The sequence below is a fragment of the Lactuca virosa genome, chromosome 2 (genome assembly GCF_052849685.1).
Source record: "Lactuca virosa cultivar CGN04683 chromosome 2, Lactuca_virosa_CGN04683_v6, whole genome shotgun sequence".
Classification (NCBI taxonomy): Eukaryota; Viridiplantae; Streptophyta; class Magnoliopsida; order Asterales; family Asteraceae; genus Lactuca; species Lactuca virosa.
This window is the reverse complement of record NC_136427.1, coordinates 249,327,161-249,399,249: the sequence shown is the minus strand read 5'-3', so window position 1 is coordinate 249,399,249 and position 72,089 is coordinate 249,327,161. Positions and strand designations below refer to the sequence as shown.

General features: G+C 37.8%; 2 protein-coding genes across 2 annotated transcripts; both read right to left on the bottom strand.

The window, feature by feature from the left end:
- Positions 1-13,818: 13,818 nt before the first annotated feature.
- On the bottom strand, positions 13,819-16,015 carry LOC145160735 (vacuolar protein-sorting-associated protein 37 homolog 1-like). Its single transcript, XM_079080038.1, has 7 exons — positions 15,864-16,015; positions 15,655-15,712; positions 14,934-15,155; positions 14,574-14,661; positions 14,451-14,490; positions 14,198-14,365; positions 13,819-14,115 (listed from the first exon to the last, which is right to left on the bottom strand). Exons 2-7 carry the CDS (start codon positions 15,666-15,668, stop codon positions 13,952-13,954), a joined length of 696 nt encoding a protein of 231 aa, XP_078936164.1. The 5' UTR covers positions 15,669-15,712; positions 15,864-16,015; the 3' UTR covers positions 13,819-13,951.
- Positions 16,016-20,797: 4,782 nt separating this feature from the next.
- LOC145160734 (glycosyltransferase family protein 2) lies at positions 20,798-25,127 on the bottom strand. Its single transcript, XM_079080036.1, has 4 exons — positions 23,776-25,127; positions 23,420-23,523; positions 22,123-22,796; positions 20,798-22,029 (listed from the first exon to the last, which is right to left on the bottom strand). The coding sequence occupies exons 1-4, from the start codon at positions 24,778-24,780 to the stop codon at positions 21,011-21,013; spliced, it is 2,802 nt and encodes a 933-aa protein (XP_078936162.1). The 5' UTR covers positions 24,781-25,127; the 3' UTR covers positions 20,798-21,010.
- Positions 25,128-72,089: the final 46,962 nt, after the last annotated feature.

The following is a 72,089-nucleotide window of genomic DNA, read 5'->3' as shown; positions in this document are numbered from 1 at the left end:
TACAAAACGGGAGAAAATTCAAGTTAAGTTGATTGAGTCCTTAATAAAACACCCAAATGAGATATTAAGGCTAGGATCCAACACAATACTCTACAACCTAGAAGAGGGATGACGTAATCTAGTTGCAGAATATTTGAAGGTAGGTAAATGACGATTTACCAATTTCCACCATGAAAAACGAAAAATGAAGTTTAAGTTTTAAATGAATTGAAACTCCTAGATCTTTTTGAGATTCATTGAACCTTTCAATGGCATGTTTAATCTCGATTATGCCCTTCATATTTGTGACTGGGATGCCGAGGATCACAAACAAGGTGTGAATAACCATACGAATCACGTGGTGCACTCAATGCTACTATCACCTAATCAATGTGCCGGTTAGCCACACACGCTCCATTTATCTATGATAAACATCGAGCCACCCTTCGCCACCAATGTCAACCCCAAATTAGTGTGCCGGTTAACCACCCACGCTCCACTAACGTTTGACAAGGGTACAAAGTGTAATTCCATGGATTAGCATACAATTTCACATTTTGCCTAAAGTAACTAGAATTTGGGAATTTGTAAAAGCATGTAGTTACTTTGTACTTTATTATACTTATAATGTAAGGTTTCGTCCTATCCTACCCGTTCGGCTAACGACCCTCCACTAGTCAAGAGTGCGGTGGGTAAGAGTAGATACCCATTCAATCGCCATTTTATAGGCAATTTCCTTAAACACCCCTTATAGACCAACTTCGTGAATGAGGCCTACTAACGGTAAGACTGACTGTTTACTCATACATATATATATATATATATATATATATATATATATATATATATATAATATTAGACTTTTAATGTTATATATAGTATAGGGTGTATTTTATACTTTTAAAATACTAGGTGGTCTAATTTAATAAATTATACTTTTAATTTAATTAAATTTAAACCAAAACTTTATGGAATTATTAACTCTCTTTTAATTATACACTTTAGTTAATTAATAAAACCATAAGGGTGTAATTTGAACTTTTCAAAATACTAGGGTTTTAATCATATTTAACTTTTTCGAAAAATTAAAACTTTTTAATTTTTGAACTCTTAAATATTAAAAAATATTGATTTAATAATTATCCAAAATTAAACAATTAATTTAAAATTATTAAATCTTGTAGGATTATCTATTAAATCAGACAATTAATTTAATCTAATCCCATATCCCCTAAGATTTGAAAATTTATGGAATGAGATAATCCATAAGATCTTTAATTATCTATTTAAGGAATCAAGGATAATTACAAGATATGGCATTATCCAAATCCTTAAAATTTGGGAATCCTATCTAGGGGACAAGGCAAATTTCGAAATTCTAGGGTTAGACAACCCTAAAATCGAAATCTTGGGGCCAAAGAAAAAGGGTTTAGGAAACCTTACCAAAATTTCGAAATCTAGGGTTTAGAAACCCTAATTTTGAAAATCAAGCCTCCGGGGTTTATTAGCCATAAACCCTAATTGTCATATTCATACATTTGTATCAAATCTAACTGAAAACAAAAACCTAAGGCTCTGATACCACTGATAGGTTTTATACAAACAATCCTATGTGTGCATGCAATCCTAATTGGATCTATGTTTTCACTATTAGACATACAACTTCATGAACACAAAAAGAAACCTGGAATACTCCTATGTTTTTCGAAATCCACAAAGGAGAATAGAATACATACCTTTTGTTGTTATATAACAATAACAACTAGTTCCTTGAATTTCCTTAGCTCTTTAAAGCAAGTACCACAAGTGTAGTACCTCTAATGGCTCACAAACACACTTTGGGTGAGAGGATGAATATGATAGAGAGGAAAGGAGGCAAGAGGCTCCAAAATTCGACCTTAGTAGGGTTTCTCCAAGGGTTGGCCGAATTTGGTGCCTTAGGGTGCTATTTATACTTAAGGCTAACTAGGGTTTCAAGGTGGAAACCCTAATCCCTTAGCTTAGGGCCTAAACAAATCCATGGACTCCTTTCCTTAAGCCCTTGGACGAAAACTCCCAGATCCTTCTAGGATTTTCGGCCAGGCCTTAATAAAGGTGATCCCATGGCCCAAAGCCTCAACTATTGAATAATTACAAAATAGCCCCTATACTTTTAATCAATTCCTTTAATCCCAAAATTAATTCTAAATTAATTTCTGATTAAATACTAATTAATAACATGATTCCAAATTATTATATTATTATTATAATATAATAAATAAATCTTATTATTCCCCAATCAACCTCTCTCCTCAACTGTCATCCTGTCTAGTCACCCGTGTGTAGGCAACCCAAAAGGACCATGCTCACAATCGAGTCAAGTAAATACCAAAATAGTTATGGACTTAGACACTAATCCAACAGTATGGGCCCGTACTACTGAAAGCAGAGGATCCGTACTCGAATCAAGGAAGGCTGAGATGAACCCAGGGAACTTGTAGTGTGTGAGATCCCTCGAGTTTGGATGAGTATTGTGATGTTAGCGATGGTATGTTGCCGAGTATAGTGACGCTACGTGGTAGACCAGATGGTAGTTTTGGTGTCGACGAGGGATCAGGCTCGGACTCTGTAGCCGGGCAGCTCGATGCTTAGATGAGGGAGTTCATTCCATCTGAGGTTACGTGCAACATCATTGGCCAGACTCCTGTGATCTTCAGTATGATCAAGGAGGGCATTATAGAGATTTATGATGAGAGGCCGAGTGCATTCTGCACTGAGATAGCAGTCATGATAGGGACCCGTGCGTTGATGTTTCGGGAATTCAGAGTTAGTGAGGCTTCAGATTGGCATGGGGGTTAGGGACCCCATTGTTAGCAGCAGATGGTTGGCAGATGTCACCAACACTTTTCGTACCAGACGTTGTCTAGAAAGGAGACAAGATCCAACTTACTTCCTGTCTCCTGTAGGACAGAGCATGTGATTGATGAAAAAAAAGTTAGTAGTGAGTTGGGTGATGTTGTAGTTAATGTGATGTCGTGGGATGACTTTTCGACCAGATAATGGGGCAGAGTTTGCCCAGACGATTGAGGCGCAACAGTTGGCACAATAGTGGTTAGATCTCCACCAGACGACTGAGACTATGGCAGAGATCATTGTCAAGTCTCGGGAAAGAGCTTATTTGGTACCACAGTATGCAGCAGATGAGGAAATGAAGAAGGTAAGGTAACAAGACATACTCCAAATGATAGCAGGGAGATCGTGAGTAACTCGGGGTGCAAGACCCTCAATGAGATGACCTCTAGAGCACGAGAGTGAGATATTGACTTGGAGCACATTAGGAAAAGGGAACCAGATCAGTTGTTTATATAGAAGGGTATCGGGAGGAGACCCAAGATTTCAGATCAGCTTTTGAGAGGTCTGCAGGGCCAGAATCAGTGCATCAATGGCGGGAAGGGGAGAGTACAACATCATCTTGGTTTATTCCAGGACTAAGGAGCAGCACGAGGAGCGCCCGAGGGAGGTGCTAGAGACTCTGAGGAGGGAGAGACCTTTTGCAAGGTACTACAAATGTGAGTTCTGGTTGCGCAAGATGCAATTTCTTGGACACCTTGTCAATCAGAAGGGTATTCTAGTTGTTCTGGCCAAGATAGAGGCAATGATGCAGTAGGAGATACCGAGGTCTCCAATTGAGATTCAGAGCTTCCTGGGTCTAGCGGGTTATTACCGGAGATTTCTTCGGGTTCTTGGAGGTGGTGTGATCTTTTGGACTGACTAGTATTGAAACACTAGCAATGACAAACGTGGTTTTTAGCGGATTGAGCATAGAATGGTAAGAATGATTGAGAATCCTTCCGGTATTGTGTGTTGTAAGACGTTAGTTGAATCAAAGTGGGGGAGAATCATCCAAGGATTCAGAAGTAGGAGCAGTTTTGAAACTGGGATAAGTTTCGCATCCTTGTTGGAAGGAAGACAGCCCAAGCGGCTGTATGGTTTGAGGATAGTGTGAGATGGAAGTTCAGAAAAGACTTGCCAATAAGGAGATCGCGTTCCCGTAATGTTTGCCAGCAGGCCTTAGGGAATCAGGTTGGGGATTCCAGTCAGGACATGAGTTCAGTTGAGTGCGGGTGTAGCCGTAGCATTCACTAGCAGCCAGATAGTGTTAGAGTGTTGTAAGAGTGCGGGTGTAGCCGTAACATTCACTAGCAGCCAGATAGTGATAGAGTGTTGTAAGTCTGCGGGTGTAGCCGTAGCATTCACTAGCAGCCAGATAGTGTTAGAGTGTTGTAAGTCTGCGGGTGTAACCGTAGCATTCACTAGCATCCGGATAGTGTTAGAGTGTTGTAAGTCTGCGGGTGTAGCCGTAACGTTCACTAGCAGCCAGATAGTGTTAGAGTGTTGTAAGTCTGCGGGTGTAGCCGTAGCATTCACTAGCAGCCAGATAGTGTTAGAGTGTTGTAAGTCTGCGGGTGTAGCCGTAGCATTCACTAGCAGCCATATAGTGTTAGAGTGTTGTAAGTCTGCGGGTGTAGCCGTAGCATTCACTAGGTTGGTAGATAGCGTGAGTGCATTGTTAAGACGCGAAGGAGCAGTAGTACCCACCAGTTCGGGTGTAGCAGTGAGGATATGGAAATCCACATATTTGATTTCAGAATTTCCCAGAAGGATTAGATCAGGTTGAGCCAGTGATAATACTGTAGGAGTGTCACTACAGTTATGGGGTCAGGGAAGCAATGGACCGTATAAGATTGCTTGTGATATAAGGCTACTAGCGATTAGGTAGCAATCATTTTTAGCCTGGGTTTGATGACGTCAGGATTCGACATACGGACCTGATCGGTTGGATCAGGAGGTTGTTAGAGCCTCAGTGACATGATAACTAGTGGCAACTAGTTCCAGAGAAGGATTTGTTCAGAAGTTGTGCGAGTCGACTAAGCAGGTAGCCCTTTGGTTCCACGACCGGGCCGGAACCTGGTATTTCAGATAATTAGTGAACGAACTGAGACCGGGGAGGTCTCGTTAGATCTAGGAGAGCAACTATGTAGCAGTATACTGCTTCAGGCAGTTCAGTGTTCAAACAGTTTCAGCGTTTGGGTAGTGTTAGCATTGGTGCTTCAGGTTGTGAGTACGGGCAGAATAGCTAAATGATTTGGTGAGTGACAAGTCACTCACAGCGGAAATAGTTGAGCATTGGCCAAGTATAAGGGATCTGCAGGGATAATTAGGTTTGTGAACCTGTTTTGTAGTGGGAATTTCGAGCTAGCAGGAGTTGAGTAGTCAGTTGAGGGATAAACGGATTGGATTCAGAGATAATGATTCAGTATGAGTGGTCTGTCAAGGATTCAGACCATCTCGAGACAGCAGATTTCGGGCGGAGTAGATGTTATCTTGTTGCGAAGGTTAGTCACGGCTGCCCTGGGAAGGCTAGGGTGTGCCTAAGATGGTAACCTTGTTACTAGAGTGGTTGGGCGTGTAAGGAAGGGTAAGAAATGATTTCGAGGACGAAATCTAATTTAAGTGGGGGAGAGTTGTAACGCCGTGTTTATTTAAATAAATTAATAAATGTAAGTCTTGGACTACTTTGTGAAGAATTTAGAAGCTGGAGGTTAAAAGTATAAAATCCTGATTTAATTTGTAAGTATTATGGAAGGCAGGGACTAAATGGTAATTTCAGGACCTATTATGAAGAGACTTTTGGAGACGGGGGCTAAAAGGGTAAATTCCGGATTTTATTTTGAAAAAGATTTAGGGAGGAGGGACTAATTTTGGAATATCGGAATTGATGTTGAATAGGGACACGGGAATGAAACCCGGTACCCTTCCTTCACTCTCATTCTTAATGGAACAGCAAACCCTAACCCTAGGAAGCTCTCATCAGCCGCCACCCTTATACCTCCCTCTCCCAGCCGCCTCCCCATTGCCGATGATGACAAGCTCGACTGCCGCTTGCTACCGTGCCAATGGAACGCCACTGTGACTTCCCGACGTCGTGGTTAGAAGAAGCAAACCCCACCTCCGGTGAGCACCTCAGCCGCCATGTGTGAGCACCCCAGTCGCAGTCGCCATTTGGTCGCGCTTTTCCGACCAGCCGAGCCACCGAGCGTAACAACTTTATCTCCGGACGAGGGTAGTCGACGGCGTGGTTTCCGGGTGTGTGCGTCGCCATTTTTCCGCCATCCTCCTCCCCCTTCTTCTTATTTTTCTGTCGTTGCTCATGGTCTGACTCGACTGTTTCGGCGTTGTTCCGACCACCCTTCGCCATCATTTGCCCAACAGACGTGTGGCCGCCGCCACTCCGAGTAGCTGAGGTGCGACGCTGCTACCGCCTCTTCGGGGATTCTGTCGCCGCCAAACGCCACAGGTGGGTGGCTGTGTTACTATTCCGGGCAAATGGTGTAGTGTGTTTTTTGTAGTTCGTGTGTGGCTGCATTTCTTTTGATTAGAGTGTTTTTGTTGGCCGGAAAATGAAGAAAAAAACCACCACCACCATGCGGTGGTGGCTACCGCCACGAGCCACCGCCGGCCACCACTAGGGTGGTTGTGTGTGTGTGTTTATTTTTGGATTAAAAGCCTTGTAACTGTAATTAGCATTGAATAATGAAAAAAATAATAATAACCACCACCGTAAGGTGGTGGCCGCCGCCGTGAGCCGCCATTGACCACCACTACCCGAGGTGGTAGTGGGTGGTGCCCCACTAGCAAAACCCTAATGGACCTAGCAAAACCCTAATGGGCTTAAGGATTAGTTTTGGGCCTATTGGGTCATGTTTGAGTGGAAACCCTAATTATGGTTTAGAAAACCCTAATTGTGAGTAGTTGGGCCTTGGACTTATTGGACCCAATTTTGGGCCATTGATATTGGATTGTGTATTAAGCCCAATGTCTCCATATCATTTATCTAGTAGAGTAAAGGACTTAATGGATTAAGTTCTTAATGGGTTAAGTAAGAAACACTTAACCCTAATCGTCATTTCATGTGAAACCCTAATTTCACTTGGGCTTTGTGTTGGGCCATCCAAGAACAAACAAATGGACTAGAATAATTTAATGGGCCTTAGGGTAAGGCCCATAGGAGGGTTTGGGCCCAATATGGAAAATTGGGCCATAGATGGGCCATAGTTTGGGCCTAGATGGTTGTATGATATTGGGCCCTTAGAATAAGACATGTTGGACTGGATGGAACAATTGGGCCTTAAGTCAAGACCATGTAGAGGTTGGGCCCAATTTGGAAAATTGGGCCATAGTTGGGCCTTGGTCCATTATTAGACCTTTGGGCCTTTGGATTGGGCCTTGGGCTTGAGTCAAGCTAAGATCGGGGTGAGGTAGTCTCTTACCCAAGCATGGACTTATGACTATGAGTTGGAACCCAATTATTAATTGGGTGTTATTTTGATATTGACAGATCGGGAATCTGTCATCCAGAAGCTATGGTGTTGTCAGCAGGACTTCAGCAATGTGAGACGAGTTCTCTTCCAGTAGGAACGGGTCTACGGCCACAATGCCGGCCCGCTTAAATGTTAGTAGTACCGGACTTCGGTCTGATGCAGGGCGGGGCCCGATGCAGTGATTTAGCTTACATGTTAGATGTTAGTAGTACCGGACTTCGGTCTGATGCCGGGCGGGGCCCAATGCAGTGATTTAGCTTACATGTTATATGTTATGTGTTCCGGACTTCGGTCCGATGCTGGGGAAATCCCGAGAAGTAGTTATGTATGCTTGATGTCTTTGTGATTCATGCATGTTTGTGTTATGTGTTATATGTTCCAGGCTTCGGTCCGATGTCGGGCAAGCCCGATGCAATATATATGATTATGTTATATGTTTATGTTTTGTTATGTTCAGTACATTCCGGACTTCGGTCCGATGCAGTGGGCGGGGCCCAAGTTATTCCGGACTTCGGTCCGATGCCGGGCGGGGCCCGATGCAGTGGGCAGGGCCCAAGTTATTCCGGACTTCGGTCCGATGCCGGGCGGGGCCCAAGTTAATCCGGACTTCGGTCCGATGCCGGGCGGCGCCCGATGCAGTGGGCAAGGCCCAGTATGTGTTATTGTGTGGTATGTGGTAGTTTGGGGAGACTCACTAAGCTTCGTGCTTACAGTTTTCAGTTTTGGTTTCAGGTACTCAGTTTTCAAAAGAGGAGCTCGGGAATATTGCAGTGCACACACCATTTGTTAGCCTGGGATGTTTATACTCTGATATATTTTGACATGAGACTTGATACATGACTTATGGTTTTTTTAGAGAAGAAGTTATATATGGTTTTTATTATTAAATTAAAACGAAATTTTTAGACTATATTTTTGGGATGTTACACATATTCCATTCCAACAGAATTAGAATTCTGTTTCCATTCCAATAGAATTTGAATTCTTGATTCTATTCCGACATAATTGGAATGGTATGAAATACACAAACCGATTTAATGCTTCTAGAACATCAGAAGGGACGAGATTAATTTCATCAAGAATTATCCAATGACCATTTCTAGTCTGTTTCAGAAATCAGAACAGAAATCAAAAGCATAATCTATTTGAAAAGAAATAAGAGCGAACGCCACATTAAAAATTAAATCACAGTAATATAATAACAATTTAGCAAACATATGAAATCAGAAATTCAGAATAACATAAAATCGGAAAATAATCAACATCAAAAAATTATCAACTTCTATTTAAAACGACTATGAAAATTCCAAAAATGATTACTTACATATATATGTGGGTTCGTTGATTGAGGAAAACAATAACAACCCTTGACTTGCAGATGCTCACATACCTTATGTGCTGAAAAAAACTAGATAATAAAATAAGAGGAAAACAAATTGCATCAAAAGCTAGATAATAAAGTTTAATTACATGAAATAAATATAATTTAATATCAAAAGTAATCTATAAAGAATGTCATTACTACAAATAACTAAAACCATATTGCTTGTTTTCTTCTTTACTTCAAAAGAAAAAAATTTGACCATTGCCCTCACATAAAGCTTGCATTTCATTTATTTTGATCCCAAAAATAAACAAGGTAGGACCCTCCCACCAAAAAAACATCTGCACTAAAAACTAGCATTAAATGGGTTATGATCAGTTCTAGTATATGTGAATAAAGGAAAAATAAATCTACTGCAAATAAGGTTTTTTTTTTTTTTTTTTTTTTTTTTTTTTTTTAAATTCATGGAGAACATATACAATTTCAAGTCGATTATATATAGATTGCAAATAGAGTTCGTATAGCTTTTCATAAATCAATTCAATTGCAAAAATATGATTACCCAACATCAAAAATAAAAAATCAATTAAAAAACTAAAAGATTTCAATAAAGGAAAAAGAAACTTACAAATTTATCGAAGAATGAGAATTATCAATGGATATTGTCTAGAATTTTGATGATCGATTGTAGAAGGAATGCACCTTGGAGTCTCAAGATGGTGGCCTGTAGTTGATGAACACAAACGGCGACATAGGGCTATAGGAGACGAGAAGTGAGGATCCTTTTGTTTTTGGAGAAAGAGGAAACGGTTGTAGATATACAAGAGAAATTAGGTTAAAAGTCAATCTATCAATACCATGATTATAGAGAGTATTTGTGGAAGTTATTAATAAAATTACTAAATTATCCTTATTTATTTAATTAATTATTTAATTTTTTTATTTAATTTTGATTGGTTCACATTTATGTATACAATAACACAATAATTAGTTTAAATATCTGAACCTAGCGCGCTCTCTCTCTCTCTCTCTATATATATATATATATATATATATATATATATATATATATATATATATATATATATATATATAATTACTCCACTTAAAATAAGATATAATATAACCTTGATTAATTACGTAACTGCCAAATGGAACCCAATTCCATCGTGCATCAGATTAGTCCGGCTTAAAATTCCCAAATTGCAGGCCCGATGATTAAACAATGCATTCAAATGGAGCCCAGCCCCGTTAAAAGGTGGCTAAATAAACCGGATATGTAATCTGGAGCGGGCTAGTTTTTAGTTTTTAGATCGATTATTATTTGTTACACTTGTACGTGAGAAGTTGCATTTTATTTTTCTAAAATCGGTTTAGACGTAAGACCATCTGTGCCGGTGCATGTTATTATCCTTTTAGGGCGTGTTCGACAAACTAGCTGGTAACGGATATCAGATAGCATGTAGATGGTAACTTTTAGATTTAGAGTGTTTTGTTTAAACTAAAAGTTAAAAATTTGTAGTGTCAAACGAAACTTTTTGTTTAAAACAAAGCGTTTTGTCAAACTCTAGAAACCAGAAGCTCGCAAACGTTTCATGTCAAACACGCCCTCAGTTACGCCATATCAACCATTACAATTATTCTTACATCTATGTAAAATGTAACGCCATACCAACCATTACAATTATTCTTACATCTATGTAAAATGTAACGTTATTTTTCGTTCAAAAGTGGTCCTCAGCTCCTCATTGAGATATCAATAACTAATATACTTTTTTGTTAACATATTATATATACAAGAAAAATGGAGTTGGACCCGACTAAGTCGGGTAGTGTTCATCGGCTAACCACTTTATTCAGCTGAGAATCAGCTTTTCCTTTGATTCATTACTTCCAGCGCCTATATTCTCTAACACCCCGCTCCCGAGTTCAACTTAAGGAGAGAAAAGAAAGGAAATGGGCGGAAATGAGAGGAAAGTAAGAGAGATTAGTGCTCCCGAGTTTCATTAAAGGAAGGAAGTGGAAGGAAATTGAAGGAAAACTTTCTCTCCTAACTTTCCTTCCGATTTGGAAGGATTTGAAAAGAAAGAACAAAATGTTTAACTTTCCTTCCATTTCTCTCCAACTCGGGAGCACAAATGAAAATTTTGTTTTCCTTTCTTTTCTATCCTTATTTTTTTTTTTTTTTTTTTTTCTGTACTTTTCTTTGCTACAACTCGGGAGCCGGGTGTAATGGTTTTGCTCCATGTAACACTTGGCTGCAGAAGGCTTCCTCCATTTGATATTGCCACCATCATGATCATGCTTCCTATGTGTACACGCTTACATGTTTTCTCTTCCTTAGGTGACGATATGTCATCTCCGCTTCATCTGTAAATCGGAAAAACACCACAACAAACGACCGCTATAGACTGTCGCACACCATCTCCTCCATTATGCCAATAACCTGCTATTGCTATTGCTATTGCCATTGCTTCAAATCCACGATTCTTCCAAAAGACTTTCTAGCTCCCACCTCCGACCACATAATTGAGGGAGAGACTTGCTTTGATCGAAGGCATACATGACCATCGCTTATTTAGTATTAATAATTGTATCCGGAAGAGTGAATCCTCGATTTCCCGTTTTCCGTCTACTTGCCTCTCTGGATTCCCGTTGCCAATCAACAGATGAGGTCGATTCCCCAAAGGTGCACAAAGACCATCATACTTTCTCACAGGAACATTTAGCACAATTCCCATTAATTTACTTTCAGGTTCATCAAGATTAATGGAAGAAGCTCTATTACGCCTATCATGCCCAACAACTTTCTTCCCTTTTCTTTCAATTACAGTAATTAGCATGTTTATGTCATAATTACCTGTTAGTGAATTATGATGAAGCTTGATGATAACTGAAAAAGGCATCTGGTTTCCTTCATATGGATCTTCTTGAACAAGTTTTTCAGCTATATCATCCAAATCTTTTCGTGCAAATGCATCCTTCTCCTGAATCACATAAAAAATGAAGAAATTGTTTAACAATTTGCCCATGATCCCAAGAGATGGAACCTAGTACAAACTGAAACACCGTTGTAATCACTGTAATTGATTTCCACACTGGTTTCGTTTGAGAAAGTCGCTAATGATTTCTTATCTAATATTTAGGATACATTTTAAATCATAAGATTACAAGAAATTGATATCTGATTTTGGAACGTATGGAGTAACTAATAAGTTAAATCAACAGAAATTTCAAAAACTCATTATTCCAAACAGTATAACCTGATTTGATTCTTCTCTTCTGTATGCCCAATTGACACATATCAACCATAGAAAATTTATCAATTCTATGAAATTTGAATAGAAACCACATAGGAAAAACAAACCTAGAAGAGATTGTTCAGAGAGCGTAAGAGGCAAAAATGTAACTTCTGTCTTTCATGATATACATGTCGATTTCGGTGGTGTTTGGCAAAAGTAGCTGATAGCTGGTAGCGGGTAGCTGGTGGCGTGTAGCGGATAGCTGGTAGCGGAAACTGTAGGTTTTTTTTGTTATATGAATGTTTGACTTGGAAGCTTTTGAAATATATAAAATTACATAAAAGGACAATTGATTAAAAATAAATAAATATATAAATATAATTTTAAGGGTAATTATGGAATTGGATTTCAAAAGATCAGTAGTGTTTTGTTAAACGCTACATGAAGTAGCTTTTAGAATTTGAACGTTTTGTTTAACTAAAAGCTAAACGCTCGTACTGCCAAACGAAGCTTTTTGTTTAAACTAGAGCGTTTTGTCAAAAGCTAAAAGCTAGAAGCTCCCAAACGCTTCCAAAAGCTTCATGCCAAACACGCCCTTCATGAGGCCAAAGAACAATCAACGCCGATAAATGAAGGCTGAGGCGGCAACGACGGAGGGATTGAGCAACGACTGCGCTGTGAGGATGTGAGGCAGCAACGTCGATCTTGACCGGAGAAGAAGACGGGTTCGATGGGGGAAGGAAAGAGAGCGGCGTTTGTTTTATTATTAGTATTATTATTATTATTTTAATTAAATGAGGTTTGAAAAAACAAGTCAAATGTTGTATGGTACAGAACATTGTATGGTACATAACATGCACAAACATTTTTTTTAGTTTGAAGCCTTTTAAAAAAACAAACTGATGTGAGATTGAAAATGATGCGCATACTGAGTCGTCACGCAACAAAAAGAGGTTGAAAATGATTTTTTTTTTACAAAAAACAAACAACTTCTAATGTTGTGAAAAAAAAAAAACGAGTAATTTTTATGTGAGGTTAGACCTTATGGTATACTCATAACGAGCATGTTCGTGGTCTATGTGGCCACGAACAAAAAATGTGAACACCACCCCATACCTTAGTGGTGGCTAGTGGTGGAAAAATTCGTGGTCAAATGTGGTGGGGAGAACTGACAACAACATCCAATAATTTTTTTTTCTCTCTTCATGTCTCTCTATCTCTCTCTACCTCTCTCTACATTTTAATTAATTAAAAAATATATATTTTTTAATTTAAAAATAAAAAAATAAGAAAAATATATTGGTGGGTATCCCATAGGTTTAGTGGTGGGTATAACGGATGACCTTATGTCATTGCCACTTTGTTATGTTACATCAACGCCACATAAGCAAATAATAATATTACGGGACTGTAACTTGTAAAATGGGTGAACTCACCAAAAAATCGATGAAGTGATAGATTGTTTGAAATAACAAAAAAAAGAGAAATAAAATTGAAAAAATGATCCAGTAATGACTTTTGTGATATTTATCCCAAAAAAAAATTATAATCTATACTACAATAATCTATAGTTCTATACTACTCTGTAACCAACCACCATGATTAAGACGGGTGGGTATTGCTTACGCCTATACCCACGTTATGGTTGCCATATCATCATCTTCTCTCCATAACATCTAAAGGGGGATGATGTTCATTTTTTGAAATGGCATTGAGGAAGAAGAAAAGCAGAAAAACAAAGCAAGGAAGAAAGCAAAACTAGTGATGAAGAAACATAAGTTTTTATGTCTTTTGTTTCTTCAAAAAACAAACAATTTATTTCACATATGTTTGCCCGCCCGCAAACAAGACAAACATAAGTGATGAAGAAAATCTTTCTCAAAAAAGCAAACACCACCCAATTCATGTCCCATTTAAGTCAAAAACAAACAAGACCTTGGTTCTTTTTCAAAGATTCAACAAATTTACAAACGCAACAAGATGAAATCTGTTGTAATTACAAAATGTTACTTGTAGCAATGTTCAATTTCAAATAAAGAAACCGGTTAACCGGACAAAGATGTAGTGGCTGCAAGGTGTGTGAGAGCACGTTTATGGTAATCCACACGCAACTTCTTGTACTTGTGAACAAAACTTGCAACATCCATCTCCTTTTCAAGTAGCTGTTTATGCAGCATTTCAGATTCTTCATCTGTCTTATTTATCAGCTCTGAAACACACACAAACACCATTTTCACACTAAATTAACAACACCTCAAAAATGAAAAACACACATACAAGAATTTATTTACCTTGAAGCTGGTGTAACAAAGAGGCTGGGGAGTAAGATCTGAGGATTTCTGCTTTTTGCCTGTTGAGCTCATTTAGCTTCTCTTCAGCAGTTGCCAACTCAGTTGTCCTTATGATCATGCACTGGTTGCGCAGTTCTGTCATACTTGATTCTTTTGCCAAGTTTTCTCCTGCAAAATAAAATAAAAAATCTCACTTTTATTAAACTTTTTCCACATACACATTGAATCTTTATGAGTATAAGTAGAAACTTACTAGCAAGCTGCAGAGTTTCATTCCTGAGTTCATCTCTTAACTGTTTCATGAAGATATTAAATTATATAAGGATTGAATATATATAATAGGAGATAGAAGAAGTTATGAATGTGTGAAGCTTACATTATTTGGAGTTTTGACAAGGTCAAGTGAAAGCAAGAATTGTTGATAGGCCTCTTTGTCTGACAAAAGTTTCCTCAACTCATCAGCACTTTTCACCCATCAAATGACAGTTTAGTTAGAAAAGATGGTGAAAACATACTTAACAAGAAACATGAAGAGATGCACAAGGGTTTAAATACAAAAGAAGGGGAGAATGATTGAGATCTACAAACTGGCAAACTCCAGATATTGAGGTATGATGTTTAATGTCATTTGAAGTATTTATTATGCATTTATGTTGAATCAATGCTATATTATATGCATATCCTTTTACAATGTTTTGAGGTTGGAACATGTTATATGCATGAATAAAAATGTTACCTTTTGTCTTGTAGATAAACAATTATGGCAGCAGCCTCTGTTGGAGAAACAGGAGATAATAAGTGAGGTTGAGGTTGAGGTTGATCTCCAGGCCTTTGCAGGGTATTGATGGAATTAGGTGTTGAGGGCCGAGAAGAAGAACTTGATGAGGGAGAATACCATGAGTTTGTAGAAACTTCCTGTGGCCTTGGATCAGCATCAGCTTGTTGTTCTTGAGAACCCCTGAGATAGTAAGCCCCTTAGTTATATGTTAATCTAATGAATAAATTCATCCAATGTTATACAAGGTAAAGGGCCACTCAATTAACCCTTGAAATACTTAGTCCTTATGAAAAACTATGATTGACAACATCAACATTAGATGATATGATACTCGTAATATTTGAATTTTTCAAGATTTTGGTTTGGCTCCACTATCCAAATATATACACAATTTGTCTTTCTATTATGTAAACAAGAACATGAGTATTAATGTATTTCCAATTCCGACTAAGCTTTAAACCAGTCGTAAACAAGAACAGTAGGTTATAAGATTGTGATGGGCAAAGGCACGTCTCGAAATTGCAATTGAAGCAAAATTAACACTTCCAAGTTCCAACTAATGAGCTTCAATTCAAAACCTTATTACAAGGCACCGATTGCGATTAGTAGTCAGATGAGAAAATCCATCTAAGATTACAACCCTAGAATATACGAGAATCGAACTATATGGAAGAATTACCAGAACTTGAACATATCGTTGATCTTCCGGTTGACTTTGAGACGTGAGATTACCAAGACTGCAAAATCGAAAACAAACCCTCAATGTTATTAAAATCATATCTCACTGCTTACTTTTTAAAATCATTCTATGCCAAACGAAAAAAAAAGGGGGGGGGGGGGGGGGGGGGGACAGAAAATTTGCTGCCGGGGATACAATTTTGCGATTACCTTTAACCACAAGATTTCAAATCCTCGGCGGGTTTGCGTTTCCCGGACGCGTGTGGGCCGATGATGTACCAATTCATACTACAACAATGGCATTATTGTTTATTAAGAAGAGCCAACAGTCCAACTCCAACACAACGCCTGCTTTTCTTGTTAGTTAAGGGTTGATCTTGTATATCATATAAACTTTAGGCTTATAATCCAACAACACGATATAATAATCTCTCGCAAATTTAAAAACACTAGTTTTTAGTTTTTAGGGTGTTCCTTTAAAATATTTGTGCCAAAATAACAAATGCTAATAATAACAAAATGTATTTATGTAATGGATCTTGAAGTATTATTTCTGCATCATTTTGACCAAAAATCCGCCTAATCCCAAGTGAATTCAAATTATTTTTGGTTTCATAACAATTCGGTTTTGTTGATTACCAATTCAAAAATCCAAATATCTCAACCAAATTGTCTGATCTAATTTGTTTAATTGGATAATATGATTTATTCAAATAGTGAACAACCTTAATATTTTCTGCAAATAGAAAATGATTTAATAAGGTAATATAGTCTTTGGTTTGTACATCTTTAGTGGTTATTGTTTTTTTTTTTTTTTTTTTTTTTTGCAAAATAAGTCCTTGAACTCAGCCCTTATGACCGGTTACTCCATGATAAGTTCTTAGTTTATACACATTTAGTTCTTAATTCTTTTTTTTTTGCAAAATAAGTTATTGTTGTTTTTTATACATACAGTCATTATGACCGGTTTCTTTAGGTTTTGCTCACGTAGCATCCTAAATGGGACGATCATTAATGAGGTGTTCTCATATATGGTTCACCTATGTAGTGGAATCATGTGTCACTTGTCACGATTTTGGTTTCATAGTGAGATCATATAATACCATTTAATAGAGGCAAATTAATATCATTGTACTTTTAATATAATTACAGGAGGTTACAAGTTATTTTAACCCTATCACTACGTGAATTCTTCTTTAGAAGTTTAGCTCATTCACTTCTCTCTTGAGATAGGAACCCTCTTCTTTAACATATAAGTTCATTTTCAAAATTCAGGTTCAATCTAACATGTTATTCATCAACAATTGCCAAAATTTACACTTTTTACATGCTTTCTTCAGTAACAAAAAACAAAATTTAAGCATGTAATATAGAACGTCAAACTGAAAAGAACAAAAAAACTTATTTGCAGAAAAATGGTCAAAATCGACATACCAATGAACTATGGAAGACTAAACTTTTTACTATGGTGTTTTTTTTTGTCTTGGAAGTGCAAATTCAAGTTGGGAGGAAGTAATGAAAAACAATCTTGTTGTCTGCTATGAAGATAGATTAAGCTAAAGCTGAAGACATATTCTTCTTGGGGAAAACTAGGACACCAATATTATTTGACAAATTTGTGAATTAGGTTACTGATATAAGTGACAGAAGAAACACATATAAGAACATTTCATTTATATTGTCCCACGTATGATGCCACGTAAGCAAAACCCTAAGAAACCGGTCATAATGACTGAATGCGTACAAAAACAACAATGGATTATTTTGCAACAAAAAAATCATTAATTAATAAATGTGTACAAACTGAGAACTACATTATATATTAAGTCATTTTTCCTGGTTTAACTTGGAGTAGTTAGTCATAAGGACTAAATATATACAAAAAACAATAAGTTTAAAGACTTATTATGCAAAAGGAAAACAATAAGGATTAAATATATACAAACCGAAAACTATATTATCTTATTAATTCATTTTCACTTTATTTTATTTAGTTTGCTTAACCAATGAAAAAAATACTTCCTAAATTAATTATCGAAAAGTTCTTCTTCATTTGTATTTAACATTTTATTTTAATTAACCCGTATAATATACGAGTCTCACAACTAATCAGAATAATATTTTTCCGTCAAAATTGTTTTTTAAAATTTAAAATTTCAGTGGTTAAATCATATTTTTTTTCAAATATAATTTTTTTGTAAAAAGTTTTATTTAATGGTTTTTGAAAAAAAAAACCTCAAAATGGATAAACTAGAAAGAAAAATCAACGGTTAAATTGAAAGAAACCCTAAATAACCCAAAATACAGTAATTGTTATTTACTTTAGATAAAAATCTATATTGTTCCATAATCAATTTTTTATATGTTTATAAGTAAACATACTTTTATGTTTATAAGTATGTATCATAGTTCTTGAATATCAATTTTTAAAATATATTCTCTAAACAAAAAAATTGATTAAAATATAGTTTTTCTAAATTTAACAATCACAACTTACACGAATGAAATATCAATAGCTTTTCAAAATTCATCCCAATTCACATATAACCAACCATTTTATATATTTTAATAGAATATCCTATTATATATGTAATTAACTAATATTTATTAAGAAAGTCATTCAAATAGGAATTTAAAAAAAAATAGAAAGACAAAACTACAAGAATGGTCTCTATGGTATGTCAAGAATTGTCACTTTAGTTCAAAAATGTTTGGACTAACATTAGTTGTCAAAAACTTTGATTTTGTTGCGTTTTTTGGTCCAATCTATTTTGATTTTTTTTCAAAATGAAAGTTTCCCGTTTTCTCTCTCTCTCTCTCTCTATAATATCTATCTTCCATCTTCACTTGATTTTTACACAGAAAAATACCACCACCACCACTTGCCGACAACCACTATTTATTGTCTAACCACTGTCAATGTCGGCGTAGATCTGAACTTCAGGTGATGGTTTCCTCTTCATTTTTATCGTAGATAAGAAACCATCACCATTTTTTCGTATTTGTTTTTCCAGATCTGAGGTGGTTTACGTTTTGAAAACCCTAGCTCCCAAATGACTCTGCAAATCTTCGTCTTCCCATTCTTACTTCCTTCTTCGAAGTCGTCGAACGACCACCGAAACAGATTTGGAAATATCTGTCGTCCTTCATCTCCACCGGAGAAGATGAAAAAGAACTCTTGCATTATCTGATATCGTCAGAGAAGGAAACTCGAGCAGAGAAGGGCGATCTAGAGCCACAGTTCGTTGGCGACGATGCAAGGGAGCATCCCGATCTGTAAACATGTGCAAACTATTTGGAAACCACCACCACTGTCTGCTAGAAATCGAGTCGGAGAAGGACGACCTGAGAAAGAGGGTGATGACTCCGATGACGAACAGATCTGAACAGATTTGGAAATACCCAAAGTGGGTTTTTAGATCGAAGGCGTTCCGAAGAAGAGGTCAATGTGGTCTTTCAAATCTTCTAGTGACAGCGATGGTGGTTTTTGGCGAAAATGGTGGCAGTTTGTTGGTTTCCGACAGTAGGGGTGGTTTCTGGCGAAGTATTAGAGAGAGAGAGAGAGAGAGAGAGAGTATAAAGAAACGTGGGTGGGGTGGGGTTTGGGTGGGTTATTAGGGAATAAATTTATTTTTATTTTTATTTTCATGTTTTTTAATCTGAAAATCAGAAAAATAAATAAGAAAAAAGAGAAAATCATATTAATAGGGGCAAATTCGTCATTTTGAAAAAAATCAAAACAGATTGGACCAAAAATGCAATAAAATGAAAGTTTTGGACCATTGGTGCTAGTCTAAACCTTTTTGAACCAAAGTGACAATTTTCGACATACCACATGGATCATTCTTGCAGTTTTGTCAATTATAAACCAACAAAATGAATCTAAGTTTTTAATTCTTGATCAATAATAAAAACAAAATGGCGGCATTATAGTAATTAATGGGAAATCAGTACCCATTTTGATAACCCTAACATCATTAGATTTGATACCTCGTACACTTAAACCCTCTCACCAACTTCAATAACTTAAACTCAAACCCTACTACCACCGTCTCCATCCTCCCTCGTCATTGCCTCCTACCAGTGGCGAAAGCAATGCCATCTTCCATCGCAAAACCTACCACCACTGCCTCATCCCTTTCCCTCTTTCTCTCTGATTTGTTTCACCATCGCCAAATCACACCTTTTCTTCCCCTCCTTGTATGTTGCCTTCTTCCACTATAAAACAGACTACCACCACCTCCTCCCTCCTCTGTCTCTTTCTTTCTGATTTGTTCCACCACCACATCGGATTTGCTCCATCACCGCCGTCTCTTCCCCTTGTTGCTCTGTTTCTCTTTAATATGCTCTTCGGTGGAAGAACTTAAAGATGGAAGTTCTGGAAACATCCATACAAATTGTTTGATGAAATGCATCAATAAAGTATGTAAGAGTTTAAACTATGAATAATTAAACTGTGAAATGAATATATTAAACCGTGAAATGGGTTGTGACATGAGACTAGTAAAACATATTAAAGGCCCATCGATATGCATAATATGAACCCATCTACAAACCACTTTTAATAAATGAAATGAGTTTTAGCAAAGGTTTCATGCAAGGTTGTTAAAAATGGGATTATGATTGTAATTTGCTACGATCGTACCTGAGTAAATCGATCCCGATCTCACCTGTGTTGTTTTTTGGTAAGATTGAGATAGAATCATAGGATCAGATCATAACATCGTATGATCTATCGTAAGATCATAAGATCGTATAATCATAGGATTGTTACTATATATTTTTTTTAATTATAATATTTTTTTTTCTTGGACTAACAACATAGGTAGAATATTCTTCTGAATTGTTTATTCTTAAATGATAGATTTGATATGTATTTTTAATGTTATAAATAATTCATTGTTAACTCACCGGTTAAATGAAAAATGTATTTTTTATGTTTTAAATGTTTTTGATAGAATCTTATGATCTCGATTCGATCTTATAATCATGAACTTGAAAAGTAAAAAACGATATTATATAAAATTTTGATCTTAACAACTTTTGTTTAACGCGCACTTGAACTACATGCTCCTTCACAAAGCAAAAAGAACCTCAAAATTAAGGGCAGCTAATAGAAAAAAAAAGTTGGTGGACTCTTAAAAGAATTTAAAAGTGCCAGTTTTGGCTTTCATTGCTATAAAGTATACAGCTATATCCCAACAAGTTTAGTCCTTCCGTAACAACATTTATCCCCTTTCACCCCACCAATTCCCATTCCATTGCAAATGGGAATCATTCCACTATCAAAGTATATATAAACCGAAAATTAAAGAACAAAAAAGAAAAAAATGAATCGGCGACATCATAACAAGTGATCAGAACGTTGCACAATGCGAAGGAAGACCAGTTTCATGGTCAACCATAACCACCTCAGTCACAGTACAATTAAGCACATCTTGTCTCAGTTTCGACCCTGCAGACTTTAACCCCTTCAAAGACACCGCTTGATTAAACAGATTCAAAGATGGCAACTTTGAAGCAGGTGGCATCTTCCCATTTGGCAAATAGTTCCTAAAATCATCTTTCAACAATGGGACCTCAAAGTCAGTCTTGTTATGGTGAACCACATTATCTTTAGCGCTAATATGAGCACCAGGTTCCATATGGTTCGTCGAGAAGCTCATCTGGTTGGGAAAATTTGGATAAAGACTAACATACCCTCGAAGATACATCATGTCAATCAGAAACTTCTTCCACGAAGCTTGCCATCCATTAGTTCTTGATTTCGGGATTTGTACAGGGTTCTTCTTCGCATCTTCTGTAAACCTCATGTTCATGTACACATAAAACTCCCGCCATTGCTTTGGGAAGAAAACAGCACCCCAACTGCATGGCAGTTGATGAAGGTAAGGTGTGTTTGGATGTATGTGCTTAAAGTATTCAGTCGCATTCCATTTAGGTCGTTCTTTCACTACCTCTACCAAACGAGGAGTGTATAAGGAGATAGATGAAAGTTCAGGGAGTGAAACTTGAGGGTCGTAATGGTATGCTAAAAGTGCATATTTGATCCATAAGTAATAGTAAGGAGAAACTTCGATATCGTCTTCTAAAAGAAGACCAAAGTCATCATCAGATGAAGGATACCAACTCTCGCTAACAGCTCGTATCAAACCTCCTTGAATGATTCGTCTCCTTAGGATTTTAGGTCCATGAGGCCAATCGAAGCTCTTTACAAGCTTCAGAGTTGACTTGTCGACTCGGCTATCCATGTTGAAGCTTATTGGGACCTCGTCCCCAAGGTAATACGCATCCTTTAGCGAATTCAGTAGTCTCGTTAGCGAGTTGACTCGGTTTTGAGTTATGATGTTCACTGATATCCTCATCTTGTTCCAATCTGTAAATGGTTAATTAATTAACATTATTATAATTTGTTAATGGAATTATGGAAGTAAGATGATGTGAATGTAATGTAATAAACAAATCTTACTTGGTAAAGCTGTAGAGCGTAGATCGGCCATCCATAGAACCTTTGAAATAGATGATCTAGGCAGATGAACCAAAGTCGAATTTGAATTACTAATTTCAGTAGCCATCTTCAAGGCTTTTCGTACATTGGAATCAATATCATCAACAGTTATGACAACACTCGGGTTATGAATCTGGATCAATCCTTTCATGCTAGCATAAACTGATTGTACAACAGGTACGTCGGAGTTTGAATTAACTCCCGAAACTGCTCCGACGCCCAAATCAAAGATCTTGAACCTTCTTTCTCTACACACCGTCTTCGGCCATTTTAAGGCGGAGGTGGCTTCCTCGCAGGAACAAAACCCACCTCCGGGAACTACAATGTAAGCCTTTTTCCCGACGGTTGATCGGAATTTCTCGAGGAGTGGGGCTAATGCTCTGACTTCGTCTGGTGAATGAGCGTAGAAAAAGGCGTCGACTTTTTGAGGATACATTGCTGCCCATTGGGTGATGTAGCCGGTGGATAGTGCTCGCCACCATTGATCATCTCGGACTTGAACAACGTCTTTGAAAATCACGGTGGTTTCGGCGACGTAGGCGAGCCTATGCTCACTGTCACCCCAAGTTTCCTTGTCTTTTGGGTCAACCGGAAGCACAAACGAACCTGCGTTTCTGTATTTTTGAAGCTGGTAGCTGCAATATTAAGTCCAATTAATCAATCATCAAAAAGGCTCATCTATTGATTTAATTTTAAAGAATGGTTGTTTTTAATAAGGAAATAGTTAACCAAATAATTGCAAAATAATATTAGTTATTAGAAGATGCTTCAAATAAGTTTTCTTCTCGTTTACTCAAATTCAACTTATTTTTATATTATTGAGCACTTAAAGTTTATATATATTTAAATATTTTTAATTTTTAATAATATTTAAACGAAAATAAACGAATTGTTAAAGAAGGCATGCACTTAGATAAAGTTAGTTAAATAACGTAGAAATTCAATTTATTGGATTTGTACCCAATCCATTGAAGATGGCAAGTCAAATGTATGATGTTGACTTATTCATGAGGATACGTATTTAAAAAAACTGTAAACGTCACGAAATCATCAAGCAATAATAACAATTTAATACTTTAAAAAGAATAGTGTAGTGGGATGCATTCAAGTGATAACTTTTCATGATAATTTAAAGATTTCAAATTCAAATATTGTTTTATGTATAATCTAATGGATTAATGGAATATAATATTGTAGATAGATAATTCTATTTTTTTTAATAACGATGAAAAACCAATTTATACCCTCATCAACATACCTTAGATGCAGATCTTCTCCTGTCATGAATGTGAAAGGAGTCTCAATAAAAAGAGTCTTGATAAGCTCCGCCGAGAGGAACCAAGAGCTCGAAAGAAAATCGACCTAAGACATAAAAAGAAAGATAAAACAATGAAATTAGATATTTAAAATACCATAATAATTGAACTGGTTACATCTTTCCATTTACATTTTCTTTGGAGAAACAATGACTTAAAAACTAATTTATTTTGACTGGAATCTTTTAATTCTTGATAATAGTTTTAATATTTAAGGTAACTTATATTCGTATGAAGTAGTAATAGATAATAAATTTTTATGTTAACTTAAAAATAGTAATTATTTATCTAAACAAACCTGCACAATTTTGTCGACTGTGATGTCATATGCAGGGTCAGGCAAATAAAGCCCCGCTTCTTTCGATCTGAATTTCCGGTAACTCGGAAACGTGAAATCCTTCTGTCGGAAAGGCAAAATCCGGCCGATACTCCCCAACACAGAGTTCTTATACTTCTCCGTTCCGGCGACATGCGACAAAATCTGCAGCATTTTGGTCCCCGGAATCATGTCGTCGTCAAGAATGTACACTAGATCAGCTTCAGTCTGCAGCGCCATTTGAAACCTCCCGTAATACTTGAAATCATAAGTCGAGCTAATGAAGCTTATTCTCGTGTCGTTGTAGCTCTCCACGATTCTTTTCAGGCCAATCTCATTTGGACTTCCAAAGGAAAGCACCCAAACATGGTGAAAAGGGAGTGTCTGGTGTAGCAACGAGTCAAGCTGGGAGCAAAGCGTTTTACGTTTGAAATGATTCAAGATGACTGTAACTTTCGGGATGTTTCCGGCACCCTTCATATCCCATTTCGATTTCATTGCCATTAACTCAGTCAACGACTCAGTGCCCATGTTCTTGCTTTGGAAATTAAGAACTTCATCGTAAAGCTCTCGTTTGATCTTGATCATAACTGCATCGTTTGACTTTTTCTGTTCAAATTCGATCTTTTCATGCTCGCAAACTTCGCCGGGGGTGGAGATCATCGGAATCGGTTCAAGGATCAAGTTGGATGCAGCTTCTTGGTATCGGCTTATAACATGTGGTGGGATTATGTAATGCTTCCATTGTTGTGCGATTCTTGAAGCCCAAGCGAAGTCAGGCTTTGGAGTTCGTAGATCGATGGAAGGGCTCATGTAGTAGAGCAGGAAGGTGGCGTAAACTGCAAAAGCGAACTGAAGGCAAGTGAGGAGGGTAACCAGGCGACCGGAAGTGCTTTTTTGTGGCCTGAACTTGGTTAGTTTGCCGGCGGGATCACCTATCATTCCGTCCAAGTAATCTGAGCTTCTGGGATTCCGGGCTAATCCCATTTCGGAGACCAAATCCTAAGTTATAATCAGAAATGGTTGTGAATTGAATGAGAGGTAGGAATGGAGAAGGGAAATGGTGGGATTTGAAGAGGAGGAATAAAAAGTGTGGTAAAAGATATATAGTGCGTACGTTATATATAGAAAGGGTTGGGGGGGATGCAATGAGAATGAGAATGAGAACGAGAATGAGAATTAGCATGAGAAATGCAAGAAAGGGTCACATGGGTTTAACGACGTATCATAAGATAAATCCTAGTTCAAGAAACCTAAATAAAAGCCACTTTTGTTGCCGTGTAAATGGCCTCCGACTACTTTTTCTGTACTTAATTGTTAGTTACTCCTATTATAAAAAGTAAAAACTGTGAATATTCTCAACTTTTTCGGACATAAAACTAACTAACCATCATGTCCGTAAAATTGTACTTTGACTCAAATTGTTTTTTTGTGTCAAAAACATATTTCTATTTTACATTGTGGATAAAATATAAAAAAATTGGAGTCCATGATTTTTAAAACAAGTATGAAATCCAAAAAACGACATTTCAGAGTCTAGAATGCTTCGTTTTTACCATAATATAAAAAAATAGAAATTACTATAACAAAGTAGATCCCAATATATTGATAAAAGATATAATATTTGAGTGAAAATTTGGTAATAATGGACAAGAAAAAATTTGTTGGAAGTATATGGTGCAAATGAGAGGAAACTCCAAATTTTATATATCCAAAATTCGAAATTGTCCTATTTAGGACTTAATGGTTATTTCGATAAATACAAAAATTTGGGTTATTTACTTTTATTTCCATACAAAACTATGTAACTATGTGATGTGAAAAGGTATTTTAGTTTACGTAATATTGCCTTTATTCAAAAAAGCGTGTAATGATTGTTATATCTTTTATAAAGTTTTTATCACATTATATGTTAAAAAGGTAAATCATAATATTATCATTTTTTTGATTTTCACTATTAAATCGTTGAAGACTTGTATAAGGCTTACTGATTTAAATCATGTCAACATTAAGCTCATCAAATCAAAACCAAACAACACCTAAGAATTATTTAGAAAAATGATAAAGTAATTAATATTACAAACATTTAAGATGACACATAAACAAACGTAAAACTTTAACAAATCGTGAGAATAACAATAGGTTTTAGAACTTTCCGTATGCATAAAGCATATAAATTTAAACTGCACTAAAAGACCATATTGTCAAACCCAAATTTCAAGACTAGATTCTCAATATCATAAATAAAATAACAACAGAAGAAATAGAAATGTTATAAATAGAGTTTAAAAAAGGAACGAAACAAAGGAGAAGTCCACTTACTGGCTTTTACATGAAGTAAACTGTAAACCCAGAAAACAATAAAACCCTTTTCTTCATCTCCAAAACAAGCTCAAAGAATCAAACCACAAACTTAGACCATCAATTAACAAAGTCAAAGATGGCAATTGGTTGACTTTTTTTTTTAATTTGAACCAAGTTGATCTCTATTGCTCTTTGCCAAACTTTGGCTACCAATTTTGGGAAAGAAATACGAAGCAAGGTCTTGTAATTCACCAAATGATACAAGAATGCCATATTGAACTTGTGTTCTTGTTTTACAGGGGAAATGGCACTAGAGTTGCTAGAACATATTATAAATAAATTAATTAGGTGACTAATCCCAATTAAATTAGTCATTGGTTTATAACTAATCTATATAAATTATTGCAAAAGTATTTGTGCTTCTAATTGTTTGGACTTTGGATACAAAAGACAAAATTGCAAAAATGGTCCCTATTGTTTCTCATTTTATGTGGTTAAGGTCCAAACCTTTAAAAAGTTGTAGGTTTGGTCATTTTCAAAAAGTTTTGTTGTGGTTTTTATCCCTTTTCGTTTAACTTTAACAACTTAGCTATTAACTTTTTTAAAATGACTATTTTACCCTCAAGGACTATTTCTGCAACCAAATTATAAGGACCATTTCTACATATCTTTTTTTTTAAATTTTTTTATTGAACTATTATCTATTAATAAATGTTATTTAATTTTATATATATATACTATTTATATATTAATAAATATTGTTTTATTAGATTATTAATTTCTTTTAATTATTTTTTTTTAATTTCTTTGTTATCGGATATTTTAATTGGGTTACTATATATGAATAAATATTATTTTTCATATATAATACTTATATATTAATAAATATTATTATATTGGATTATTAATTTATTTTAGTTAATTTTGTTTATTGGAGTAATTTTTTTATTGGATTATTATATATTAATAAATATTATTTTTAATTTATAATATTTATATCCTAATAAATAATACATTATCAGATTATTAATTTATTTTAGTTAATTTTTTTATTTTCTTTTTTTTGGATTAATTATTTTTATTGGAATATTACTTTTAATTTAATATTTTCTTTATATATAAAATATTATTGATTATATTATTGATTTATTTTTATTGTATAATATTAATTCTTTTTAATTTTATTAGTTTCATCACAAAGTTGTCAGAATACGCAAAAGCGCCGCCTCTCATCAACGAAAATTGTCGGGATCACCGGCGAACACCTTCATCGGAGGTTTGATGTAAACCCTACTAACTTTTTCCACCCAACATCATCGGTAGCCACCTGCGACAATCTCTTCACAATCCGTTGGAATCCTCCATATCCCACACAATGCACAACAAACTCCTATAAACATTAAAAGTAGTGGTGGTGATCGGGTGATGGTAGTGGTGTTATCGCAGGTGACTACCGTCATCATTGGTTGGAAAATATTGGTGGGTTTCTGTCAGACCTCTGATGAAGATGTTTTGTGGTGATCCTGACGATTTTCGATGATGAGAGGCACCGCTTTTGCATATTTTGGTGACTTTGTGGTGGAACTAATAAAAGTAAAAAGAATTAATAATATACATTAAAAATAAACTAATAATCCAACAAAATAGTATTTGTTTTATAAAGAAAATATAAATTAAAGGTAATAATCGAATAAAAAAGAATTATTCCAAAAAGGGAATTAAAAAACTTAACAAAAGAAATTAATAATCCAACAATGTAATATTTATTAGAATATAAATATTATATATTAAGAATAATATTTTTAAATATATAATAATTTAATAAAAAAGAATTATTCCAATAAAAAAATTAACTAAAATAAATTAATAATCCAAAAAATAATATTTATTGATATATAAATATTATACGTTTAAAATAATAGGTATTAGTATATAATAATGCAATTAAAAAATCCAATAACAAAGAAATTAAAAAAATTAATTAAAAGAAATTAAAAATCTTATAAGATAATATTTATAAATATATAAAAATTATATATTAAAAATAATATTTATTAATATATAATAATTCAAGAAAATTAAAAAGAATATATGTAGAAATTGTCCTTATAGTTTTGTTGTAGAAATGATCTATGAGGGTAAAACAGTCATTTAAAAAAAAGTTAACAACCAAACTGTTAAAATTAACGAAAGAGGGACCAAAACCATAACAAAACTTGTTGAAAAGGACCAAATCTACAACTTTTCAAAGATTTAGACCTTAGCCACAAAAAATACAAAAACCACGGTAACAATTTTTTGCATTTTTAGATCGCCCCCTTGGTTTATTTATTTTTATTATTACATGTCCTTTTGACATATCCCTACGAATATAAATTGGTTTGATGATATTAAAAAAGACAGGGAGAACTTCGTTCATATCCATGGAAACTTTAAATATTACATTTATATCTTTGCAAACTTTAAAATTACGTATATATCCGTTTGAAACTATAAAACTCACGTCTATATCCAAATTCATAATTTAATTATATTTAAACTAATTTAATATTTAAAAACTTATTTGTAAATCAAAATTATATATGATTGCACTATAATACCCTTCTCTAATTAGAAAACAACATTAAGGTTGTGTTTGGCGCGCCACAGCTAGGTTATTTTTCGAGCTTTTTTATGTTGTCGTGTTTGGCAAACCAAAAAGTAGCTTATAAGCTAGCTTTTTGAAAAGCTACTTAGACTAGCTTTTTATGAGCTTTTTTAAAAATTTTCATATACACCCCTTAATTAATTATAGAAAAACATACTCCTATATGTCCTTTTATGTAATTTTATATATTTCAACTAGTTTTTCAGCTAGTTTTACTAAACGTTATTTTTTATCAGCTAGCTTTTCAGCTATCAGCTAGCTTTTCATCTATCAGCTAGCTTTTTAGCTAACAGCTAGCTTTTCAGCTATCAGCTAACTTTTCAGCTAACAGCTAGCTTTTCAGCTAGTACGCCAAACATAGCCTAAACCAATTGTCAAATTTTAAACGATCAAGTCTGTAAGCATTATGTATGGCTTTTTTTTTTTTTTTTTTTTTTTGAAAAGGATTAGTTGCTTAATGTAAATAAATGTTGGAGCATGGAATGTAACTCGGGCAAATCGATACCACCAATCTAACCATTATGACTTTTATGAGAATCATATGTGATGTAACTTTCTCATTTTTATATCATAATTTAATCTATTAAAAAATTATTAACAATATATAAGACTAAATAGTCTTTTCTATAATAGCATGGAGAAGAGAAGAATTGGGTATCGTCGACAATTAGAATCGTAGCTTCGACATGGAAGAAATAGCAACAGGAAGCTTTGTAATATTCAATTAGGTTTAATCCTAATTAAATTGGTTAATGCTAATTTTTAATTTAAGAAGGATATTTTTTTTTTTTGAAAGGGAACTTCCCTAACGAGGGTTTCCGAGCCAGCTTTCGCGCACCGACTAATCCCCCGCTGCAAATATGAGGCTTTGCCTCATGCCCTGGAGTCACTGCAGGCGAACCTCCATGGCCACAAGGGTTGAGTAGTGCCAGGATTTGAACATGGGTCAATCGGTTATCCACCATATATTCCACATGCCTTACCAAGTCACCACAATGGGATTTTGATTAATAAATAAGTTTTTTCATATCAAATTAATTTAAATCTAATTAAATTATGAGTTAATATATATATATATATATATATATATATATATATATATATATATATATATATATATATATATATATATATATATATGAAAAAGTTCAATAGAGAACCATAATTAATGGTTCTTCAAAGAACCAGATCTTTTTTTCAATTTCTAGAGCTTGATCTTTATTGAAAAAAAATCTAAAAATATCTAAATTAATATATTAACATTGTGAATGTGAAAAATATTTTTCAGATTCACCGTGTGAATCCGGATTCACATTGTGAATTTTCAAAGATTCACATTGTGAATTTGACGTAAAAAAAAATCGAATTTGATATCATTGGAAAAATGATAAAAAGTTATGAATTTCTGTATTTTTTTGTTTTTTTTTTTGATAAAAAATAAGTTTTCTAAAAGTTGAAAAAAAGATTGGTTCCTTGGTTAATTATGGTTCTCTATTGAACCTCACCCTATATATATATATATATATATATATATATATATATATATATATATATACACCCGTGAGTTTATAGTTTGAGACGAATATATATATATATATATATATATATATATATATATATATATATATATATATATATAATTTTAAAATTTGTATGGACATAGATGTAATATTTAAAGTTTCTAAGAATATATATGAAATTTTCCCAAAAAGACGTACAATCATTATAATTCGTAAGAATTATTTACAATGTTATTGTTATAAAATTGTTTGTTTGAGAGTGTTTTTTAGTTCTTTAAGTGTTTAATTTAGTATTTAAATTATGAACAGATTGTTGAAATGGTTTTTGTGGTTTGCAAAAATTTTACGTTTGGCCTCTATCTTTTCTTTTGTACTCAGACCGTTGTTACTATTTGATTTTGTTGCGTTTTTGGTCCATCTTAGACATAAAAAGACTATAATGACCTTTATATATTCTTTTTCCTTTTTAATTTATTATTTATATTAAAATAAACAAGATGGATCGACCCCTAAACTCTAACCCACCACAACACACATAGTGATTATCTTAATACTCTTTATTGTTTCTCCACGACCATGTCCTTCCTCCTTCTATACCACCGGAGCTTCCATCGGAGCCACCATTTTCGTCGACTTTGTCTGGTGTAACAATTAGTAAAAATAGGTCAGAGTTCGACGGTCAAACCACGGTGAACCCCTATGTATTAAATACCTAGTTTATGTGATGTGATGTTTATAAAGTGTATTAGAGACATTATAGTCATAATTACATTCGAAATGTCTCAATTTGCTCAACAAACTGTCTATCGCTAAAGGTCGAAACAAAAATCACAAAAATTAATACTATTTGTTGCACTAAAAATAAAATTTTTGCATCGAGTATACTTAGGACTAATTTATGATCAAAATGGACAGATTATACTCTCAGGACTTCGTGGATATAAAGAATGTCAAAAATGTAACACCTAGTTTCGGAATGTTTCTAATTTCGAGATAGCGGGTCGTAAATAGATCAAGTAAAGGTCTCGGGCTTCAATGAAATAGAGTTTAGACCCTATCAGATGTTGATAATGTTGGTTAAGTGTTTAAAGCCTTCGAATTGTGCTTTGAAGTAAAAGGGTAAAATGGGAAAAGTAATATTTCGGGCTTCTTGCATGGATTATGGTTTTAGTTCGACATGTTGTTAGATGCCATTTTATGCGTCTTTTAGGGTAGTTTTTATTATCATCTAGCATCATATTTTGTACAATTGCATGTAATTTATTTAAATAATGTTTAGCTCATGTATTTTATCAAAATTCCTGTACTGCTACCATTTTTTGTGTCAATTTCAGATAGTTCGAGTGGAGTAGTGCTTTCGGAGCAGTTGGATGCACGTTTGGAGCGTAAATGGAGTTAGAATTGAAGAAGGATGCAAAGGAATAATAAGGAGTGCTTAAACCGAAGAATCGCGTCCAAAACGAGCAAAAAATTCATATATGTGATCGCATCTATCTTACCTGCTATCGCATGTATGATCGCAGGTGTGGTCGCATGTTTGTTCGCATAACAGTTTCGAGGATTTTTCGTGTCGATAATTTAGATGGAAAGGAAAAAAAGAACCTGCAATCGCATAGGGCAAACCTACGATCGCAATTTTGGGCCACAACTCCAGAAATCTCAAATTTGGCTTCGGGCTTCATTCAGACGCAATCCTGGATAATTTTCAACTACCTGTGATCGCATATACATGTACCTGCGATCGCATGTTGTCTAAAAAGCCCAAATAGGCCATGCTCGTCATTAAATCGGCCCGATACATGTTTTTAAGAAAACCTGCGATCGCATAGGACGAACCTTCGATCACATGTTACTCGTTTCTTTCTCCGAAAGTTTCCGCCTTGAGTATAAATACAACCCTCATTATTAGATGCGGGTAGGGGACAATTCCAGACGACATAATACCATTCTGAAGACGATTTCTAACACTTTTCAGCGACTTGTGGTTGGATCACAAAACTGATAGGAAAGACTGTGGTTGGATCACAATACTAATAGGAAAAACTGTGGTTGGATCACAACACTGATATGAAAGATTGTGGTTGGATCACAATACTAATAGGAAAGACTGTGGTTGGATCACAACATTGATAGGAAAGATTATGGTTCGATCACAATAATAATAGGAAAGACTGTGGTTGGATCACAACACTGATAGGAAAGATTGTGGTTAGATCACAACACTGATAGGAAATATTGTGGTTGGATCACATCAACTGTATGAAAGACCAGGGTTCCACTCCTGGTAATGGAGTCAGGGATGGCATGTATACTCCCTAGGGTTGGGCCCGTTACGTTTGAGATGTGTATATGGATATGAGATTTGAACACTTGGTGCTAGAGCCGACATCTTGTGTGGATGCACTGTATGTATGATGTAGTATATGGTATACTGGGGAAATCACTAAGCTTTATGGTTACAATTGTGTATTAAACATTTATCATTTTTTTCGTGAAAAGAGCTCGACGGGACTGTACATGCGAATCAAAGACGTTTGTTTTCACCGTTTTGTAAACTTAACTTTGATATTGTATGGTTTTAATCAAATGAATGTTACTTTATGGTTTTTAAAACAAAGGTTTTAATTGGTTATTATGTTTTAAAATTGAAAAATCTCTTTGTGATTTTCGGGACGTTACAATAATACTCCAAAATCAAAGTGATACTATTTATTATTTCTCTATTTATAGTGTGTAAATTAGAGTTAAGTTGAAGATTTTACTCTATAGAAATATAGGGTAAAGACAAAAATATAAAGGGTTGGAGTTAACCTAATGGCACTTTAAGGCAAGAAGGAAGAAGCGATGGTCGATTTTAGTGGGTACATTATGACTTTCTCAGTTAGAACTGATTACACACATTGTGCATGGAGAAATTACCAAGCATTGTGGAAATGCCAATACAAGAGAGGTGATAACGAGCAACCGACTATTCTCGAACCTATAGTCTCACAAGATTTTGTGGATTTGACATGCATTCTTTGGTATCATGGGTTCTAACAACGACCTAAACGTTCTCTATCAAACACCATTATTCATGAAATTTACATGGAACCGTACCCAATTGTGAATGGTCATTATTCAGATGAGAACTCAAAACCCCAAGATCTTGAAAACTTTTTTCTCGAAGAGTTTATTTAAAAAAAAACCACACAAAACATACACGTTAGTTGCGTTTGTCGTCTGCTTCAGCGACATATACTCATGGACAAATCTCTCCCTTTTAACCAATGGAACGTACTCAATACAAAACATCTCCGTGAACTACTCCCATATCAATACAACCTTCTCCACATGAGAATAAGCACCATTCACCAGCTTCCACCAGTCCTTCATCCCTAAACGAAGAAGGTTCAAAGCGAACTTGACCTTCTGGCCTTCTGGGCACGAGCAGGTGAAGAAACAACCCTCCACATCAGATAGCCACCTCATGGCAACAATTAAGTCCTTGAACCCATCGAACTTTGGGGGCTTCATGTTGTTGAAGTCCTGATACTGAACCACCCATCTTCCCTATAGTTCTGTAACAACAACAACTGTGATGGTTGGAGCAGCAACATCCTCAATCATAGCGGCATAAAGCTCATCGAAAAGCTTAATCATCGTGGTCTTGACAGAACCAAACATCTCCAGGATATCCTCCCTAATTGCCATGGTCACCTGAGTGGTGACCATCTCGCGAATGTCGTCATCAGACAATCATGGCCTCTCCGGACCGTCATCTCCTGATCTTGAACCTCTAGTGACCGCTATACTGAAAACATACCGGAATACATCAGAAATACCACAACTCATACTAACACATAACTACCAGATCACTAAATCCTCAAGGTTCGTGACTCCCTTGATACACGTACGAGTCCTGTGCTTCTAGTAGTACGGGCCCAAACTACCTTCCACACTTACTTGTATTTGTCTCAAAAGGGTCGTCACGGACCTCTTGGACACGAAACCCAAACAATTAAGATACTCATACATCCTATACTCACTCTCTCAAGAGTGGCTAATCGCTCCTTATGTCGGCTTCCTAACAACCATACCTGATCATGAAACTTCCACTAACCCTGCAACCACTTGTATATGCTAATCATACATAACACTGGATTCGATAGACAGACTAATCGTTGATTCTACCCTAAGCCCACAACCAAACAAGGAACAAGAAATAAAGCTAAATCAGACATTCTCAGGCAATAAAATCCTAGTTATATACAACTATGATGCACACACTAAGAAATCACAGTAATAATGTTAGTTCCATATAACATGTCAAGAGATTCTCCCTAGGCTATCAGGCATCATAAATCATGCAATTCTATCATACAATTCCTAAAGATCCCTAGCCTACAGACTAGCATGCAACTTTATCATATCATTAATACACAAAACAAGTGTGGGTATCTTAAGGAATATTTTCCTTGGTTCCGGATGATTGTACACATCACATCCTCTTCGTCGATCATTTTAGAGTTAATTTTTGAAAATATTTTGCAAATTCATAGTTTAAGTCTGGAATCGTACAAGTGTTCATCCAATTCTCTCAAACCAGGGCTCTGATACCATCTTGTAACATCCCAAAAATTATGATAAAAATTTTCCATTTTTGTATAACATTTCCAAAAACAAAAATATAATCAACCATTGTTTTCACGATAAATCCATAAAATTAGAGTATCAAAATCTCTCAAAACATATATCAACAGGAGGATGTGTACGATCACTCATTCGCCTTGCTCCGATCATCTAATGTACCTAAAACTATGAAAAAAAACAACTGTAAGGCAAAGCTTAGTGACCCCCCCCCCCCTAAAAAAAAAACCACAGAACAGTAAATACACAATGTATGCATACTGGGCCTACAACATCAGATTGGATTACCCCTGAGTCCACATCATGATATTGGATTGCCCGCTTCCGGCCCAAAGCTTATGACTGGCTTACTCCCGAGCCCATAACATAAGACTAGATTACCCTCCCGACCCTCAGCTTATGACTAGATTTCTCCCGGGTTTGTTGCTCACAACACAAAGCGGTACCACCTCAACCCAACCTCATTATGTCGACATATGCAACATATAAACAATAACTAGCAAATACAGGTAATCATACAGATCTACCAATATAACAAATCACTATATCATAACGACATCCTATATGCCAGGATACATAACACAATCTAGTGGGTCAGCACTGGTGCCTTCGATCCACGAGTATAGTGAGGAAAACTCAACTCTCAGTCCAGAAGATATTTGAACTGATCACTGATCCAAATACCGACTCTACAAGCCACCTATACACAAACATGGACCAAGTCTCAAACTACAGCTCAAAATACTCCATTTGATCTAAAGTTAAACTTGGTTAAAAAGTCAACAGCCAACAGTCAAAAGTCAACGGTCCACTCTGGTCTGACTACACCCAACGTAGAGCTTGCGGTGGCAAAAATAGGCACAAAAGGGGCTACGCGCTACGTAGGTAAAACTACGTCCCATATAGTACACTGGTGCTCAAATTTTCCCATTAAGGGCTTAATACAGAAAGTTAATCCTCCAAACTTTCAGATCTAAACAAGATGAACGTCTTAATGGATAAAGTATCTGACTTTATCCATTTGCATACATATAAGGAGCACTAAACCATAACCTAGATCCAAAAAGCCTTATACTGCTCAAAAGTTCATGCATGGATGTATGAGAGTGACCAAGCTCTCATTTTAATGACTTAACAATCTAAAAACCGTCTAGAAATGGAACTCCAATGGTCTGAAGTAGCTCTTACTCATATTCACCATGGTTATGCGGATAAAGCATGAAATCCTAAGGCATAATAAGATCTAACATAAAAAGACATCAAGGTGGGAACTTTATACCTTCTGGAGACGGTTGAGTTGAGAATCTTCTGGATTTATACTGATTTGAGCTCCTAAGTAGTACCACAATGCTCTTCTTCCTTCACAAATGCACATAAAACACTTTAATGGCTCAAAATTTGCAAATATAGATTTGGGTTTCTAAGGAGTCCATTTGGGAGGATGGAGGATGAGGATGGAATAACCTCAAGGGAGTTAGAGCCTTTAAATAGGGCTCAAACCCCCAAGATTAGGGCTTTGGTCCTGGGCAGCTACACACGTTGTGTAGCATGATCTACGCCCCACATAGATCATTAAACTCCAGTATCAAGATTCCCTCCTACGCGTTGCGTAGGAGATTACCCTACGCCCCGTGTAGGATCAAACTCTCCAAACTTTATATTTTTAAAATACAAACATAAATTTACCTGCAAGGACCGGGTATATAAATATATTTGCCAAAAAACCCAAAAACATATTTTTGATATGCATATATGTTTTTTTAGTCACCTTACATGTACGTGTGTATCTTCTAAAAAATATCATTTCTGGAGGATATTTTTGGTTCACGTATGCCTTTATATGTTATTGTTTTAGTATTTTGATTAAAACATATGCAAGTTGTACATATTCATATATTACAGGGCGTAGCTACCTTAAGTGAAGGCGAGTCGTAGGACCTACATTTTTTTAAGATTATAATACTAGGTATATATGAAAAAAATAGGAACTATCTTATTATTTTTTAAGGGAACTTCTAATAATCTTTGAAAGAAAACAACACTCCATATTTTTATATATCTAATAACCATTTAGAATAGCTCAATATGTCAATATAGCCTAATCCATTAAATTTTTTTTTTTAAAAAAAAACAAAGAATTAGAAACGTCATTTGTAATTCAACGATTCAACATCGCCTGATCGCCGACCTCAAGCCCTCACAAGTATGAATATGTTTCATGATATAAGTTATCGTAGGGTCCAATTGTAACAACTTTATATAACTAATGGAGTGATGTTTAAATATTTTAAGGTATACAACCTAAACCACAACCAATAATATTTTTTACTTTTTTTTTTCAGTTTCATTTATATAACGAAACATGTGGTTTTTGGTTCTAGATTCAGCATATTACATGCATATGTGAATTTGAAAAGAAAAATGTTTGTTTTTTTTAATCATCTAATCAATCTAAAAGAAAAATAATTTCTTTCTTTTACGATACTATTTAGATTCCTATTTCAACTTAACGTGATATATATATATATATACTTTAATAATTGAATGTTTTTTTGTCAAATGTCACATTCTCATTCAATTTGCCAAATGTTATTTTGTGGTTATTTTGAATTAATTTTTTTCCACATGTCATTTTATAAGTTTTTCTATTTTATTAAATTCAACATAATATTTCAATGTAATAATTACAATAAATGTAATAATAAATGGATATCAATTTCATTAATGAACTTACCTTTTAATTTCAAATTTCCCAAATTAAAGTTCATTAGTTTCTTTTGTTTATTTATTTAAATTATTTGTTTAAATTTAAAAGATAAAAAACATTTCAATTATAATAATTCATTATTTTTCTTATTTTCTTATAAATTCAAAGTATGGGTACAATTGACTTAACATATCTTCCTGTTCTAATAAAAGAATAAGTTTATTCTTCTTTTTCATGTGTCACCTTATTAGGCTTTCTAATTAATGTCATGTTATTTGTCAACCTATTAATTCTTCATTTTACATTTTAAATTTTAAATTTTCTACTTTAATTACAATATAATAAAAATTAAAATAAAATTAATACAAATTATAAGGAGATATAATTTCACGTATTTATTTAAATCAACGATTATAATTTTATATAACTAAAATAATATCTCTTAAATAATAACTTATTTAAAATAATTGATTAATAATTTTAAGCTTTTACTATGAAAGTTTAATTAGTTTCGTAACCGTGGTTCCCACGGGTTATAAACTAGTTGTATATGTAAGTGTGTGGTTTATTTACATGTAACATTCCACTAATCATATCATTGATAAAATATTGCATTTTTCTTTATTCTTTTCACCTCCTTTTCCTTTCTAATTTCTTTAAATTTCACAAAATATATATATATGATTGTACACATAAAGCCAAAAGGAAATGACCATATATTTTAATCAATTTGTTAATCGTAGGATTGTGATATATTTTTGTTGTATACATCATTTCAACTATTTGTTATAATTTTTCGAAGTACAATAATAGTTTTTGTGTAGTATAAAACTCCATTAACGTCTTAACTTTTCTTTAGATTATGATAATCACCACCAATATAAATAAACATGTTTTTTCTTTTCATTTTTCTAGCATCAAAATATTTTTCTGTCGATTATAATTCATTAGTCATGACATAATTTAAAAAGAGCACTTATTTTTAATAATAAAAGAAGTAATATGGTCATTCTATATCCATATGAAGATATTTGAGGTTTTATAAAAAAAGACATGGTTTAAAAAAAGTTTTGTTTGAACATCGTACAGAATTGTACATATACTAATCATAAAATCAATGTTTTAAAAACCGGTTTTTTAGTTGAACCGGTACGGTGACCGGTTTCCGGTTCAACCGGTTCGACCGCTGATTAAACCGTTTTCTATAATTTTTATATTTTTTCGTATTTTCCTACACATACATACATATACAAATCAAGAATTTGATGTCTAGAAGTTGAAGCATTAAAATACACATGAAAACAAGTTGTAGATCAATCTAAATACATTAAAATAACCTATAACCACAAGTTTTACATCAATTCACGTGCATTAAAAAGAAAATAAAGTCTTAGATGAATATAAACATATCATAAAACTTCATAACATTTATCATGTGCTTTTATTTAGAAAAAACTCTTAATAGATATGAAAAAACTATCAAAGTTTATTATCCAAAAAGTTTCAATTTCATGTGTTTTTATTCAATTTAACCGATTCAACCGGTTTAATTGAACCGGTTCAACCGAATTTTTGTAAAAACCGGCCGGTTCGATCCGGTTCAGAAAAAGACATAAAACCGGTGATAGTTCAACCGCTCCCTTTGCCGGTTCACGGTCCAACCGGTTCGACCAGCTGGTTCAAACTGGTTTTTAAAACATTGCATAAAATATGTTATTTGTTATTTAAAAGGTTAAAAGAAGTTTTTATGTAATTGAAAAATATTTAACAACTTAGATTTTAAATTAATTAACAATAATAATAAAGAACATTTAATTCAAAATTCTATTAAGTTATAAATACATGAAAGTAATAATGTTAACGATAGCTGGTATTGAATATATATATATATATATATATATATATATATATATATATATATATATATATATATATATATATATATATATATATATAATCGGGTGTGAGCTCTTTTTAAATTAAGCACTCGTGAAGATACCTTAAAAATATCTAAAAAAAATACAGGGACTAAATGGTAATTTATGGGACTTCTATTGAAAAGATTTGAAGGCTTAAGGGTTTATTGGTAATTTAGGGATTTATTTTGAAAAGAAATAATAGAACCAGGGGTAAAAGGGTAAATAATGGATTGAATCTGAAAAGATATCATGGGGAAGGACCATAATTGTAATTATGGCAAAGAAGTGTTAGGAGCGGGTATATAAGCTGTAACATTGCCGGTTGCCACAAACCCTAACCCTAAAGAAGTGTTAGCCGCCACCCTCTCCATCTCAACTACCGGCCGCCGCAGTCTAACCGAGTCCGGCGAGCATGTCGTTTCCCAGCCGTCATCGCCATCTGATTTCGTTTCTCCGATCGGTCACATTTCGAGCGACCACCACCAGACATCTCGTCCATTCTCCGACCACCTAGTACCGTCGAGCAGCCTCCAGGCGCTGCTGTTTCATCGGCCGCCATAAGCAACCTGCGCCGCCGAACCTTCTTGCCACCGTGTTGCTGCCGCTGTGGTCAATCCCGATGAGAGGACGAAGCCGCCGCTCCTGTCGCTCACAGTTCCACCACCCATCACGTTCCTTCGCCGGTGAAGTCTCATTCGCACCTTCCCTATCGTAACGCTGCTGCTCTGCCGCCGTTCTCCGGGCATGTTTGTGTGGGAGAATGTTTCTCGGCTGGGAACCAATAGAACCGCCGCCACCACCATGAGGTGGTGGCTGTTATAGCAAGATATTGATATCACCGCCGTGCGCCACCGGAAGGGGTGACTGGATGCTTGAAAAACGAAGCATGGGTGGGTGTGGTTGTATTTCCGTTAGCAGCAGGTGTGTTTGGGTGTTTTGTTTAGTAGGAGTTCACGGAAAAGCCACCGCCACCACCGTGAGGTGGTAGCTGCCGCCATGAACCACTGTGTGTGTGCGTGTCTTAGTGGTTGTGTGTGTTTAGTTGAGATTAGCATTGTAAAATGTAACTGGAAATCGGAATAATGAAATGAATCTCTAACCACCACTGTGAGGTGGTGGCTGCCGCCTCCTGCCGCCACCAGCCGCCGCGTTGGGTGGCGGTGTGCTTATTTGTGTTTGGATGTCGCTTGGGATGCTTGGACTCGATTGGACTAGAAACCCTAACCACCACCGTAAGGTGGTGGCCGCCGCCGTGTGCCGCCGTTAGCCACCACTACCCGAGGCAGTAGTGGGTGGTGCCCCCTAGCAAACCCTAATTGACCTAGCAAAACCCTAATGGGCTTAAGGATTAGTTTTGGGCCTATTGGGCCATGTTTGGGTGAAACCCCTAATTAGGGTTTAGAAAACCCTAATTGCAAGTATTTGGGCCTTGGACTTATTGGACCCACTTTTCGGCCATTGAGATTGGATTGTGTATTAAGCCCAATTTTCTCCATATCATTGATCTAGTAGAGTAAAGGACTTAATGGATTAAGTCCTTAATGGGTTAAGTAAGAAACACTTAACCCTAATCATCATTTTATGTGAAACCCTAATTTCAATTGGGCTTTATGTTGGGCTCTAGGGTAAGGCCCATATGAAGGATTGGGCCCAATTTAGAAAATTGGGCCATAGATGGGCCATAGTTTGGGCCCTTAGAATGAGATATGTTGGACTGGACTAAGCAATTGGGCCTTAAGGGAAGTCCATGTAGAGGTTTGGGCCAAATTTGGAAAATTGGGCCATATGTTGGGCTTTGATCCCTAGTTGAATTTGGGCCTATGGATTGGGCCTTGGGCTTGGGTAAGCCAAGCTAGGGGTAATGTAGTAATTACCCAAAGTATGTATTTATAGTTATGTGTTAGAACCCAATTATTAATTGGGTGTTATTTTGGTGTTGACAGTTCGGGAATCTGTCATCCAGCAGCGAAGGTTGAGTCTGCGGGACTTCAGCAGTATGAGATTGTGTCTACGGGACTTCAGCAGTGTGAGGTGAGTTTCCTTCCAGTAGAAACGGGTCTACGGCCACAATGGCGACCCGTTTAGATGATAGTAGTTTCGGACTTCGGTCCGATGCCGGGCGGGGCCTGATTTAGTAGTATGTATGCTTGATGTCTTCGTGATTCATGCATGTTGTGATATGTGTATTATGAACCGGACTTCGGTCCGATGTCGGGCAAGCCCGATACAGTATGTGATTATGCTATATGTTCATGTTATGTTATGTTCAGTTTATTCCGGACTTCGGTCCTATGCCGGGCGGGGCCAGATGCAGTGGGCGGGCCCAAGTTATTCCGGACTTCGGTCTGATGCCGGGCGGGGCCCGATGCAGTTGGCGGGGCCCAAGTTATTATGGACTTCGGTCTGATGCCGGGCGGGGCCCAGATCATGCCGGACTTCGGTCCGATGCCGGGCGGGGCCCGATACAGTGGGCGGGGCCCAATATGTGTTATTTGTGTTATTGTATGGTATGTGGTAGTTTGGGGGAGCTCACTAAGCTTCGTGCTTACGGTTTTCAGTTTTGGTTTCAGGTACTTAGTTTTCAATAGAGGAGCTCGGGAAGATTGCAGTGCACACACCATTTGTTCAGCCTGGGATGTTTATACTCTGGTATATTTGACAGTTGCTATGATATTTTGAGATACATTGTTTATGATTCTTATATGACGTTCGATGAATATGGTTTTATTACTAATTTAAAACGAAATTTTCAGACTGTATTTTTGGGATGTTTCAAGTTGGTATCAGAGCCTTGGTTTGAGGGATTCAGGCACACTTTCGGGTGTGTCTGAACTGAAACTAAGGAAGTGGTATAAAGTTTTCAAGAGAAAAACCATGTTTACAAAAGGATTTTGAGAAAAGAAAACAATTTTAGAAAAAGTATAAAGAAAAGAGTTTTAGAAAAAGCGAAAATAATTTTGAAAAGAGAAAAGGGTGTGGTGCATGCAATCAGCCGAGCTCAAGTAAGTACTCCCAAATTACCCATACAAGTTTATGTTATGATTATCAGTTTCAGTTACAGTAGAACACCATGCTAGAATAGGACTAAGGATCTAGGAGGATGCCTTATGTGCCTGCTATATGTGCTTCAGCTTTATGAGAATTGCATGCTAGTATTGAGTAGACAGTAATAGGATAGCCTGTTAAGGTTATGCCTGATAGTATGAGCTTAACATTGTATGCTAGTACAGTTTCTCGTTATGAGGATAGATATGCTTGAGTAGTTTCCTGTGTCTGAATGCTGCTTGCTTTGTGCTTTGTGGGACTCTGAGTGATGGGAGTTAGCCATTAGGTGAATACGTCACGTGTGATCAGGGTTGAATAATCTTAGAGTGTTGGATTTGGCCCTATTGCGCAACTCTTGTCTGAGTCTAACCGTTGTAGGGACGAGTCTTTTACTCGAAGGATTATCTGAGCCTCGTCACATGTGATGGTATTCAGGTGATGGCTAATTGGCATTACAAGGAGGCCTTCAGCAGCTGAGGACTGGTTTGGGTGGAGTCAGAGATTTCCCTAGGGTAAGCATAGGATGAGAGTTGCAGAGAGAAGTATCAGTAAAAGGGACTTGGTGGAGTCAAGGCAGTTCTTGAGGAAAGTACGGATAGATGTGGAAGGTAGTATGGGCCCATACTACTGAAAGCAGAGGATCCGTACTCGAATCAAGAAAGGCTGAGATAAGACCAGGGAACTTGTAGTGTGTGAGATCCCTCGAGTTTGGATGAGTATTGTGATGTTAGTGAGCGTATGTTGCCGAGTATAGTGGCGCTACGTGGTAGACCAGATGGTAGTTTTGGTGTTGACGAGGGATCAGGCTCGGACTCTGGGGCCGGGCAGAATGATGATCAGATGAGGGAGTTCATTCCATCTGAGAATTACGCACATTATCATTGACCAGACTCCTGTGATCCTCAGTGTGATCACGGAGGGCATTATAGAGATTTGTGATGAGAGGCCGAGTGCATTCTGCACTAAGATAGCAGCCATGATAGAGACCCGTACGTTGATGTTTCGGGAATTCAGAGTTTGTGAGGCTTCAGATTGTCATGGGGGTTAGGGACCCCATTGCTAGCAGCAGATGGTTGACAGATGTCGCCAACACTTTTGTACCAGACATTGTCTCGAAAGGAGACAAGATCTGACTTACTTCCTGTCCCCTGAGGGATAGAGCACGAGATTGATAGGAAGAAGTTGGTAGTGATTTGAGTGATGATGCGGTTAATGTTATGTCATGGGATAACTTTTAGACCAGATTCCGGGCAGAGTGTGCCCAGGCAATTGAGGCGCAACAGTTGGCGCAAGAGTTGTTAGATCTCCACCAGAAGACTGAGACTGTGGCAGAGATCACTGCCAAGTCTCAGGAAGAGCTTATATGGTACCACAGTATGCAGCAGATGAGGAAATGAACAAGGTAAGTTATCAGAACATATTGTAGAATGATAGCAGGGAGATCATGAGTATCTCGGGGTGCAAGACCCTGAATGATATGACTTCTTGAGCTTGAGAACGAGATATGGACTTGGAGCACATTGGTAAGAGGGAACCAGATCAGTTGCTTATAGTGAGGAGTGTCGGGAGGAGACCGTAGATTTCAGATCAGCTTCTGAGAGGCCAGCGGGGTCATATTTGGTGCAGCACTTGCGGGAAACTGCACAAGGGAGCCTTTCGTTTTAAGGGTTTGAGTAAGTGCAACCCTGAGTTATCCTCGGTTTGTGTCTAAATTATATTTTCAAGAGATGTCATATGCCAATTGCATGCCGAGAAGCATTAGCGAATTGTGATAGCGCAATTCCCCAGATTACGGGATTGGGAAAGTACAGCGTCATCTTGGTTTATTCCAAGACTGAGAAGCAGCACTAGAAGCACCTGAGGGAGGTGCTAGAGACTTTGAGGAGGGAGAGAATTTTCGCAAGGTTCTTCAATTGTGAGTTCTGGTTGCGCGGGGTGCAATTTCTTGGGCACCTTGTCAATCAAAAGGATATTCTAGTCGATCCGGCCAAGTTAGAGGCCGTGATGCAGTGGGAGATTCCGAGGTCTCCAATTGAGATTCGGAGCTTCCTGGGTTTAGCGGGTTATTACCGGAGATTTATTCGGATTTTTAGAAGTTGTGTGATCTTTTGGATTAGCTGGTGTTGAAGCCCTAGCAAGGATAAGCGTGAGTTCTAGCAGATTGGTCATGGGAGGGTATGAAGAATTGAGAATTTTTTTTCCAGTTTTGGGTGCTGTAGGGCATTAGCTGAATCAGAGTGGGGGAGAATCATCCAAGGATTCAGAAGTAGGAGCAGTTTTGAAACTGGGATAAGTTTCGCATCTTTATTTGGAAGGAAGACAGCCCAAGCGACTGTATGGTTTGAGGATAGTGTGAGATGGAAGTTCGGAAAAACTTGCCAATAAGGAGATCGCGTTCCCGTAATGTTACTAGCAAGCCTTAGGGAATCAGGTTTGGGATTCCAGTCAGGACATGGGTTCAGCTGAGTGCGGGTCAAGCGCATGTTTGATCCGGTATGGAGAGTGTTGTAAGTCTGCGGGTGTAGCCGTAGCATTCACTAGCAGCCAGATAGTGTTAGAGTGTTGTAAGTCTGCGGGTGTAGCCGTAGCATTCACTAGCAGCCAGGTAGTGTTAGAGTGTTGTAAGTCTGCGGGTGTAGCCGTAGCATTCACTAGCAGCCAGATGATGTTAGAGTGTTGTAAGTTTGCGGGTGTAGCCGCAACATTCACTAGCAGTCAGATAGTATCAGAGTATTGTAAGTCTGCGGGTGTAGCTGTAGCATTCACTAGCAGCCAGATAGTGATAGAGTGTTGTAAGTCTGCGGGTGTAGCCGTAGCATTCACAAGATTAGCAGATAGTGCTAGAGTGATGTAAGTCTGTGGGTGTAGCCGCAGGATTCACTAGGTTGGTAGATAGCGCGAGTGCGTTGTTAGTACGCGAAAAGAACAGTAGTACCCACCAGTTCGGGTGTAGCAGTGAGGATATGGAAATCCGCAGATTGGATTTCGGAATTTCCAGACGGTTTAGACCTGGTTAAGCCAGTGATAAGATTGTAGAAGCGCCACTACAGAGATGAGGGCAAGGAAGCAGTGGACTGCTTAAGGTCATTTATGACATGAGGCTACCAATGGTCATGTAGCAATCACTTTTAGCCTTGGCTTTGGTGACGTCAAGATTCGACGTGTGGACTCGATCAGTTAGATCAGAAAGTTACTAGAGCCTCAGTGGCATGGTAACTAGTGGCAGCTAGTTCTAGAGAAGGAATTTGTTCAGAAGTCGTGTGAGGCGACTAAGTGGGAGTCCTTTGGCTCCGCAGCCGGGCTGGAACCCGGTATTTCAGATGATTGACGAATCAATTGAGACCAGGAAGGCCTAGATAGATTTCGGGAAGCAGCCATGTGGCAACATACTGCTTCAGGCAGTTCAGTGTTCGGACAGTTTCAGTGTTTGGCAGTGTTAGTAATTGTGTTTAGGTTGCAAGTACGGACATAATAGCTGGTTGAAATGGATAGTGACAAGTCACTCACAGTGGAAATAGCTGGGCATTGGCCAAGTATGAGTGAATCACATGGATAAGTGGATCTGTGATTCTGTTTTCTAGGGGGAGCCTTGAGTTATCGGGAGATGAGTAGGAAGCAGCGAGACAAGTGTAATGGTTTCGGCAATGATGATTCAGTAAGAGTGGTCTGTCAGGGATTCAGACCATCTCGAGACAGCAGATTGCAGATGAAGTAGATGTGATCTTGTTGCAAGGCATTAGTTCGCCTGCAGATGTTAGGGCTTTACGAAGATTGATCACGGCCACCCTGAGAAGGCTAGGGTGTGCCCAAGATTAAGGCAATGTTACTGGAGTAGTTATCGTGTAAGGAATGATTTCGAGGACGAAATCTAATTTAAGTGGGGGAGAGTTGTAACGCCCCGTTTATTTAAATAAGTTAATAAATGTAATTACTGGATTAATTTGTGAAGAATGTTAGAAGTTGGGGGTTAAAAGTGTAATTTCCAGATTTGTTTTGTAAGTATTTGTGAAGACAGGGACTAAATGGTAATTTATGGGACTTCTATTGAAAAGATTTGAAGGCTTAAGGGTTTATTGGTAATTTAGGGATTTATTTTGAAAAGAAATAATAGAACCAGGGGTAAAAGGGTAAATAATGGATTGAATCTGAAAAGATATCATGGGGAAGGACCATAATTGTAATTATGGCAAAGAAGTGTTGGGAGCGGGTATATAAGCTGTAACATTGCCGGTTGCCACAAACCCTAACCCTAAAGAAGTGTTAGCCGCCACCCTCTCCATCTCAACTACCGGCCGCCGCAGTCCAACCGAGTCCGGCGAGCATGTCGTTTCCCAGCCGTCATCGCCATCTGATTTCGTTTCTCCGATCGGTCACATTTCGAGCGACCACCACCAGACATCTCGTCCATTCTCCGACCACCTAGTACCGTCGAGCATCCTCCAGGCGCTGCTGTTTCATCGGCCGCCATAAGCAACCTGCGCCGCCGAACCTTCTTGCCACCGTGTTGCTGCCGCTGTGGTCAATCCCGATGAGAGGACGAAGCCGCCGCTCCTGTCGCTCACAGTTCCACCACCCATCACGTTCCTTCGCCGGTGAAGTCTCATTCGCACCTTCCCTATCGTAACGCTGCTGCTCTGCCGCCGTTCTCCGGGCATGTTCGTGTGGGAGAATGTTTCTCGGCTGGGAACCAATAGAACCGCCGCCACCACCATGAGGTGGTGGCTGTTATGGCAAGATATTGATATCACCGCCGTGCGCCACCAAAAGGGGTGACTGGATGCTTGAAAAACGAAGCATGGGTGGGTGTGGTTGTATTTCCGTTAGTAGCAGGTGTGTTTGGGTGTTTTGTTTAGTAGGAGTTCACGGAAAAGCCACCGCCACCACCGTGAGGTGGTGGCTGCCGCCATGAACCACCGTGTGTGTGTGTGTCTTAGTGGTTGTGTGTGTTTAGTTGAGATTAGCATTGTAAAATGTAACTGGAAATCGGAATAATGAAATGAATCTCTAACCACCACTGTGAGGTGGTGGCTGCCGCCTCCTGCCGCCACCAGCCGCCGCGTTGGGTGGCGGTGTGCTTATTTGTGTTTGGATGTCGCTTGGGATGCTTGGACTCGATTGGACTAGAAACCCTAACCACCACCGTAAGGTGGTGGCCGCCGCTGTGTGCCGCCGTTAGCCACCACTACCCGAGGCAGTAGTGGGTGGTGCCCCCTAGTAAACCCTAATTGACCTAGCTAAACCCTAATGGGCTTAAGGATTAATTTTGGGCCTATTGGGCCATGTTTGGGTGAAAAACCCTAATTAGGGTTTAGAAAACCCTAATTGCAAGTATTTGGGCCTTGGACTTATTGGACCCACTTTTCAGCCATTGAGATTGGATTGTGTATTAAGCCCAATTTTCTCCATATCATTGATCTAGTAGAGTAAAGGACTTAATGGATTAAGTCCTTAATGGGTTAAGTAAGAAACACTTAACCCTAATCATCATTTTATGTGAAACCCTAATTTCAATTGGGCTTTGTATTGGGCCATCCAAGAATAATCAAATGGACTAGAGTAATTAGTTGGGCTCTAGGGTAAGGCCCATATGAAGGATTGGGCCCAATTTGGAAAATTGGGCCATAGATGGGCCATAGTTTGGGCCTAGAAGGTTGTATGATATTGGGCCCTTAGAATGAGATATGTTGGACCGGACTGAGCAATTGGGCCTTAAGGGAAGTCCATGTAGAGGTTTGGGCCCAATTTGGAAAATTGGGCCATATGTTGGGCTTTGATCCCTAGTTGACTTTGGGCCTATGGATTGGGCCTTGGGCTTGGGTAAGCCAAGCTAGGGGTAATGTAGTAATTACCCAAAGTATGTATTTATAGTTATGTGTTAGAACCCAATTATTAATTGGGTGTTATTTTGGTGTTGACAGTTCGGGAATCTGTCATCCAACAGCTAAGGTTGAGTCTGCGGGACTTCAGCAGTATGAGATTGTGTCTACGGGACTTCAGCAGTGTGAGGTGAGTTTCCTTCCAGTAGAAACGGGTCTACGACCACAATGGCGGCCCGTTTAGATGATAGTAGTTCCGGACTTCGGTCCGATGCCGGGCGGGGCCCGATGCAGTAGTATGTATGCTTGATGTCTTCGTGATTCATGCATGTTGTGATATGTGTATTATGAACCTGACTTCGGTCCGATGTCGGGCAAGCCCGATACAGTGTGTGATTATGCTATATGTTCATGTTATGTTATGTTCAGTTTATTCCGGACTTCGGTCCGATGCCGGGCGGGGCCAGATGCAGTGGGCGGGGCCCAAGTTACTTCGGACTTCGGTCTGATGCCGGGCGGGGCCCGATGCAGTTGGCGGGGCCCAAGTTATTCTAGACTTCGGTCTGATGCCGGGCGGGGCCCGATGCAATGGGCGGGGCCCAGATCATGCCGGACTTCGGTCCGATGCCGGGCGGGGCCCAGTATGTGTTATTTGTGTTATTGTATGGTATGTGGTAGTTTGGGGGAGCTCACTAAGCTTCGTGCTTACGATTTTCAGTTTTGGTTTCAGGTACTCAGTTTTCAAAAGAGGAGCTCGGGAAGATTGCAGTGCACACACCATTTGTTCAGCCTGGGATGTTTATACTCTGATATATTTGACAGTTGCTATGATATTTTGAGATACATTGTTTATGATTCTTATATGACGTTCGATGAATATGGTTTTATTACTAATTTAAAACGAAATTTTCAGACTGTATTTTTGGGATGTTTCAATAGTACTATATCGGAGAAAAAAATGGAAAAAATTTTGGATCATTAAAATTGAAGCATGGAAGATATGTATAGATCTATACGGGGATTGAAACCCCCACCTGCGATTGCTAGCTACAATCCTGAAATGATAATTTTCTTATTAATCACTATTCGACGTCCGATGAAGCGTCGTGACGGGGTAATCACTAGTCAAACATCGTCGATTGTGGGGGCTCATGGTAATACATTACTGTTGGAAAATTGGTGTTAACCAATTTAAAAAAATGGGTTTTCCACATTTTTTAACACGTCCAAAATAGATTTAATATGAATGATAAATTAATCCTTAAAGTAAGGGTGTTGGAAGACATAAATAAAAGAGTTTAATGGGTGGCAGAAAGAAAAGAAAAGTTCAGGGACTTTTCTTACAAATATTTCTTTCTTTCGTAATTGAAATTGTAATTATATTACAATTTAATTACATATTAACACACATTAATCTTTATGATTAATATACATGTTTAAATGGGAGGTTATAGAATGTGTAGTATAAATACCATTACTCTACAACCATTTGAAGACACCAAAAGAATGAAAGAAAACCCTCTTCTTCCGCACTTCATATTCTTCTTTTTTCTAGCTATATTGAGGATATAATCCTGACCTATTGAGGGTTGGGTGGTCTGGAAGAACCACTTCAAACTTTTGTATCCTGGGAAACAAACACCTGGTAGCAGATGAATTTGTTTTAAGGACAATGTGTTAAACACATGCCTCAATTTTTCTATTTTCTTGTTTGTTTTCGTACATTTCCATAATATAATTCCTACAATCTTAAAACAAAATTCGTTTGTATGAATCGAACTAGAAATCGGAAACAATTTTACTTACATTATTTTGATATTGTACGATTTTCATAAGAAAAAATGGATTTTTTTTTTGTGATTTTGAAGCACCTTTGGTCATTAAATCATTAAGACATGTATTTGGTTTTAAGTATCATATTTTCCAGCCTCTGTACTGATTCTATTAAGTACCTAATGGGTTAAGAAGTTAGCTTAACTCAAAAACACAATTTACGTGTTGCTGTGAAATGCTCTAACCTGTCCTAATATTTGAAAAATCATAACTTAATCATCTATGCTCATTTTTGGTTGAAACCAATTCTCAAAGTTTGGTATATGAGTATACTTTGTTTCATTAATTTTTGGCCGAAAGCTGTAAACAACTCTAACTAGGGTGAAAAATATGATTTTCACCGACTGGTTAGATTTTAACAGCTATGATACACAGTTTTGTAAAATTCATAATAAATTGTAGAAAAATCGTATGAACTTGTGAAAGTAGTCCCTGGAAAGCTAAGAGACAGGACTACTTGATTATGAACTTAGATTTCATTTTTGACAAGTTTAAGTGGGGCTAAAGCAATCTTGAACAAACTGCATTGTTTTGTGAAAAACAAAAAGGTTTTGTTTAGTCAAAAACGACTTCAATTTTATGTAAAACAGCTTTGGAAATCAGAAAACAGTTTGGTTTTACTTAAAAACATCACATTTTAAATAGTTTTTGTTGAAAGAAAACATCAGATTTTCTGATATCATAATCTATGCATCAGTTTTCTGCATGCGAAATTAAATTTTAGAATTTCTACATCAGAAATCAAGTTTCATAATTGTTTAAATATAGATTTTTAATTATGTTGAGTTTTGTCCAAGAAAGAGGCAAACATAGTTTCCGGAAATTAGAATTCTAAACATTTATATTTAGGGTATAAATGATTTCAGAAAGGTCACCATCCAAAGTGGAACAATTTCCGAAGTAAACTCTATGGATGCTAACTCCATTGAGTGATGCATTGATGTGAGTGATACACGCAATGTGTGCTCAAAGAGGGAGTGACTCAAGAATTATAAGGTTGTCCAAGTTTAGGCAAAAATTTATTCTTGAAATTGTGATTCTAAACACTTAAATTTGGTGTTTAAAACATTCCAGAAATGGTATAACATAGAAAAGAGCTAACACATAATGATGTGTTGTATGTTCCATAGAAGAACTTAGTTTTTTGGATGGTTTTTGAACAAACATTGATTTTGTTTGGTGTTTGAGTCCAATAAGTTTGTACTAACCTAAAAAAGTATGTTTGTAGGCAAGGTCTATGAGGATGGTGGATTGTTTAAATTCCATATATTGGCTAATGAGCCTAATATCAATGAGTTGGATAACTCTTCCGCTTACTTGTTTAAATTTCTAATGTGTGACATGGTAGATTTGGACATGTTCATATTGACACGTTAAGAAGGTAATCAAACTTGAACACATACCTCACTTTCATATAAGTCAAAATATGGATGCAACACTTGTGTTGAGTCAAAGTTAGCACACCAATCATTCAGGTTTGTTGAAAGGACAACTAAATGATTCAGATTTTTTTTTTGAAACGGAAAATCTAACTTACTCCTAAACTACACCTTAAATCCACCTATGTCTACGACGGGACTTGGACCCTCAACCTCAAGGAGGGAGAGCAACACCGGATACCACTGGGCTAGAAGCCCTTTGGTAAACCCCTTGGATTAATTCACAAAAATGTGTGTGATATGAAGTCGAATCCATATAACGGTGATTGTCACACCCCGAAACCGATGGCGGAAACGTTCCGGGGTGGAGGACGTCATGTGTAGCATCACAACCAATGAATAACAACAATCATAGCAACACAACCATTACAGTGAATACTTAAATAAAAATGTTTACATCAGTTGAAACTTTGTCTAAAACTTTGTGTGAATTACATCCAATAGCTTTGTATAGTATAAACATAAAACTCTTATTGCTCCAGTTCCTCGAAAATCCAGCAAGTACCTGTCTACTGATAACCTGAGAATACAAGCAGTTTGAAAGAGTATCAGCATAAAGCTGGTGAGTTCATAAGCGGTGGTTTGTAGTGAAAATCGTTGATGAGTTCGTAAAATGTTTGTATAGTTCCAAGAAAATCCGATATTTTCTTTAGTGAAAATGTAGTGTTCTCAATTCTGTATAAAACCATGAATGTTTGTCACTGAAAACTGTAGTGATATGCGAAATTATTACTTCATGTGACTAGCTAATGCTAATCATGATGTAATAGTATTTCGTGCGTGCAACCATTGTATGTTCGTTTCTATTTGAAAACCCTGAAAGTTCTCCAGTTGTAGTGTGTATTAGTTCTATTTAGTGTAAATAAAACTGTTGAAGAATGTCAAGTTGTAAAATAAAGGTGATTTATACATATTGTGAGTCGTATAACCATGATTGATATGACTAGAGACCTTTCCAACGTTCTTCAGGCGTCGAGTTAAATGACATTTGTCACCCTAGGCACGCCTGCCCAACTGTAGCTAGCAGTTCGGGTGTGGGATTGTCAGTCCCGAATAGATCTATTCACAAATCTCACGCTCTCCCTCCAGGAGACTCTGGTTATACTATGGTAGGATTTATCCCTGTACACCTAAGGGTACAGTAGTGAAGTGGTGCCTCACAGTATCGTACAATCTAGTTTACATGTAGTGTAGTAGCGTTCTACCGTAGTGAAAATCTGTATGTATACCGTATATAGTGATAATTACAGTTATGAATACCATGATAAAGTAGTGATGTAAACTGTAAACGGTTTCTGTCTTAGTGCATATGTTTAGTAGTGAAAGTTTCTATACTTGATATGTTTTAGAAAAATCCCAAACTATACCGATTATAGTTTGCATGTAAAACGTAGCGAATAGCGTGTCCGGAAAAACTATGCAATTTTAGTGAAAACGTCCCTTATGCTCAGCATAGTACAAAAGGGATTTAAAGTATGAGATTTGCATAAGTTTTATGTATATTCTTGAAAACATTTATGTTTAGCTTGTATTCCCCCCCCCCCCCCCTGAAAACATTGAAAATATGGAAAATGTAGGGGTATGAACTCACAGTTGTTGCGTGAAATCGTTGACTGAAATGAAGATCCCCGAGTTGTTGCACGTGACACTTAACGGAATCCTATTATCAAATAAATACATATAGGTATCTAAATTAGCGATTTCGTTAGATAAAGTGTCAGAAGAACACTTGTGTTCGGTTGAGGAATGTTACCGGGACCGATCGAATCGAAGAAAGTGGGTTTTCAGCCAAAAACACCACTTAAAAGGTGTTTACGGCCGTGAACATGGGTTTACGGTCGACTGATAGTTTACGGTTTCTGAAGGCTTGGTGAGTTTACGGCCGTAAACTCAAGAACAGGGTTTACAGTCTTTGAAGGCTTGGACCGTAAACTCAAGAACAGTGTTTACGGTCTTTGAAGGTGGACCGTAAACTCAAGAACAATGGTGCTGTTTTCGGAGAGATAAGTGCTCCAGACGTCCCGAAGTGACTCCAAACGGTGTTTCTCGATGCTTTCCCGAAGTTTGAAGGTGTTTTTAGGTGTTTACGGTCAAGGTTTTGAGAGAGAGAAGGAGAGAGTTTTCGGCCAGAAATGTTCAAATGAAGGTGGAGGTCTCGTATTTATAGGGGTTTTGTGGTCGGTGGTGGGGGGTCAACTCTTTACTGGTCGTAAACGAGTTTACGGTCGTAAACGAGTTTACGGCTGTAAACTCACTTAGGCCGGAATTGATTGATTTTTCGAGATATCCGGGTTTCCCCGTGATTTTTGGTTCCGACTCGTAAATAATTTAATTATATATAACTAGATTATTTTCTAAACCAAGAAGTTGACGGAGAAGTTAATGAATTCGAAATTTTATTAACGGAAATTGCGTAACGGAAACGGACAAAATTTCGGGTTGTCACATCATCCCCCCGTTAGAGGGAATTTCGTCCCGAAATTCGAACATAGAATACAAATCATGGATTAGGAAAGAGATGCGGATACTTCTGTTTCATCTGATCTTCGCGCTCCCAAGTGAATTCAGGTCCCCGCTTGGCATTCCAGCGAACCTTCACTATCGAGATGCGACTTTGTTTCGTTCGTTTGATCTCTCTGTCCATGACTTCGACCGGTTCTTCCACGAAGTTGAGGTTCTCGTTGATTTCAATCTCATCGAGAGGAATCACAAGTGTCTCATCAGACAGACACTTCTTTAGGTTCAATACGTGGAAGACAGGATGGATGTTGCTGAGCTCCCGCGGTAAATGGAGTTTGTATGCTACGGGACCGATCCTAGCAAGGATTTCGAACGGTCCAATGTACCTTGGGTTTAGCTTTCCACGCTTTCCGAAGCGTATCATGCCTTTCCAGGGTGAGACCTTCAGAAGGACACGATCACCAACCTGGAACTCCAAGGGTTTTCGTCTCTTATCGGCGTAGCTCTTTTGTCTATCTCGTGAGGCTTTCAGTCGTTCCCGGATTTGTACAATCTTCTCAGTCGTCTCTCGGATAATTTCAGGACCAGTGAGAGTACTGTCGGGGACTTGAACCCTGGCTAGCTGCATGTCACCCACCTCAGCCCATCACAGAGGGGATCGGCACTTACGACCATAGAGGGCTTCAAACGGCGCAGCCTTGATGCTGGTATGGTAGCTGTTGTTGTAGGAAAATTCAACCAAAGGAAGATGAGTGTCCATGATGCGCCGAAATCGATGACGCAGGCTCTCAACATGTCTTCCAGTGTCTGAATTGTTCTCTCACTCTGTCCATCAGTCTGCGGATGATAAGCCGTGCTCATATCCAACTTAGTTCCAAGAGCCTTCTGTAGTGACTGCCAGAACCTCGATGTAAACCTGCTATCTCGATTGGAGATAATGGATGCAGGTACACCATGAAGGCGAACTATTTCTCGAAGGTATATTCGGGTGAGTCTCTCCATCTTGAAGTTTTCTTTGATTGGTAGGAAGTGGGCGGATTTTGTCAACCGATCGACTATTACCCAAATGGCGTCGTGCCCACTCGGAGATCTGGGTAACTTGGTGATAAAATCCATGGTTATCCTTTCCCACTTCCACTCAGGTATTTCCGGCTGCTGAAGTAAACCTGAGGGCTTTTGATATTCTACTTTTACCTTGGCACAAGTCAGGCACTTGCCCACGGAAGTAGCAATTTCCGCTTTCATGTTTGGCCACCAATAGAGTTGTTTGAGATCCAAATACATCTTATCCGAACCTGGGTGAACGGAGTATTTAGTCTTGTGAGCCTCATTCATGACAACCTCTCTGTAACCACCGAACTTTGGGGTCCAGATTCGGTCCATGAAATAATAGGCTCCGTCTCCCTTGATCTCTAGATTCTTTTCCATTCCTCTCAAGGCTTCACCTGGCATGCTCTCCGGTTTTAAGGCTTCCAGCTGAGCCTCTCTGATCTGCGCGGACAGGTGGGAATGGATGGTCATTGTTAGTGCCTTCACCTTACGCCCCGAATACTCCTTTCGACTGAGGGCATCAGCTACCACATTGGCCTTGCCGGGATGATAGCGAATTTCGCACTCGTAATCACTGAGTAGCTCGACCCATCGTCGCTGTCTCATGTTTAACTCCTTCTGATCAAAGATGTGCTGCAAGCTCTTATGCTCGGTGAAGATAGTGCACTTGGTTCCATAGAGATAGTGTCTCCAGATCTTTAACGCAAAGACCACTGCTCCCAACTCCAAATAACAGGGTTGTGTAATTGACTTCGTGTGTTTTCAAGTGCCTCGAGGCATAGGCGATGACCTTTCCTCTCTGCATGAGCACACACCCTAGGCCCTGATTGGATGCATCACAATAGACTACGAATTCTTCCGTCCCTTCGGGCAGGGACAAGATAGGTGCGCTGCATAGGGCCTGTTTCAAGGTTTGAAATGCAGTGTCTTGCATAACTCCCCAACTAAAGGTTACACCCTTTTGTGTCAGGGTAGTTAAAGGCTTTGCGATTTTGGAGAAATTTTGGATGAACCTACAATAATAGCCCGCGAGACCCAAGAATTGTCGGATTTCTGTGGGTGTCTTTGGTGCAGACCAATTCTCAATCGCTTTGATCTTGGAAGGGTCCACGTGTATTCCTTCCTTGCTAATCACGTGTCCTAGGAAATTTACCTTCCTGATCCAGAATTCGCACTTCGAGAATTTCACGTATAGTTTTTCTGCCCTTAATGTTTCCAACACCTGCCTTAAATGCTGTTTATGATCATTCTCACTCCGCGAATAGACAAGTATATCGTCGATGAACACAATCACGAACTTGTGTAAGAAAGGGCGGCACATCCGATTCATCAGGTCCATGAATACTGCCGGTGCGTTGGTTAGACCAAAGGGCATTACTACAAACTCGTAGTGTCCATAGCGAGTTCGGAATGTTGTTTTGGGAACATCATTATCATGAAATCGCAACTGATGGTACCCTGATCTTAGATCTATCTTTGAAAAATAGCTGGCTCCCTGAAGTTGGTCGAAGAGATCGTCGATTCTGTTGGATATAGTGTCTAAGTCCATAACTTTATTTGGTATGTACTTGACCCGACCCGGCATGGTCCATTTGGGTTGCATGGCATTGCAATACTTGGATAGACTAAATGAGAGAATAAGGCACTTATGATTATTAATATATTATAAGTTCTAATATATTAATAATAGTATTATTTAATTAGTATTGATCAAGTATTAATCTAGGATTAATTTGGTGATCAAAGTGAGACTAATTAAATATATAGGGTTGATTATGACAATCATCAATTCTTTTATGGTGGATTAATGATTCATGGTTTATGGGTTATGGATGTAACCAAATGGAGCTCCATGGATAGTCCATGGGAGTTACAAATCCATGGGTCATGGGAAATCAAGAGTCATGACAATTAAGGGCATTCATGTGTAAACCCTAATTGTGACAACACTATAAAAGGAACCCTATGGCTAGCAAAATTGTGAGCTAGTAGAGCTAGTGGACCTAGTGTTACTAGAGAGGGCATAACCAATTTTGAGTGCTAGAAGTATTCTCTCAAGTTATTCCAAGTCTTGTGGTGTTGTGTGAAGCATTTGAGGCACAACATTTGGGGTGCTAGGCTCACAAAGTCTTGAAGGAATCCAAGCAACAACAAGGTATGTATTTCTACTAATTTTATGTTTTATGTAATCCCCATGCCATGCTAGTTAGGAAATAACATTGAAAAAGAAATTTGCATGTATATAGAGAAAACATAGATTCAAGGTTATTAGGGTTGCATGTACACTTAGGAAGTGTTAGAATGCTCAAAACCCATCAGTGGTATCAGAGCCAGGTTTGTTTTCTGTATACTTGATGCAAAACTGCTTAAAAATCGAAAATTCTGCACTTTGACGACTGAACTCGTCGAGTCCCTGGGGAGGACTCGCCGAGTCCATGAACAAATTCATTCTACTCGCCGAGTAGAATAATGCACTCGGCGAGTAGGAGCGTGCTGGGCAGTTTTTCGAGTTTTGTTGCTGGAAATGGATTAAGATCATTATCCCAATCTGTTTTGGACTTGTAAAATCTGTTTTTCAAAATGATAATGATTATGTTAACCCATTTTACATGACTTTTATCAATTTTCAAGTATTGTATATGTTTATATGATTTCTTGAAATTGCTTGACATGAATTTGTGTTCTTATGAGTTTTTAGAAGATCATAGGAATTATGTGTAACCACCATGTGTGTTTAATTCATGATCTTAATGGCTATGATGGTGTCCATAACTTGTCCTCAAGTTATGGATAACCAAAAGTCACTTCTTTTAATTGTGATTAAAGAACTAAAGAGGTTTCATAAAATGAAGAGTCTTCATTTTATGAACCATTAAAACTCATAAGTTACAAATTGAAGAGACTTGGAATAGTTTCAAATCTTGCCCTCAAGTTTTGGAATTTGAAAAGTCTTACACTTAATACTTTAATTCCAAATTAAACCTTAGATTTTTAAAAAAGTTTAAAAATCAACACTTATACTATTATTATAATTTTATTATATAGATATGTATAAGAATATGTCATTCTTACCGTTAGTAGGCCTCATTCACGAAGCTGGTCTATAAGGGGGGTATAAGGTTGTTGCCTATAAAATGGTGACTTAATGGGTGTCCACTCTCACCCACCGCTTCCTTGATCGGTGGAGGGTCGTTAGCCGAACGGGTAGGATACGACTTTAAATACTCGTTAAAAGTATAATGAATTATAAAGTAACTATACATTATAAATTCCCAATCTTAGTTACTTTAGGAAAATGTGAAATTGGTGCTAGCCCATAAAATTACACTTTGTACCTTACCAAGTCGTTAGTGGAGCATGTGTGGTTAACCGGCACACTAACATGGACTAGTAAGAGTGGCAAAGGGTAACTTGACTTTATTATAGATCGGTGGAGCGTGTGTGGTTAACCGGCACATCGATTAGGTAATATTGTTGAGGGTACCAAGTCAATTTTTATGGTTATTCACACCTTGTTTGTGATCCTCGGCATCCCGGTCACAAACTTGAGAGGGCACAATCGAGATTCAAACATGCCATTGAAAAGTTCGATGTATCTCAAAAGATCTAGGAGTTTCAAAACCAATAAAACCTAATAATAAAATATTTCGTTCTTATGGTGGAAATTGGTAAATCGTCATTTACCTACCTTCAAATATTTTATAGTATGGATTACGGCATCCCTCTTCCAACTATAAATAGTTTGTTGGGTCCTAGCCTTGATATTTCATTTGGGTGAATTATTAAGGATTCCTAATCTAATGAAACTTGTCTTTCTTTCCTTTCATATGTCTTCCAACAATGCTTCTGGCTCAAACCCAACAGGCTCCTTTTCCCTTATGAACTTGTGTGGTAAGGTCATCTTTGATGGATCCAATTTCAATGAGTGGATCAGAAACATCAGAATGATTACCCTCTATGAGGACAAAGAATATGTCCTCGATAAGGAGCTTAAGGTTGTGAATGAAGCCACTGCTACTCCTGAAGAGTTTGCGGAGTTTGTTGCACATGAAAAGGATGCTACTAAAGTAGCATGCATCATGATGGCCACCATGACTCCTGAACTTCAAAAATCCTATGAAGATTTCTACCCCTATGAGATGCACCTGGATCTGATGGAAAGGTACCATCAGAGCGCGCGTCAGGAGAGGTATGAAATCATCTCCTCCATGATAACCGCAAGGATGAAGGATGGTGAACCCATCACCGGTCACTTGCAGAAGATGCAAAGGTTCGTTGACCGGTTGCTGAAGCTAAATGTTGACTTTCCTGAGGAAATGGCGATTGACATCATTCTCCATTCCTTACCTCCAAGTTATGATCAGTTTCGTATGACTTATCATATGAACAAGGAGGAAGTCACACTTAGCAAACTTCAAGGACTCTTAAGGACAGCTGAAAATGGCCTTAAGGGTAAAGCGGTTGCTACTTCTACTCCTTCAACAGCCCCTGTTCTGGCTATTGGGCAGGGAAAGGGTAAGAAGAGGAAAAGCCCTTCGAAGGGTACCAAGGGTAAGACTCTTGATGGTTCCTCTTCAAGTGGGACAAAGAAAGGTCCCATTACTCCTTCTTCAAACCCAAAGGAAGCACAGTGCTTCTATTGCCAGGATAAGGGACACTTCAAGCGAAGCTGCCCCAAATATCTGCAAGATCTAAAGGATGGGAAGGTTAAACCCACCCATGCAGGTATTTACACAATATTGTCTAACAACTCATCTAATGCTAATTCTTGGGTGCTTGATACAGGGTGTGGTATTCATATTTGTACTGATTTGCAGGCACTAAGAAGAAGTGAGCAAGTGGAGCACGGGAAGATAAACTTAGTCATGGGCAACAGGAAAGCATCACATGTTACCAAGATAGGAGTTTATTCTTTGTTGCTTAATAATGGGTTAATGTTAGATTTAAATAAGTGTTGTTACTCGCCCGAAATGGCGAGAAATATTATTTCTTTTCATGGCTTGTACAAACAAGGTTTTTCATTTTCATTTGATAATAAAAATGGTGCTATTAATGTTTATTACAACGATGTATTTTACTTTAAAGCATTACCTTGTGATGGTGTATATGAAGCTGTGAATGTTGTAGACAATCTAGGAAATAATGTGTTGTATATTGATTCTTCAGATAGCTTGGATAAAGCATCCTTGTGGCATTGTCGTCTTGGACATGTTAACAAGAAGCACATAGGCCAACTCCAAAAGGATGGAGTCTTGGAATCATTTGACCTCAAGTGAGATGATAGTTGCGAGTCTTGTTTACTTGGAAAAATGACAAAGTCACCCTTCACAGGTACTTGTGATAGGGGTGAAGGTTTGTTGGACCTTGTACACACGGATGTGTGTGGGCCCTTCAGAGTTGCTACAAGGGATGCTAATCGCTATTATGTGACTTTTACTGATGATTACAGTAGATATGGATATATTTACTTAATCAAGCATAAGTCAGAAACCTTTGAAAAGTTCAAAGAGTTTAAGCAGGAAGTGGAGAATCAATTGGGCAGGAACATCAAGATGCTCCGTTCCGATCGGGGAGGAGAGTATCTTAGCATTGAGTTCCTTGACTATCTTAAGGAATGTGGGATTGTCTCACAATTGACACCTCCCAGAACACCACAGTTGAATGGTGTAGCTGAGAGGCGCAATCGAACCTTGTTGGATATGGTTCGTTCCATGATGAGTCGAGCTTCGTTACCAATCTCTTTCTGGGGGTATGCCTTAGAGACTGCCGCCCATATCCTTAATCTAGTCCCTACTAAAAAGGTTGCTAAAACACCTCACGAGATGTGGACTGGGAAAGTTCCCAATTTGGACCACATCAAGATTTGGGGTTGTGAAGCTTTCGTGAGGCGTGAGACTCATGATAAGCTTGAACCTCGAAGTGAGAGGTGTATTTTCATCGGCTACCCACAAAGATCCTTTGGTTACCTCTTCTACAGACCCAATGATAATGTGGTCTTTGTAGCAAGAAGGGGAGTCTTTCGTGAGAGAGAATTCATAAGCCAAGGGGACAGTGGGAGGCAAATTGACCTTGAAGAGCTTCAAGAGTCAAGTGGTGAAGGAACCTCAAATGCTATCGACCAAACTGAGGAGGAAACTCCTGTTGATCCAATAGATGAGTCTGTACCTCCAAGACGTTCCACTAGGGTGAGGAACACACCTGATTTTTATTATGGTTATCACATCACCACTGAAGGTGATACATTTATTAGTGATAGTACACTAATAGATTTGGATGAACCTAATAATTACAGGGAAGCCATGGCAGGCCCTGAGTCTGCTAAATGGAAGGAGGCTATGGACAGCGAGATTCAGTCCATGTATGACAATCAAGTTTGGAACTTGGTTGACAATGTACCAGGTCGTAAGACAGTTGGGTGCAAATGGATCTTCAAGAAGAAGACCGACATGGATGGGAAGGTACACACTTATAAAGCGCGACTGGTTGCGAAGGGCTTTACTCAAACTCCGGGAGTTGACTATGATGAGACCTTCTCACCAGTAGCTAAGATTAAGTCTATTAGAGTATTGTTAGCCATAGCTGCATTTCATGATTATGAAATATGGCAAATGGATGTCAAAACCGCTTTCCTTAATGGAAAGTTGGCTGAGGATGTTTACATGGCTCAACCAGAGGGTTTTGTCGATACAAGATACCCTAATAGAGTGTGTAAGCTTGATAAATCCATTTATGGATTGAAACAAGCATCTCGCAGATGGAATCTTTGCTTTGATGAGAAAGTCAAAGAGTTTGGCTTTTCTAGGAGTGAGGATGAGTCTTGTGTATATGTCAGGGCCAGTGGGAGCATAGTTAGCTTCTTGGTGTTGTATGTGGATGACATACTTCTCATAGGAAACGACGTCCCAACCTTGCAGGAGGTTAAGTCCTGGCTTGGGAAGTGTTTCGCTATGAAGGACCTTGGGGAAGCTGCCTATATCCTAGGGATAAGGATATTGAGAGATAGGAGTAAGAGACTAATTGGACTTAGTCAAAGTACTTACTTGGATAAGGTGCTGAAGAGGTTCAACATGCAAGAATCCAAGAAAGGAGAATTACCAATCCAGAGTAATGCCAAGCTGAGTAAGACTCAGAGTCCGAGTACAGAGGCTGAAATAGCTGAGATGAGTCATATACCATATGCTTCCGCTGTGGGCTCGATCATGTATGCTATGACTTGTACTCGCCCTGATGTGGCCTTTGCTTTGAGCATGGTCAGTAGATATCAAGGGAACCCTGGCAAGGCACACTGGACAGCGGTAAAGAACATTCTCAAGTATCTGTGGAAGACTAAGGATTGGGTCCTTACCCTCAGAGGCAGTGATGACTTGAGAGTGGAAGGATATAGCGATGCTAGCTTCCAGACTGATAGGGATAATTTCCGCTCTCAGTCAGGCTGGGTCTTTATCCTAAATGGAGGGGCAATTACTTGGAAAAGTTCCAAGCAGGAGACAGTAGCTGATTCTACTTGTGAATCAGAGTACATAGCAGCAAGTGAAGCAGCTAAGGAGGCGATATGGCTAAAGAACTTCATCGGAGACCTTGGAGTTGTACCAGCTATAAAGGAGCCAATAGAAATTTTCTGTGACAATAAAAGTGCGGTTGCTTTGGCTAAGGAACCGAGAGATCACGGGAGATCTAGGTACACTGACAGAAAATACCATTTCATCAGACATCGAATAGAAGAAGGACTCCTCGTGGCTAAGAGGGTATCATCAGATGAGAACCCGACAGATCCCCTCACGAAGGGACTGAGCAGGGTTAAGCATCTACAACATGCGAGGCGCATTGGGCTGAAGGATGATATTAGTTTCAATAATTAGATTCCTGAAACTTGTAAAATGTAATTGACATTTGATGATAAATAAAAGTTGTTATTTATTTATGAGTAAGGTGTTACTATCTTGTGTTGATTGTTTACTATGTTTCAATTTTGCATGTTTTTACTTCCAGAATAATTATGTTATTATTCAAACCATCCACAGTCAGTCAAACTTTGGAAGTAAGTATTGATTTAAGACTGTCATGAATTTGGCTTGTATGATTTGTCTAAAAGTGCTTTGGACAATGCAATGGTTGCTACAACATTCATGAGTACTCATAAGGGCTGAGTATTGGATCCAACCCACGCTCACTTGCATCACTTCATGGAATTTATCTCGAGTGATCGTGAGACGGTAATATCATATAAATCTTCAAACCTAGAGATATGAGTTGTTGACTATGAGTTGGTTATTCATTGATTGTACGAAAACGCATTGGTAACTCGATGTCATAAAACGTGCCTTTGTGAATAATTCAACAAGTAGTTAGTACAAGCATATCAGTCGAAGTTTATCTGTTCCTTCTAGAAATAGAAGCGATATCTGGGCCCCTCGATGATTTGGTTTTGACCTATGTACCGGGCCCGGTCAGAACCTAATTGATGTGTTCAATTTAGTTCTATGTCGAAACAAATCAGAGATCGAGAAACAAATGCTGGACAATAAGTAAGACCATGTTCCATGTGTTTGTCCGGCTGATATCATGAGAACAGAGGATTATATGATCACTTATCTGAAATGACGTATCATCATCATCTCAGTTCCGAGAGACTTTGAAAGAGCTACGATTGCTAGTCGGATTTTGAAGTCATATTTGCAAATATAGTTATTAGACTTATCCAAGTGGGAGACTGTTGGATATAGTGTCTAAGTCCATAAATTTATTTGGTATGTACTTGACCCGACCCGGCATGGTCCATTTGGGTTGCATGGCATTGCAATACTTGGATAGACTAAATGAGAGAATAAGGCACTTATGATTATTAATATATTATAAGTTCTAATATATTAATAATAGTATTATTTAATTAGTATTGATCAAGTATTAATCTAGGATTAATTTGGTGATCAAAGTGAGACTAATTAAATATATAGGGTTGATTATGACAATCATCAATTCTTTTATGGTGGATTAATGATTCATGGTTTATGGGTTATGGATGTAACCAAATGGAGCTCCATGGATAGTCCATGGGAGTTACAAATCCATGGGTCATGGGAAATCAAGAGTCATGACAATTAAGGGCATTCATGTGTAAACCCTAATTGTGACAACACTATAAAAGGAACCCTATGGCTAGCAAAATTGTGAGCTAGTAGAGCTAGTGGACCTAGTGTTACTAGAGAGGGCATAACCAATTTTGAGTGCTAGAAGTATTCTCTCAAGTTATTCCAAGTCTTGTGGTGTTGTGTGAAGCATTTGAGGCACAACATTTGGGGTGCTAGGCTCACAAAGTCTTGAAGGAATCCAAGCAACAACAAGGTATGTATTTCTACTAGTTTTATGTTTTATGTAATCCCCATGCCATGCTAGTTAGGAAATAACATTGAAAAAGAAATTTGCATGTATATAGAGAAAACATAGATTCAAGGTTATTAGGGTTGCATGTACACTTAGGAAGTGTTAGAATGCTCAAAACCCATCAGATTCTGGGTAAGGGATATCGGTTCTTGATGGTAAGCTTGTTCAGCTCTCGGTAGTCGATGCACATTCGGAATGATCCGTCTTTTTTCTTCACGAATAAGATCGGAGCTCCCAATGGTGAGGAACTCGGCCTTATGAATCCTTTGCTGATCAACTCATTGAGCTGGCTGGATAATTCCTGCATTTCCGCTGGCGCTAAACGGTAAGGAGATTTAGCTACGGGAGTAGCTTCGGGGATTAAATCGATACGAAACTCGACTTGGCGCTCGGGAGGGATTCATGGGAGATATTCGGGGAAAACCTCAGGAAAGTTACAGACTTCGGGGATGCTCTCGAGGTCTCTAAATTTTTGCGTCTTGTCGACAACATGAGCTAGGAATGCATGGCACTCCTTCCGCAGATACTTCCGAGCTTTGATGCACGAGATGATACGGAGGTTCGAACTGAGTTTATCACCATAAATCACAAGGGTTTCGCCAGAGTGAAGATTGAGACGGATAGCCTTCTCGAAGCAAAGAATATCAGCACGATTGGAACTCAACCAATCCATGCCGATAATGATATCGAAGCTCTTGATGGACACAGGCATAAGATCGATGGGAAAAGAATGATTGTGTAGGGTAAGAGTACAACCTATGAATATGTCGTTAGTGCTATCCTTCTTTCCGTTAGCCATCTCGACGGTAAATGTTTCGGTTAGAGGTTGGGATTTACATTTGATTAGATGTTTGAATGCATGACTAACAAAACTCCTCTCTGCACCAGAATCGAAAAGAATGCATGCATGAGAGTTATCAAGGAGGAACGTACCCGTAACAACGGTAGGATCAGCAACTGCTTCCTCCTGGCCCATCACCAGAACTCTTCCTGTACTGCCACCCGTTGTTGCCTTGGGGCAGTTTCTCCTGAAGTGCCCAGCCTCTCCACATCCATAACAAGTTTGACCAGCGCCCGCTCCCGGAGCCTGGTTGGTTGGTTGAGCCGGTGCCTTGCAGTATCGAGCTGTGTGTCCCTTCTTTCCACAGCTGTTGCAATTCAACTCACGGAAGGGCCCGTGATGATGGAAATTACACCTGTTGTACAGGGGTAGTTTTCCAGCATAAATACCGGTAGGAGATTGGGTGGATGGAACAACAGTGGGAGCAGCAGCAGGAGCAGTAACAACATGAACTGCCACTGTTTGATGTTTCTTGGAGGGCTCCTGCGAAGACTGACCCTTCCGTTTGTTACCAAACTTCTTCTTCTTCCCACCGCTTTCCTTTTGTGGATCGGAGACAGCTGCCACCTCATCCAGATCGATTCCATGATCGATCAGAGTCTGTTCCAGATCTTTGGCGCTTTCAAATGTGGTCGGCCTCGCAGCCAAGACATTTCCTTTTGTGGGTTGCGTCAATCCCCAAATGTACCTCTCGATTTTCTTGCTTTCCGGGGTGACCATTCCCGGACAAAGGAGAGTCAGATCACAGAATCTAGCGGTGTAGGCAGCGATGTCGGAACCCTTCATCTTCAAGTTCCAGAGTTCGTGCTCCAACTTTTGCACTTCGCCCCTCGATGGTAAATGGTATTTAAACATCCACTTTGTTTCGGGGAGCTCAACAACATCCATCCTGTCTTCCACGTATCGAACCTAAAGAAGTGTCTGTCCGATGAGACACTTGTGATTCCTCTCGATGAGATTGAAATCAACGAGAACCTCAACTTCGTGGAAGAACCGGTCGAAGTCATGGACAGAGAGATCAAACGAACGAAACAAAGTCGCATCCCGATAGTGAAGGTTCGCTGGAATGCCAAGCGGGGACCTGAATTCACTTGGGAGCGCGAAGATCAGATGAAACAGAAGTATCCGCATCTCTTTCCTAATCCATGATTTGTATTCTATGTTCTAATTTCGGGACGAAATTCCCTCTAACGGGGGGATGATGTGACAACCCGAAATTTTGTCCGTTTCCGTTACGCGATTTCCGTTAATAAAATTTCGAATTCATTAACTTCTCCGTCAACTTCTTGGTTTAGAAAATAATCTAGTTATATATAATTAAATTATTTGCGAGTCGGAACCAAAAATCGCGGGGAAACCCGAATATCTCGAAAAATCAATCAATTCCGGCCTAAGTGAGTTTACAGCCGTAAACTCGTTTACGACCGTATACCCGTTTACGACCGTATACCCGTTTACGACCAGTAAAGAGTGGACCCCTCACCACCGACCACAAAACCCCTATAAATGCGAGACCTCCACCTTCATTTGAACATTTCTGGCCGAAAACTCTCTCCTTCTCTCTCTCAAAACCTTGACCGTAAACACCTAAAAACACCTTCAAACTTCGGGAAAGCATCGAGAAACACCGTTTGGAGTCACTTCGGGACGTCTGGAGCACTTATCTCTCCGAAAACAACAACATTGTTCTTGAGTTTACGGTCCACCTTCAAAGACCGTAAACACTGTTCTTGAGTTTACGGTCCAAGCCTTCAAAGACCGTAAACCCTGTTCTTGAGTTTACGGCCGTAAACTCACCAAGCCTTTAGAAACCGTAAACTATCAGTCGACCATAAACCCTTGTTCACGGCCGTAAACACCTTTTAAGTGGTGTTTTTGGCTGAAAACCCACTTTCTTCGATTCGATCAGTCCCGGTAACATTCCTCAACCGAACACAAGTGTTCTTCTGACACTTTATCTAACGAAATCGCTAATTTAGATACCTATATGTATTTATTTGATAATAGGATTCCGTTAAGTGTCACGTGCAACAACTCGGGGATCTTCATTTCAGTCAACGATTTCACGCAACAACTGTGAGTTCATACCCCTACATTTTCCATATTTTCAATGTTTTCAGGGGGGGGGGGGATACAAGCTAAACATAAATGTTTTCAAGAATATACATAAAACTTATGCAAATCTCATAATTTAAATCCGTTTTGTACTATGCTGAGCATAAGGGGCGTTTTCACTAAAATTGCATAGTTTTTCCGGACACGCTATTCGCTACGTTTTACATGCAAACTATAATCGGTATAGTTTGGGATTTTTTCTAAAACATATCAAGTATAGAAACTTTCACTACTAAACATATGCACTAAGACATAAACTGTTTACAGTTTACATCACTACTTTATCATGGTATTCATAACTGTAATTATCACTATATACGGTATACATACGGATTTTCACTACGGTAGAACGCTACTACACTACATGTAAACTAGATTGTACGATACTGTGAGGCGCTACTTCACTACTGTACCCTTAGGTGTACAGGGATAAATCCTACCATAGTATAACCAGAGTCTCCTGGAGGGAGAGCGTGAGATTTGTGAATAGATCTATTCGGGACTGACAATCCCACACCCGAACTGCTAGCTACAGTTGGGCAGGCGTGCCTAGGGTGACAAATGTCATTTAACTCGACGCCTGAAGAACGTTGGAAAGGTCTCTAGTCATATCAATCATGGTTATACGACTCACAATATGTATAAATCACCTTTATTTTACAACTTGACATTCTTCAACAGTTTTATTTACACTAAATAGAACTAATACACACTACAACTGGAGAACTTTCAGGGTTTTCAAATAGAAACGAACATACAATGGTTGCACGCATGAAATACTATTACATCATGACTAGCATTAGCTAGTCACATGAAGTAATAATTTCGCATATCACTACAGTTTTCAGTGACAAACATTCATGGTTTTATACAGAATTGAGAACACTACATTTTCACTAAAGAAAATATCGGATTTTCTTGGAACTATACAAACATTTTACGAAATCATCAACGATTTTCACTACAAACCACCGCTTATGAACTCACCAGCTTTATGCTGATACTCTTTCAAACTGCTTGTATTCTCAGGTTATCAGTAGACAGGTACTTGCTGGATTTTCGAGGAACTGGAGCAATAAGAGTTTTATGTTTATAGTATACAAAGCTATTGGATGTAATTCAAACAAATATTCAGACAAAGTTTCAACTGATGTAAACATTTTTATTTAAGTATTCACTGTAATGGTTGTGTTGCTATGATTGTTGTTATTCATTGGTTGTGATGCTACACATGATGTCCTCCGCCCCGGAACGTTTCCGCCATCGGTTTCGGGGTGTGACAGATTAATTTCGGGTTGTCACAGTGATATAAGTACTTTATCACTTTTATTGACGATTTCATTAAACTTTGATATGTTAATTTACTTAAAAGTAAAGATGTACATGTTTAAACTGTACAAAAGTGAGGTTGAGAATCATCTCAACAAAAAGTGTGAATGTGGAGGTGAATATGCATCACCATTTGAGGAATTTTTTGCAAGTCATGGTATTAAACATGAGCTTAAGACACCTTATTCACCATAACAAATGACATCACCGAAAGGAAACATCATATCTTAAATGAAATGATGAATGTCATGTTGTTGCTTATGTTTTGGGTTGCCACACTCAATGTGGGGGGAAGTTGTGTTATCAACTAATTACCTTTTATATAAGGTACCCCAAAAGAAAACGGGAAAAAAATACCATCTAAGTTATGGTCGGGTATAAAATCATTTTACAAAAACTTCTGAAAGAACCTCTTTCTAAACTTTCGTATTTCTGAAAGACCCAAACTTTCATACTTCACAATATTGGTACTCCAAAACATGCTACATGCATATTTATAAACAATATTTTACATTGATAATTTGATTACAAAAGACTGGATACAAACCGACTAAGTTTTAGTATATTACATAACTACCCAGGATATTTAAGCTTTTATACAAACGTAAACCCAAATACAAAAAATAATAGTATAAACTATTCTAATTCTTCCAACAGTATATGTCTATACTGAATTCTCATTACCTGCAATTGTTAAACACTGAGAGGGGTAAGCGGTGACGCTTAGTGAGTTCAATAATAGATACAATATAACGTTATGCCAATCCATGCCGAGAATAATATCAAAGTATTGTCTCGCAGTTCCCAAGTCACCATTCAAAAGTTTTCACAAAGAAACTTTTCACGCCTGAGTGTGTTCTTTAACAACCAATCCATGCCGAGAATAATATCAAAGTTGGGTAAGGAGATAGGAATCAGATTGGCAAGAAAATTATAGCCTTCAATTTCTATGACACAGTCTCTATAAATTTTATCAGCAAATAATGATATACTTCCCGCAGTATCTACGTAAAATGATTAGGCGAATGAATAACAAGCAATTTGGAAAGAATGCGCAAATTCATAAGACACAAAAGAATCTGAGGCACCTGAATCAAATAAGATGTGAGTAGGTCTAGAGTTGACAAGAAATGTACCCGTCACAATATTCGGGTCCTCGCGTGCCTCCTCTGTGGTAATATGGAATGCACGGCCCTTAGCTTTTGGAACCTCCTCCTTTTTAGTTGGAGTATTCTTTGGTTGTTGAACATGAGATTGACTTCTCGCCGGTTGTTGAACAGAAGCTTGACTCCCCGTCACCTGACTAGTAAGAGTAGGTCAGAAGCGCTTCCTGTGGCCAGTAATACCACAAGCAAAACATGTAACATCCTTCATTAGGCAAACGGGCTTCTTGTGGCCTATTTCTCCACATCCGAAACATACCACTGATCCTTTTTCTAGTCTGCATCGGCCCGGATGATTCTTTCCACAAACGCGACATGATGACGATTGAATAGAAAAAGATTGTGATCTATCGCGACCACGAACGGCGCTCCGAGATTGTTCTCTTGTATTAGAATCAGATCGAACAGATAGAGCTGGTGGAATAGAGGAAACAGGAACAGATTGATCGATACGTGGATGCTTTGGAACAGAAAGAGTGGCACCACGTATCTCTAAGTCATGCTCGCGCTTTCGAGCATACTCAACAGCTTTGTCAAAGGACAGAACATCCCGATTGGCTACAAAATCGTGGATTTCATGCCGTAGTCCCTCCATGAATAACTGAATTTTCTCGTCTTCAGTTGAAACATACTTTGCATCAAACCGTGCTTTTTGATTAAATTGCGTTTCATATTCATTCACGGTCACTCCTTCCTGTTTAAGCTCAAGAAACTCTTTCTCCAATCTTCTCCTCATGTCTAAAGGACAATACTTTCCTAGCAAACGGGTTTTGAACATTTCTTAGGATAAATTCTCCTGGTCATACCCGTTAAGAGCTTCATATGTTTCCTCCCACCAGACCAAGGCTTCTCCGATGAGCATTGTAGAAGCATAATTTGCCTTGTCTTCATTATCCACATGAGAGATACGAAATACTTTCTCTGTGTTCTGAATCCAAGTTAGAACAACTATGGGATTAAGGACACCAGAAAACTCTGTAGCACCACTACTCTTGAAATCTTTGAACGAGGGACGCTTCACCTCTCCTTTTGAAAATTCTCCAGTGGCTTTCTCTTTGCCTTTATAATTTTTCTTCTTGTGTTCTTCAAGAGTCTGCCGAATAATACCAGTAAGTTTACCTAAGAGTCGCTCCTCACGAGGGGATACTGGAGTATTTACTTCACCAGGTTTAGGATCTCCACCCACTTCTGGTGTATGGCTACCTTCCTGTTCAAACATTCTTCTGAAAATTTGGAGCAATATAGTATTTTAGAATATTAGGATTTATTATTACCTAATACTTTACTTAAGTCTTTCCTATGGTTTGTATCCATATAATCCTAATGAATCCGTTCATATATTGAACTTGTGAAGGTTTAAGTCTAAATACTAGTCCGTGGAATTTAGTTCACTCAAATCACCGCTCTGATACCATGATTGAAAGAACCTCTTTCTAAACTTTCGTATTTCTGAAAGACCCAAACTTTCATACTTCACAATATTGGTACTCCAAAACATGCTACATGCATATTTATAAACAATATTTTACATTGATAATTTGATTACAAAAGACTGGATACAAACCGACTAAGTTTTAGTATATTACATAACTACCCAGGATATTTAAGCTTTTATACAAACGTAAACCCAAATACAAAAAAATAATAGCATAAACTATTCTAAATCTTCCTACAATATATGTCAATACTGAATTCTCATTACCTGCAATTGTTAAACACTGAGAGGAGTAAGCGGTGACGCTTAGTGAGTTCAATAATAGATACAATATAACGTTATGCCATATAGATACTATAGATACTTTAATATGGTAGAAGCAAAATGGGTACAAGGAACAACAAAGGCATATGTGAAGTGCGACAAGCTTTCTATATCAATCGATGATTTGATTCAATGATATACTATCAATGAGACATAAGAATTTCAATACTTGATATACATCAATAACACTTTGGCACAGATGGCACAAAAGACAAACGATTTCTGATTAAACATTTTGGTAGATTTCAGGCTTTTAGCCCTATCTAACTTCTGCCAATGCCATAAAATAGAGGTCATTCTCTTACGAGACATGCTCTACATGGCCAAAGGCTACATACC

What these genes read in the sequence shown, in the direction of transcription:
- LOC145160734 (XM_079080036.1), bottom strand. Translation starts at nt 24,780, where the DNA reads ATGGGATTAGCCCGGAATCCCAGAAGCTCAGATTACTTGGACGGAATG. An exon ending in CAGTCGACAAAATTGTGCAG is followed by an intron (nt 23,524 to 23,775) that starts GTTTGTTTAGAT and finishes TTTATGTCTTAG; the next exon opens with GTCGATTTTCTTTCGAGCTC. An exon ending in GGAGAAGATCTGCATCTAAG is followed by an intron (nt 22,797 to 23,419) that starts GTATGTTGATGA and finishes TTAATATTGCAG; the next exon opens with CTACCAGCTTCAAAAATACA.
- LOC145160735 (XM_079080038.1), bottom strand. An exon ending in TTGTCAAAACTCCAAATAAT is followed by an intron (nt 14,491 to 14,573) that starts GTAAGCTTCACA and finishes TTCATGAAACAG; the next exon opens with TTAAGAGATGAACTCAGGAA. An exon ending in TTTGTTACACCAGCTTCAAG is followed by an intron (nt 14,116 to 14,197) that starts GTAAATAAATTC and finishes TGTGTGTTTCAG; the next exon opens with AGCTGATAAATAAGACAGAT.